We start from the raw sequence: 72089 nt of genomic DNA, 5'->3' as shown, positions 1-72089 counted from the left end.
TCCCCCCCATCTATGAATGTGCAGTGGAAGTTAAAAATAGTGGTGCTTCAATAGATACAACTCTAAAACTCTCTGATGAGAAAATTCTCTTGCATAATACTCCAATGCTTCCCGACGATGCCACACCATTGAATGAAGCTGGAGTTGCTGAGATCGATAAAGGTATGCAGTCTTGTGATAGCACAGTGGAAGGCAAACATTAAGGCATTCTATACATCACTAATTTATTAGATTTGATCCAAGTATTTATTTTCAGTTTGAAATTTTACATAATTTTTTTTAGTTTTTGTGTTTTTTGATGATTATTCAGAAAGACTCAATGTAGTCGAAAAAAAAATTAGTGAGCTTATTCGGCTATATGAAAAAGGAGAAATATATCTATTCACACTTGTTGGCTCACAGATAGGTGTGAAGTGTATTTGTTGTATTTTAAAATTTTAGTCAATATTAATTAATATTTTTTTTGCATGAAGATATAGGAATATCTGAGGGTAATGCAAGTGGATCCGTTGGTATGCACACACCATCTGTGTCGCAACACTTAGACCAGGTAGTTATTTGCTGCAATTCGATTACAAGGTTTGTTTTTTGCCTAATGTATGTCTGTATCAGTTGTATTTTATGTATATATTTTCCTTGTTTTTTTGAAGATCTCATATGATGCATCACAACTTTTTCCAAATACTAAGAGAAGGAAGGCGTTCAGTTCTCCTAATATTTTGGGTGACACCAGTGATATCCCCAACTTCAATTTATGTTCATTTTTTGATGGGTAGTACACAAGAGACTAGTTCAGAAGGTAATTATGCTGCTGTTGTTGTTGGTGAAGAGAGACAAGAACATCATGAATAGCAGGTAGTTGGTCAAGTATCTACCCATATGGCTGTGGATTTTCCCTTGCTGTTGAACCGCAACAGTTAGTTGGTACTGAGCAGCAGGAACATCAAGCAAAAAGAAAACCAGCTAAAGTAGGGAAAAGGATTCGTTTAACCATGACACTTGTCGTTTTGAGTAATTACTCTCTTTTCTACTATTTGAAGTCTTTAATAGCTTCATATGATATATTATGACGTATGTGAATCGTCAATTTTGATTTTCAGGTGTTTCGGGATTAGTTCAGAAGAATGAATTCGAGGGTTCGTCATTTTATTGAGGGACTCCACCCCAACATCAGATTTAGTATGGCCAGGGAGTTGCAGATGGATATCTCTTATCAGCATGTTATGAGTATTGCCAGGAGATTGGAGGGCATGCTTGCCCAGGACAGAGAGGAGAGAGAGGAACAGAGGTCTAGAGAGACTGGTTATTATTCTGGTGCTCGTGCCCTAGCAACTCGCCATGGTAAGGGTTATGTGAGTCGCCCTGTTCATTCAACCTTTCCAGCCGCCAACGGTGTTCCATCTCCTTCTAGGCCCCAGGGCCTTATTATGCACCGCCAGTATCTAGTGTGCCTCCTGCACGGGGTGTTCCTAGCGACCAGTCCATCAGACCTGGCACGAGCCAGTCACAGTAGCCATACCCTCCCAGAGCTTATTTTGAGTGTGGCCACACTCACCATATGGTGAGGGATTTCCCCAGATTTAGGAGGGGTGCACTGCCACAGACTTCTCAGCCACATCGTGCTCCACCGGGTCCCTAGGCTATGATTACAGCACCAGCTGCCACCCCACCTGCTCAGCCAGCCCGAGGTGAAGGTCAGGGAGGTAGAAGTTGTCCTAGAGGAGGAGGCCATGCAAGATATTATTCCTTTCATGCTCGTACAGAGGCAGTCGCTTCTGATTCTGTCATTACAGGTATTGTCCCGGTCTGTCATAGAGATGCGTCAGTGTTATTTGACCCATACTCTACATATTCTTATGTATCCTCTTATTTTGCCCCGTATTTGGGCGTATCTCGGGATTCTTTGAGTTTCCCTATTTATGTGTCTACTCATATGGGAGATTCTTTTGTTGTGGACCGCGTGTATCGGTCATGTTTGATTGCTCTTTGTGGTTTTGAGACCAGAGCTGGATTATTATTGCTCAGCATGGTGGACTTTGATATTATTTTGGGCATGGACTGGTTGTCGCCCCATTATATTATTCTTAATTGTCACGCTAAAACCATGACACTGGCTATGCCAGGTTTACCGCGATTAGAGTGGAGAGGTACCTTAGAGTATACTCCCAACAGAGTTATTTCATTTCTTAAAGCTCAACGAATGGTTAAGAAGGGTTGTGACGCGTATCTAGCTTATGTGAGAGATGTTAGTATTGATACTCCTGCAGTTGAGTCAGTTTCAGTAGCGAGGGACTTTCTATATGTGTTTCCAGCTGATCTTCCGGGCATGCCGCCCAACAGAGATATTGATTTTGGCATTGAATTATTGCCAGGCACTCAGCAGATCTCTATTCCTCCATATCTTATGGCTCCTCTTGAGTTAAAGGAGTTGAAGGAGCAGTTACAGGAATTACTTGATAAGGGCTTCATTCGGCCTAGTGTGTCACCTTAGGGTGCTCTTATCTTATTTGTGAAGAAGAAGGATGGTTCTATGCGGATGTTTATTGATTACCGCCAGTTGAAAAAAGTCACAGTGAAGAACAAGTATCCATTGCCTCGTATTGATGACTTATTTGATCAGTTACAGGGTGCCAAAATGTTTTCCAAGATTGACTTACGTTCAGGATATTATCAGTTGAAGATTCGGGTGCCAGATATCCCGAAGACTGCTTTCAGGACAAGATATGGTCACTATGAGTTTCTTGTTATGTCTTTTGGGATGACCAATGCCCCAACAAATTTTATGCACTTGATGCACAGTGTGTTCCGGCCTTATCTTGACTCATTCACCATTGTGTTTATTGACAACATTCTGGTGTACTCCCGGAGTCGAGAGGATCATGAGCAGCACCTGAGGACTGCACTTCAGACCTTGAGAGAAAAGAAGCTATATGCAAAATTTTCAAAGTGTGAGTTTTGGCTAGACTCAATGACATTCTTGGGTCATATAGTATCGAGTGATGGGATCCAGATGGATCCGAAGAAGATTAAAGCAGTGCAGAGTTGGCCTAGACCATCCTCAACTATAGATATCCGGAGTTTTCTTGATTTGGCGGGGTATTACCGTCGCTTTGTAGAGGGGTTCTCATCTATTGCAGCACCTATGACCAGGCTGACCCAGAAGGGTGCTCCGTTCAGGTGGACAGAGGAATGTGAGGAGAGCTTTCAGAATCTCAAGACAGCTTTGACTATAGCCTCAGTATTGGTATTGCCTACAGGTTCGGGGTCTTATACTGTATATTGTGATGCATCGCGGATTGGTCTCGGCACGGTGTTGATGCAGGACAGTAGGGTGATTGCCTACGCGTCCAGACAGCTGAAGGTACATGAAAAAAACTATCCTGTCTACAACCTTGAGTTAGCAGCTATTGTTCATGCCTTGAAGATTTGACGACATTATTTGTACGGTGTTCCTTGTGAGATTTACACCGATCACCAGAGTTTGCAGCATCTGTTCAAGCAGAAGGATCTTAATTTGCATTAGATGAGGTGGTTGGAGCTTCTTAAGGATTATGATATCACCATTTTGTACCACCCTGGGAAGGCCAATGTGGTGGCCGATGCTTTGAGTCACCGGGTAGAGAGTTTGGGGAGCTTAGCATATCTACTAACAGTAGAAAGGCCCATGGCGTTGGATGTTCAGGCCTTAGCCAACCAGTTTGTGAGATTGGATATTTCTTAGCCGAGTCGAGTATTGGATTTTATGGTGTCTCGGTCTTCTCTTTATGATCGTATCAGGGAGCGTCAGTATGTGCCCAATATAGATGGTTTGCGTGAGTTGATTCTCCAGGAGACTCACAGTTCGCGGTACTCTATTCATCCGGGTGCCGTAAAGATGTATCAGGACTTGAGATAGCATTACTGGTGGAGGAGGATGAAGAATGACATAGTAGAGTACGTGGCTCGATGTCTAAATTGCCAGCAGGTGAAGTATGAGCATCAGTGGCCGGGTGGGTTACTTCAGAAGTTATAGATTCCGGAGTGGAAATGGGAGCGGATCACTATGTATTTCGTTGTTGGACTCCCACGGACTCAGCGGAGGTTTGATGCAGTTTGGGTGATTGTGGATAGGCTGACCAAGTCAGCTCATTTCATTCATGTGATGACTACATATCCTTCCGAGCAGCTAGCTCAAATTTACATCAACGAGATCGTTAGACTTCATGGCGTACCGGTATCTACCATCTCTGACCGGGGTACGCAGTTTACATCATTGTTCTGGAGAGCTATACAACATGAGTTGGGTACTCTGGTTGAGTTGAGCACAACATTCCACCCTCAGACAGACAAACAGTCCGAGCGCACTATTCAGATACTGGAGGATATACTTCGCGCTTGTGTCATAGATTTTGGGGGTGCTCTGGATCAGTTCTTGCCACTTGCGGAGTTTGTCTACAACAACAGTTATTAGCCGAGCATTCACATGGCACTATATGAGGCTTTGTATGGTAGGCGGTGTCGGTCTCCAATGGGTTGGTTCGAGCCGGACGAGGCTAGATTATTGGGTACAGACTTGGTTCAGGATACCTTGGAGAAGGTTAAGGTGATTCAGGATAGACTTCACACAGTCCAGTCCAGACAGAAGAGTTACGTAGACCAAAAGGTTCGTGATGTTGCATTCATGGTTAGAGAGTGGGTCTTGCTCCGGGTTTTGCCTATGAAGGGCGTTATGAGGTTCGAGAAGAAGGGCAAGCTGAGCCCAAAGTTTATTGGTCCCTTTGAGGTGTTGCGGCGAGTTGGAGAAATTGCTTATGAGCTTGCCTTACCTCCCAGCCTAGCAGGAGTTCATCTGGTATTTCATATTACGATGCTCCGAAAGTATCACAGCGATCCGTTCCATGTGTTGGATTTCAGCTCAGTTCAATTGGACAAGGATCTATCTTTTGTTGAGGAGCCAGTGGCTATTTTGGACAGGCAGGATAGAAAGCTAAGGTCAAAGAACATTGCTTCTGTGAAGGTTCAGTGGAGGGGACAACCGGTTGAGGAGGCGACTTGGGAGACCGAGCAGGATATGCGCAACTGTTATCATCATATTTTTACCACTTCAGGTATGTCTCTATGCTCGTTCGAGGACGAACAAATGTTTTAAGAGGGGGAGGATGCAATGACCCGGCCGGTCGTTTTGAATGTATTAGCCCCGATCCCCTATTTACTATTTCCCCCATACCTTTTTCTGCTTAAGTGACTTGCCGGGAGGTTTCGTTTTATTTTTTAGAGTGTTTTGGGACATTTAGTTCCTAAAACGGGAGCTTAAGTCTTAGGATTTTGACTGTAGTTGGAACTGTGTGAAGACGATGTCGGAATGGATTTTCATCGGTTTCGTTAGCTCCATTGGGTGATTTTGGACTTAGGAGCGTGTCTGGATTGTGTTTTCGAGGTCCGTAGCTTATTTAGGCTAGAAATGGCGAAAGTCAAATTTTTAGAGATTTGGACCGGTAGTGGAAATTTTGATATCGGGGTAGGATTCCAATTTCGGAAGTTGGAGTAGGTCCGTAATGTTGAATATGACTTGTGTGCAAAATTTGGGATCAATCAGACGTGGTTTGGTTGGGTTCGGCATCAGTTGTCGAATTTGGAGGTTTCAAGTTCTTTAAGTTTGAATCGGAGGATGATTTGTGATTTTAGCGTTGCTTGATGTGGTTTGAGGGCTCGACTAAGTTCGTATGGTGTTTTAGGATTGGTTGGTATATTTGGTTGAGGTCCCGGGGGCTTCGGGTGAGTTTAGGGTGCTTAACGGGTGAATGCTTGGACTTAGAAGACTTTCTGACATGCTGGTTTCTGGTGTTTTCGCACATGCGGTGGGGAGTCCGCAGGTGAGGCCCCGCAGAAGCGAGGCTGGGATCGCAGGTGTGCCTTTAGGCCTGGGAGTCAGTGGTCGCAGATGCGACAAGTTAGCCGCAGGAGCGGAGCCGCATCTGCGATAGGGTAGTCACAGATGCGGAGATGAGAAGGACCCAAGGTTCCGCAGAAGCGGACGAGTAGACGCAGAAGCACATCCGCAGATGCAGACTTAGAAGCACAGGTGTGGACTCTGGAGTTTTAATGAAAACTCACAGATGCGGAGTCCTAGCCGCAGAAGCGACACCGCAGGTGTGATGATGAGGTCGCAGGAGCGGGTTCGCTGAGCAGAAAAGAGAGAATTTCGAGGGCTTGATTCATTTCTCCATTTTTTTGGACTTGGGAGCTCAGAAATTGGCGATTCTTTGAGGGATATTCAGAGAGAGCTTTGGGGGTAAAGATTCCTAACTCGTTTTTGGTTGTATTTCATTAATCTATAGTTGTTTTCTCCATTTAATATTTTGGACTGAAAAGTTTGGAAAATGGGGGAACAAATTCCCTAACCGAATTTTTGAGTTTTGATTGGGATTTAGACATCAGATTTGGTTAATTTTGGTACGAGTAAACTCGTGAGTTAATGGATATTCGTTATTTTATGACTTTTACCCGATTTCGAGACGTAGGCCCGGGTCAACTTTTTAGGGCGAATTTCATAATTTTTGTTAAAATATTGATTTGGGGGAAATCTTCATAGGATTTGGAACTATTGTGATATGTGAGCGTCGTGTACATAAGGTGACGAGTACGTACACGAGCTAATTGTTGTAAAAACCCCGATTTATTTTACTGAGTAGTAATCTGTTCTTCTTTTAAATTTAGTTATACCATTTTAATGAGTATTAACCTATTTTCATTCTTATTTGAGTTATTCCAATATGTGTAGCTATCCTGTTTAGTCTACTATCGCAAGTCTACGTGCTTTAACTGCTTACTTGAACTATGTGAAGCATGCCTAGTTGTTTTCTAGCTTTTTCCTTGTTCTTCATCAGTATAGCGGTAGAAATTTTACTGTTAACTGTTGAATTTGTCATTTGATCTGTGTATTTACTTTTGAGACTACGAGGCAGTTCCTCGGGAGTTCTCCTTGCATATTTACTTTGGGACTACGGAATGGTATTCTGGGAGATCCCCATGTACTGCATATTTACTTTGGGACTACAAAACGGTATTTCGGGAGATCCCCATGTACTGCATATTTACTTTGGGACTACGGAACGGTATTCCGGGAGATCCCCCTGCACATTTACATTTGGGACTACGAGACGGTATCTCGGGAGATCCCCTGTTGTTATCTCTGTGTACTGAGCTATTGTCTTCTATGTTTTCATTCTTTTTAAATTTCAGTCTTTATTTTATTGTGATATTTCATTCTTGCCTTGCTTTATTATCATATTCCACTAGGGACCTGACCTGACCTCGATACTACTCTACCGAGGTTAAGCTTGGCACTTACTGGGTACCGATTTTGGTGTACTCATGCTACTCTTCTGCACATATTTTTTGTGTGCAGATCCAGGTGCTCTTTAATAGCCGCACTATCAGTGAGTCGGGACAGCTTTGGAGACTTCAAGGTATATCTGCCGCGTCCACAGACTTCGGAGTCCCCTTCTACTCTTTCTCATGTCCATTATCTTCTGTATTTTTCCTTTGTTAGGCTTTGATGTATAGAGACACTAAATTTCCTTCTGTAGTTTGTGATTCAAGTTGTTCCGAGTTTTGGGAAATATTGTGTAGTATATTGAGGAGTTGATTGTTGTACATGCCAAGCGGCATGGTATTCAGTTATCATGTTAAATTTGGGTTTTCATTTCATTATTCCGAAAATGTTAGGCTTACCTAGTCGTAGAGACTAGGTGTCATCACAACATCATACCGAGGGGAAATTTGGATCGTGACATTTTCCTGGGCATGGATCTTACCCGAATCATTTATATTGAGGGATGGATCATCCCTGGACATGGATCTTCTTCGAATCATTGATATTTGGGGATGGACCTTCCCCTAGCCTTGTACAGTACTAAGTGACTCAATGTCAGTTATTGTGTGTGTGTGTGTGTGTGTGTGTGTATATATATATATATATATTGGAATGGATCCCTGGGTTGGATTAGCCATATACAGTACTGAGTGATTGAGTACTCTGAGAGTGTAAGTACTCTGAGAGTGTGAGTACATGAGTTCATCACTGTGCTACATTGCATTAGATATGTATACTCGATATGTAAGCATAGAGAAGTATTTTTCCTCATGCCATCTGATAATGAAATTTCTTATCGGTTGTTAAAGTTTTTGAGAAAAATCTCAGATTTCAGACTTACTCATATTTTTGGTGACTTTCGGGAAAAGATTTGAGTTTTACGGTTATACTTGAAAAGAAAATGTTTATTATCCATAATGGTATACGAGCTGAGCATGTTATTGTTGAGTTATTACTTTTGCTTCTTTAAATTAAATTGTTATGAATTGTTATTGGTTATTGGAGTTGGACTCTAACCTTGGTACATGCTCGTCACTACTTTCAACCTAAGGTTAGGTTTGTTACTTATTGAGTACATGGGGTCGGCTATACTCATACTACACTTCTGCACCTTGCGTGCAGATATTGGATGTTGATGTTGATATTGCTGTGATCGACGGGAGCTAGATTTGAAGATGTACCTATGTTTCGGTCATAGCTGCCTCTTGTTCATGGTAGCCTTAGATTTATAAGAATCTGTTTATGTACATTTCGAATAGATGATGTATATATTTCATACCAGTTTTATTAATTCTAATCTTAGAAGCTCATGATTTGTACTACCAGTCCTTAAGGAGTGTATTAGAGTCAGTTAAAAATTAATTGAATTGGATAGTTGTTAATTGGCTTACCTGATGGGTTGGTTTAGGTGCCATCACTACTAGCTGGATTTTGGGTCGTGACTGTTGTGATATGAGTTCAACCATACAAAAATTATCGAATTCCGACATCAGATTGACCTTCAAATGTTCATTTTATATTTTTGGAAGATTTTATAAAAATCTGATTTTTCTTACATAAATTCACGGATTCATGATGTAAATGAGTATGGAATCATGCAATATAATCAATATAGGATAAGGAACACTTACCTCAATATTTTCCAGTAAAAATCGCCCAAAGGTCGTCTTACCCGAGCTCAAAATCGTTAGAAGTGAAAAATGGGACGAAATCCCATTTCCAGAACTTAAGTTCTGTCGCCCAGTCATTTACCCTATGTGATCGCAGCCAAATTCCCGCGATCGCGAAGCACAAAAATATTCCAGCATTTTTTTACTCTATGCGATCTCGGCCATTCTCCCGTGATCGCAAAGAACAAATTTTTCCAACAGCCTTCTCCAACTCTTTCGGACAACCTCTAGTATAATAGTCATAACTTTCTGTACAAAAATCCAAATAAAAAATGGTTAATCTTTCTAAAAGCTAGACACCAAGATCTACAACTTTCATGTTTTGTTCATCTACTAATTCCTTATACATGTCGAGATATAAGTTGTCAAAATCAGCCCTGTGCAACACAAATTTATTCTTCGTGATTTCTAAACGTCTCCCCGGACAGCCTTTAGTGTACTAACCATAACCTTTTGTACACAACTCCAAATGCTACATTATTGCTTTTACGAAAACTAGGCACAAAGGGCTACAACTTTAATTTCTGGATCATCTCCAAATTCCTTATAGATTGCGATATATAAGCTTCCAAAGTCGGGTTAGTGTAGCAGAAGTTTCCTCTACGCGATCGCGAAAGGTCATCCGCGATCGTGAAGCACTGGTCAATTTCTCCCATTTTACTCATCGCGATCGCGGACAATTACCCGCTATTGCATAGCACACTGCTGTAGCCAAAAACCAACACCTAAAAATGGCCTAGAAATGGTCTGAAACCACCCCAAAACTCACCCGAGCCTCTCGGTACCCCGTCCGAATATTCTAACAAGTCCCGAAATATAATACGGACTTACTCGGGGTTTCAACTCATGTCAAACAATATCGAAATTATAATTCACACCTCGATTCGGACTTATGAGTTTCAAACTTTTCAATTTACAAAACTTGTGCCAAAACATGTTAAATGAATCCGGAATGACTTCAAATTTGGCACACAAGTCATAAATGATATAACATAGCTATTCCAATTTTCAGAATCTCAATCCGAGTCCAATATCAATAAAGTCCACTCCGCAGTCAAACTTTGGAAATATTTAGCCTTTATATTTCTATTTTTTTATTGGCGATAATTTGAGCTGCGGACCTACGAATTCAATTCCGGGTATACGCCCAAGTCCCAAGTTACGATACGGACCTACCGGAACTGTCAAATCATAGATCTGGGTCTGTTTGCTCAAAATATTGACCAAAGTTAACCCAATTGAGTTTTAAAGCTCTATTTCACATTTTAATCAAATTTTCACATAACAACTTTCCGAAAAATTATACGGATAGCGCACGCAAGTCGAGGAATAATGAATAGTGCTATTTGAGGTATCAGAACACATAAATAATTTATTAAATTTAAAAATGACCTATCTAGTCATCACATTAGGCTGAAGTTTTAGTAAATGAACTAAACAATTCAGCTTGTTTAGGCTGAAGTTTCATATAAACTCATAACAAATTTGTTGACTGTAGGACAAAAGTTTTGTATGTTTTAGTAAATGAACTAAATAATTTCAGCATTTAGTTTTAGCTTCAATGTGAAACAACTTCAAGCTACATTAGCATGAAGTTTTTAGCTTCAACATATTTAGTGTGAAGTGTTAGGAAATGAACAATAAAAACTTTAGCATGGATAAGTTTGAAGTAAAGCAAAAACTCAATAGAAAATTATGTATTGTAGGAGAAAACTTCAGCATGTTCAAGCTGAAGTTTTAACAAATGAACTAAATAACTTTAGTATTTTTAGTCTAAAGTTTTTAGGAAAACTCATTGCTAAACTGCAGATAGAAGGACAAAACTTCAGCATGTTTTGGTATTTTTTAACTTGAAACTTATCTTTTCTGTATTTACCAGCTACTTTTTATCTTTTACTACCTACTTTATCTTACATTTAAATTTCTCTGATCATATAGTAAATGACATAAAAAAGTTACTTTTACATTTACAAATAGTAAATGAAGTTTTTTCAATTTGATTGTGTGAAAACTTTACAGATTATGTACTGTAGGAGAAAACTTCAGCACGTTCAGGCTGAAGTTTGAACAAATGAACTATATAACTTCAGCATTTGTTGTCTGAAGTTTTTAGGAAAAACTCATTGCTAAACTGTAGATTGCAAGGCAAAACTTCAGCATGTTTTGGTATTTTTTAACTTGAAACTTAACTTTTCTGTATTTACCATCTACTTTTTGTCTTTTACCACCTACTTCATCTTACATTTAAATTTGTCTTACCATATACTAAATGACCTTGAAAAGTTACTTTTGCATATACAAATAGTAAATGAAGTCTTTTCAATTTGATTATGTGAAAACTTTGGCTTTTCAGGCTGAAGTTATTTTTTTACTATAGAAAAATTGTGGACTTATTAGGCCGAAGTTACATATCTTTTTGCATTTATCACCTACCTGTTGTCTTTTACCACTTACTTATATTGTTATATTCAATTTCTCTGAATGTAAAATAGTAAACAGATCTGAAAAGTTACCTTTGCATTTATAGATTTTAAATTGATTAGGTGCACTCTTTGGCTAAATTAACAATCTCTTCACTTGAAACTTTCATAGTCATCCATAGACTTCTATCATATTTCTTTAAATTTATATTCATCCTTAGCCTTTTGAATTTTTTAAAGAAATAATGTCTGATGCTAGTAGAAGTACAAAGCTTACAATGGATGAACTTATACAGAGGTGGGAGAGTTTAAAGTCTGATTGGAATAGTAACGAAATAATGGCTAGTCTTATGAAGACGTGGGATCAAATAAAGGCTAATTGGAAAAGAATCAGACCACAATTTTTTGCCGATGAATCATTCCAGAACGGGCTGAACTTCGAACACAATTGTGAAGGTTATTCAACCTCGTTCGACAAGGTTATCGAGCAGTTTGATTGTTTTAAGTTTCCCATCTGGGACGACTATGCCAAGCTGCAAAATAACTTGAAGAGTCATCCTTATCTTATAGATAGAGTAGTAATTGAACAAAATCAGTTACGTAATCAATTCAACAAATTAAAGGGCGATCTCATTAGACTTAGTGGTCTTTTTTCCGAGTATCCTATAATTATCTCTGATTCAGATGATGATGAGATATATCGAAAAATTGAGAAGTACTATTTTGATGATAGTGGTGCTGCTTAGTTTTTATAATCCCTTTTTTATGTTTTTCTTCTGTGTTTTTGTTAATGTTTTTTATGGCTCTTCTTTTGTTTTGTTAATGTTTTGATGATGGTGCTCTTTTGTTAATGTTTATGTTGTATTATGTTATATAAATAAAAATCTTGTTTCGTTTTTTTGTATAATATTTTTTTAATTTTGAAGGTTGCATTCTCATTTTAATGTAATAATATAGTACGTCTCAACGTAAAACTTCATTCCTTACAAGCTGAAGTTAGCATATATAAGTTAGAACCTTGAACCTTTTTGATCTGAAGTTATCATCTATAACTTTTGATAGTCACACTTTATAGGCTGAAGTATTTTTGCAAATATTTTTCGTTAATAGGCATATATGAGGCTGTAACTATATCTTTTAAGAGTCAGACATATGCATGCGGAATTTGTTTTGTTCATTTCTTAAAACTTCACACTAAACATGCTGATGTTTTTGTCCAGAAGTCTACAATTTTTGTAATGAGCTTTTCCAAAATTTCAGAGAAAATATGCTGAAGTTATTTAGTTCATTTGCTAAAACTTCAGACTAAACACGCTAATAATTTTTTCTGCAGTATGAATACATCATGTAGAAAAGTGTAGTTTTTTAATATATATATATATATATATATATATATATATATATATATATATATTAAAAAATGTGTGTGTGTGTGTGTGTGTGTGTGTGTGTGTGTGTTAAAGATATGTATTTCACTTATAGTTTTTTTCTCGCTGAAGTGATTGCGTACTTTTTTAGAATGCAACAAAACCTGTAAGCCGCCAACAAAAATGAGTGGTTTGTACTTCCAGCAATATATAAACGAGTATTTTTCAATCCAAGAGCTTATTTTTTTTATTTCTATGAAAACAATCACATTTCACATATATCATTCAATAATGAAAGTCTAAATTCAGCATATCTATCTTCCTTTAGAATGAACGTTTTTTCAAGGATTATTGAACGTTTGAGTATTTTGCAGCGTATTTTCTGGAATATGGGTGAGGTGTTGGAGAACACAAGCAAGTTGTTCTGTTATGCCCAATTTATTTGCAAAGACTGCATTTGGTAGACTTCAATGATACTGATTCAGTCACAGGGATATACTTCTTCTTTTGTCTTATTCCTTGTAAATCTCTACATCGGGAGGTTTGTGATTTCAGATTCTACATTTTGTGGTATATCCCATGAATTTTGATCTCCCACTGTCATGATCCAAAATCTGCATGTCGTGATGGCGCCTATCTCAATACTAGGTAAGCCGACAATCTCAATAAAATACAATTTCTCTTAAGTTTGAAAACATAATATATAAATTTAATAGAAAACCCCCACACATACTGATATAAATACACTCCCAAAACTCGGTGTCACAGAGTACACGGGCATCTAAATAATAACAAAGTTTGACTGATGAGAAAAATGTCTGAAAATATAAACCAGTACAATAACTGAAAGGAAAGAGAGTCAAGGGCTACGGACGCCAAGCAGCTACCTTGATAGTCTCCAATAGATAAATCCTCAAATCTGGCAATGACCGTATCCGGAAGTACCTGGATCTGCACACGAGGTGCAGGGTGTAGTATGAGTACAACCAACTCAAGAAGTAACAGGACTAACCTTTGGGCTGAAAGTAGTGACGTGCTTAACAGGCACAGTCTAGTACAAAAATAATAGTACCAAAATGTAGGCATGCTTTCCAGTTCAACAATTAAACTCAGTAAAACTTAGTACAGGTAAAATAGATAAATTCTGCATGATATGAGGAATATGACATCTCTATATCTACATGCCAAAATATATGTTGTATGTGATGTACCACAATGGAAACCTCGTGTACTCACACTCTCAGAATACTCAATTACTCAGTACTGTATATGGCCAATCCAGCCTAGGGAACTCCATCTCAGATATATATATATATATATATATATCAACTGACAATCAGTCACTCAGTACTGTACAAGGCCAATCAAGCCCAAGGGAACTCCATCCCAATATAAATAAATAAGGCAATTCCATGCCTAGGGAACTCCATCCCAAATATAAATAGATAAGGCAACTCCATGCCTAGAGAACTCCATCCCAAATATAAATAAATAAGGCAACTCCATGACTAGGGAACTCCATCCCTAATATAAAGAAATAAGGCAACTCCATGCTTAGGGAACTCCATCCCTAATATAGAGAAATTGTGCTCACTGTGTGTGTGTGGGGGAGGGAGGGGGGAGGTGCAGACTCCGGAGGGACTCCTTCAGCCGAAGCACTATAATAAGCCTGATTCAGGAATAAATAAATAAAATATGTTGCGACGTGCAGCCCGATTCCATAAATATCACTCAAAATCTCCAGTCTCTCGGGCTCTCAATGACATGAAAATCAACCTGACATGCTGATATGATGTGTTAATGAATGACAACAAAAACTGAGATATGATATGCAAATGATAGATGTAGCCGAGTAGAAAATTTTAATTTAAACAAACAATTCCACAGCAACACGACCCATGTGGGTCCCAAAATATCAGCACGTAGCCTGAACATGATTTTCAATATGAATCTCAGCTCGATTTCTCTAACACGTGGAGGATATGTGGATAATGACATTTATTTAATTATGAAACTCCACAGAATCAATTAAATCACAATTTCTACAGTGTACGCTCGTCACTTAGCGTGCGCGTCACCTCCAAACAATTGATATAACACAAAATTCAGGGATTTATACCCTCATAACCAAGTTTAGAAATGTTACTTACCTCAAACCGTGTAATTCTTTACTCCGCTATGCCTTTGCCTCATGAATTGGCCTCCAAAAGCCTCGTATCTAGTCACAATTAATTCGATTCAGTCAATACAAATTATTGAAATTAATTTCACGTGAAAATACTAATTTTTCAACAAAATCCAAAATTTAATTCAAAAATCGCACATGGGGCCCACATCTCGGAACCCGACAAAAGTTACAAAATATGAACGCTCATATAACCACGAGTCCAACCATACCAAATTTTACCAAATTCCGACATCAACTCGACCTCCAAATCTCAAATCTTATTTTCAAATCCTTAGGCCCAATTTCTCAAATTACACCTCAAAACACATAATCTAGTCGGAATACTCAATGATAATTCAATATTATTGAATAACAATGATCAAAAGGGACTTACCTCAAGGTTTCCCATGAATTCTCGCTAAAACTTCGCCTCAACCCGTGTTCTTTTGCCCAAAAATGTTGAAATGAGCTAAAAACAAAAATGCTCAATAAATACACTAATCTTGTCGCTAAAAGTCCATTTCCCGTGACTAAAGGTCCGCACCAGAACCTACTTGCACCGGCAATTTATTTATTCACTAAAAAGGCTCTAACTCCATCATACGAAATTGAAATTCGACGGTTCTTGTTCCTACGAGACACAAATAATAATACAAACCTAGTCGTTCAATCGAAACTCAATTCGGAGCTCATTTTCTCAATGCGATACCAATTTCACTCGTTAAATAATTAACTCATGCTTTGCGCTAAAAACCCAATCGTGACTTGATGAAATTAGACCAAACATTCTAGATCATTCCTATAATTCATTATCAAACTCCTGGAAGTCTTGAAATTGAATTTTGATCTCTAGAACTAAAAATGGACCTTTGGATCATTACATGTTTATGCTCAAAACACCAAACTCTTCAAAAAACTCTTCCTCGATAGCCTGTAATGTATCAGCCATAACTTTTGGTACCCAACTCCAACTGCCAAACGGTTTAAATTTATGAAAACTAAATACAGAGGACTACAACTTTCATTTTTGGATCATGGCAAATTTCCTTATAAATTACGAGATATAAGCTTCCAAAGCCAGTCATGTGCAGCAGAAATTCCTGCGATGCACATTACTGTAGCCAAAAACCAGTAGTTAAAAATGGCCTAGAAATGGTCCGAAACCACTCTTAAACTCACCTGAGCCCCTCGGGACCCCGTCCCAACATAACAACAAGTCTCAAAACATATTACGGACTTAGTCGAGGCCTCAAATCACATCAAACAATGCTAAAAACACGAATGATACCCCAATTCAATCCTAATGAAACTAACAAATTCCAACTTTTACATTCGATGCCGAAACCTATCAAATTAAGTCCGATTGACCTTAAATTTTGCACACAATTCATAAATGACATAACAGACCTATGAAAATTTTTAGAATTGGATTCTGACCGCGATATCAAATAGTCAACTCCACGGTCAAATTTCCCAACTTAAATTTCCTACTTTCGCCATTTCAAGCCTAATTTAACTACGGGCATCCAAATAATTTTCCGGACACGCTCCTAATTTCAAAATCACCATACAGAGCTATGTAAATCATCAAAATTCTATTCCGGGGTCGTTTACATATAAGTAAACATATGGTCAACCTTTTCAATATAAGTTTCATCTTGGAGACTAAGTGTCTCAATTCATTTCAAAACCTCACCGGATCCGAACCAATTACCCCGACAAGTCATATAACAACGATAAAGCATACATTGAGCGGTAAATGGGGGAACAGGGCTGTAATACTCAAAACGACTGGCCCGACAACATTCTCCCCCACTTAAGCATGTGTTCGTCCTCGAATGTGCCAAGAGTTATTCCTAAGCCTTTAAATCACTGCCCCACCTTACCATGCACATACCCGGGGGTGATCCCATGCCACCATATTCCAGATAGGACTGACAACACAACATAATTGAGGATCATTAATTGAACCTTAGCCCACAAACCTTAGAATTAAATTTTCAGCATTTAGAATTTCTTTTCAAGACCCGAATCCCACATTTACACATTGTATAAGTTTGAACAAACTGTATCAAGACATAACCATAACCCCAAATATAATTACATAACATACTACACAACTCGCATGCTCGCAACACCATTCCCGATCATAGTAACTACTCCAAACCAACCAAGTACTACTATTAAACCCCACATTCCACATAACCTCATTACAAAACCTTCAAACACTACCGATAATGAAAGAAACATATAGGAACTCACAACCACTCACCAGATCAGCAGGTCACGGAGCTTTCCCTCATTCAACAGGTACCATAGCCAATTGTTTAAGCCGAATTCTAAATTATTCTTCCAACACGCTGTAATCAAACCTGATAGTACCCATTCTAGGTCCAATGGCCTTATATTATAAAAGACAACTATTCTATAGACATTCCATACCCATATAAGTCAAGCCACAACTGCACAATCTGTGTACCAAAAATGGAAAATATCTCAAATAAGAGAACCGCTTTGCAAGTTCAACAAGCACCACCACAACCGCAATGCTATGAGCTTATCATATATAGTAGAACCAAGACACACGAATATAATAACGGTAACCAATTCTCCTAGAGCTCACATTAACATCACCTACACGGACAACTCATGTGCTATAGTATAATCCGTCCGGTATCATCCCAGGCCTCCAGTCCAAACATATCACATTGGAGCATTTAAACAGGTATATGATAAGAGAGATAAGATTCTCATGTTCCTGGACTGGTATAATGACATGCTAAAGTGTAGGCATGTACAAAGTGTGCTATCATAGCTCAAACCGAAAATCTTTCAGCACTGAGGCATTTATCAAGTTCGTTCAGGGATTGTAACCCCTATGTAGCCTCAAACACGGCTCAAATAGCTCACGCAATGTTATAGATATGAGAAACATCATAGCTTAAAGCTTAACAGACAATTCTAGGCATATTATAGCCTAAATGCATTCCGAGCATGGATAAATAGCCCTCTGAAAAGTCCTCAATGACTTAAACATAACACGTACTATTATCTAGTTAACTTGGCCACATCTTCATAGTCTGCGGCCCCGAAACAATTTGCTTATGAGAACTACTAGTCCCTCAAATTCATAGAACGCATGAACCACCGTAACTGATCACAACCCCAATACTCAAATGACTAACACATCTTTCATGCACAATCATCCCACGAGGAATAATTTCATAATTCTTTCATGCCACATAACAATAATTTGAATATCATCAGTCTATCAACCAAGTGAGTACCACAATACTAATGAACATCCGTAAGTTAAAACATAATGTGCCTTTTGAAATGTGCACCCTTCTCAGGGATTACCGAGCAGTTATAACATTCATCTAAATATCTGAAACTGACCATTCTGTTCAAAATTCATGATCTTCCTTTCAAGAATGAATTGTCACCTTGTACATCTAAATCTAAATCTCGCAGAACACACCACATCTATCATGTGAAAAACACGTGAATCTCATTATAAACTCTGAGTCATCAGCAAATTACATACCCTATTAATTAGAAACCTTTCTCTTGCTTGTTTCCAGATGAAAATCACAATACACAACATATTCCCCACACCGGTAGAAAATATCCGGCTCAAACCATGGTAGAAACCATCAAGAATACTTTGAAATCCATTTGCACATAACTAAGCTATCATAACTAAATCCCTCTAACTCGACCAAGCCACGTAGGTCACCAAACCCAAGAATATTGCCACCAAAATATCTGTAAAGTCTCACCACGTCATAATTACCCCATAAATACCACAGTCGTAACACTCACTCTGAAAATACCTTATGTGAATTTAAAAATGTTCCTCTTTCCTTTCTTATACTGAAATGTAGAATCCATAGTCATATAAAATTACCGCAAGTCCCGGTACCTTCAAATGGAAATCTCAGATTTTATCCATACACAAGTCCGGAAACATTCTCAATTGCTATATATAATTCTCGAACCCATTAGAACTTTCTCAAGAGTCACCTACTTTGCTCAAATCTAAATTGCACCGCCCAAAAGGGCCGAAAGGCACAAGCCCCATTAGCACAACAACCCCCAAAGAAGTAACCCTGCCTTAACACCACCAATCAAATTCATACTTCGTGCGTACTACATCCAACAATAACAACTCGATCATTCCATAATTTTCATATACTCATAAAGTGAAATATAACCCGTATCCAGGAATTTCTTTACTCGAGTCATCCCCGATTTCAATCTCTGGAAGTCATAAACGATTCACATGTATTCCTCAAACTGAAACCAGTATAACACATACTCATGAAATCAAATCGTCAATAGCAGGCTCCCCCACATGGCTCAAAGCCATAGAACAAAACATTCCATAACTTACAATATCCATACTCTATTACTGCCATAATACTGCAGTCAATTCAACAAAAATTCTTCACAAGCTCAGGTAACATAAACCATAAAATACCTCAATTCATTTGCTAAGCTCGCCTTCATTCTCGTGACAGTCAAGTCAACTTTCTCAACCAAATTCAAATTCAAATCTCAACACATACACTCTGTTGGTAGAAAAGAAACTCTCCACTCAACATTATAAGGATAACACATCCGTAAATTACCCCGCATATGATACCCCGCCTACTCGGCCTCAAATTGACATCTTTCTATACCCTTTTACAGCCACAACTACTATGTAATCGCTTAACCCTCTTGAGTACAAACTCATTGACAAGACATGAGAATTCAATTTCTCCCATAATTTAACAACGTGAAAGATCCTTCAATACACTCACAACTCGAGACTATACGTCAAATCAAGACAGAAATCAAGTACACAATAACAAGCTCTTGAGTCATAAGTAAACTTTATTCGTCACAGTCAACCCATTTGAACACATCCCGAAATCACATCATACTTATCATATAGCCATTCAACCGCTCATCGAGCTATAAATTCCACTCATAGGGACACTACCGTACATATGCATCCAAATGTTACCGAGATTAAGCTGCGGCCTAACCCTAGCCTCAAGTCCTCCAGAATGGCCTATCACCAAAATACAACATACATATCACGAACCTCGTTCATAGAATCACAAGTCGGTGATGCACAACTGATACCGAGCGCTCACATGAATACACAAATGTGTGGAAGGAATTCAAAGAGTTATGTTTCAAGCTAAATCAATTTCGCACGATAGAATACAAGAAAGTGAAATTTTCCTAAGGGTTTGACAGCCTCTCGAACATAAGTACAGACGTCTCCGTATCGATCTGCAAGACTCTATTAAACCTGCTCAGGACTCGTAAGGCCTATGTAACCTAGAGCTCTGATACCAATTTGTCGCGACCCAAAATCTGCATGCCGTGATAGCGCCTATCTCAATACTAGGCAAGCCGACAATCTCAATAAACTACAATTTCTCTTAAGTTTGAAAACATAATATATAAATTTAATAGAAAACCCTCACATATACTGATATAAATACACTCCCAAAACTCGATGTCACTGAGTACATGAGCATCTAAATAATAACAAAGTCTGACTGATGAGAACAATGTATGAAAATATATAATAGTACAATAACTGAAAGAAAAGAGAATCAAGGGCTGTGGATGCCAAGCAGCTACCTTGATAGTCTCCAACAGATAAATCCTCAAATCTGGCAACGACCATATCCGAAAGTACCTAGATCTGCACACGAGGTGCATGGTATAGTATGAGTACAACCAACTTAATAAGTAACAAGACTAACCTTTGGGGTGAAAGTAGTGACAAGCTCAACAGGTACAGTCTAGTACAAAAATAATAGTACAAAAATATAGGCATACTTTTCAGTTCAACAGTTAAATTCAGTAAAACTCAGTACAGGTAAAATAGATAAATTTTACATGATATGAGGAATATGACATCTCTATATCTACATGCCAAAATATATGTTGTATGTGATGTGCCACAATGGAAACCTCGTGTACTCACACTCTCAGAATACTCAATCACTCAGTACTGTATATGGCCAGTCCAGCCCAGGAAACTCCATCCCAGATATATATGTATCAACTTGCAATCAGTCACTCAATACTGTACAAGGCCAATCAAGCACAAGGGTACTCCATCCCAATATAAATAAATAGGGCAACTCCATGCCTATGGAACTCCATCCCTAATATAAATAAATAAGGCAACTCCATGCCTAGGGAACTCCATCCCTAATATAAAGAAATAAGGCAACTCCATGCCTAGGAAACTCCATCCCTAATATAAAGAAACTGCTCACTGTGGAGGTTGCAGACTCCGGAGGGGCTCCTTCAGCCCAAGCGCTATAATAAGCCAGCTCCAAGAATAAATAAATAAAATATGCTGCAACGTGCAACTTGATCCCATAAATATCACTCAAAATCTCCAGTCTCTCGGACTCTTAATGAAATGAAAATCAACCCGATATGATTATATGATGTATCAATGAATGACAACAGAGTCTAAGATATGATATACAAATGATGGATGTAACTGAGTACAAAATTACAATTAAAAAAAATAATTCCACAGCAACACGACCCATGTGTGTCCCAAAATATCGGCATGTAACCTGGACATGATTTTCAATATGAGTCTCAACTCAATTTCTCTAACCCGTGGAGGATATGTGGATAATGATATTTATTTAATTATGCAACTCCATGAAATCAATTAAATCACAATTTCTACGGTGCACGCCCACACGCCTTTCACTTAGCGTGCGTGTCACCTCCAAACAATTGATATAACATAAAATTTAGGGATTTATACCCTCAGAACCAAGTTTAGAAATGTTACTTTCCTCAAAATGTGTAATTCTTTACTCCGCTTTGCCTTTGCCTCACGAATTGGCCTCCGAAAGTCTCGTGTCTAGTCACAATTAATTTCATTTAGTCAATACAAATTAATGGAATTAATTCTATGTGAAAATAATAATTTTCCAACAAAATCCAAAAATTAACTCAAAAATCGCTCGTGGGGCTCACATCTCGCAACTCGACAAAAGTTACAAAATATGATCGCCCATTCAGCCACGAGTCCAACCATATCAAATTTACCAAATTCCTACATCAACTCGACCTCCAAATCTTAAATCTTATTTTCAAATCCCTAGGCCCAATTTCTCGAATTACACCTCAAAAACACGTAATCTAGTCGGAATACTCAATAATAATTCAATATTATTGACTAACAATGATCACAAAGGACTTACCTCAAGTTTTTCCGTGAATTCTCGCTCAAATTTTGCCTCAACCCGTGTTCTTATGCACAAAAATATTGCAATGAGCTAAAACAACAAAACTGCTCAATAAAAACACTAATCTAATCGCTAAAAGTCCATTTCCCGTCTCTAAAAGTCCATTTCCCATCACTAAAGGTCCGCACCAGAACCTGCTTCCACCAGTAATTTATTTATTCACTAAAAAGGCTCTAACTCCATCATACGAACTCGGAATTCGACGATTCTTGTTCCTATGAGTCACAAATAATAATACGAACCTAGTTATTTAATCGAAACTCAATTTCGAGCTCATTTTTTCAATGCGATACCAATTTCGCTCATTAAACAATTAACTCATATTTCGCTCTAAAAACCTAATCGCGACTTGATGAAATTAGACCAAACATTCCCGATCATTTCTATAATTCATTATCAAACTCCCGGAAGTCTCGAAATCGAATTTTGATCTATAGAACTAAAAATGAACCTTTGGATCATTACATGTTTATGCTCAAAACACCAAACTCTTCCCCAATAGCCTCTAGTGTATCAGCCATAAATTTTGGTACCCAACTCCAACTGCCAAACGGTTTAAATTTATGAAAACTAAATACAGAGGGCTACAACTTTTATTTTTGGATCATGAAAAATTTTCTTATAGATTACGAGATATAAGCTTCCAAAGCCAATCATGTGCAGCAGAAATTTCTGCGATGTACACTGCTGTAACCAAAATCCAACAGTTAAATATGGCCTAGAAATGGACAGAAACCACTCTGAAACTCACCCGAGCCCCTCGAGACTCCGTCTGAACATATCAACAAGTCTCAAACCATATTACGGATTTAATTGAGGCCTCAAATCACATCAAACAACGCTAAAAATATGAATCATACCCCAATTCAAGCCTAATGAAACTAACAAATTCCAACTTTTACATTTGATGCTGAAACTTATCAAATCAAGTCCGATTGACCTCAAATTTTGCACACAAGTCATAAATGATATAACGGACCTAAGAAAATTTCCATAACTAGATTCCAACCCCTATATCAAAAATTCAACTCCCCGGTCAAACTTCCAAACTTAAATTTCCTACTTTCGCCATTTCAAGCCTAATTTAACTACGGACTTTCAAATATTTTTTTGGACACGCTCCTAGTTCCAAAATACCATACGGAGCTATTAAAATTATTAAAATTCTATTTCGGGGTCATTTACACATAAGTAAATATCCGATCAACCTTTTCAACTTAAGTTTTATCTTGGAGACTAAGTGTCTCAATTCATTTCAAAACCTCACCGGACCCGAACCAATTACCTCGGCAAGTCATATAATAACTTTAAAGCATATATTGAGCAGTAAATGGGGGAACATGGCTGTAATACTCAAAACGACCGGCCGGGTCAGTACACCCACAATATTCACATGTCCTTCGTATGTTTTGAACCATGTTTCCCTTGGATACCATTTTGAGCAGTAATCAGATTTCTGCAAATATCTCTTATTGATAGTAGCAATTGCGTGTGGACAAGGCAATTTATCAAGTTGAAATTCCAAGCAGTCACAAGTTCTCTTCTTTAAGTCCACAATGAATTTCATTCCTTCATTATTTATTCTAAACAACATTGAATAAAGGTTGAACACTTAAGAAGGAATAAAAAGGTAAAAAGCTATATTAGTGTATTATTGCTTCAAAAAGAAAAAGTATGAAGTTTTGTATATGTAAGCAGTAAATCACTGCAACAAACATTAAAAGCTGAAGTGATTATGCATTGGTAAATTCTGAAGTTAATAAATATACTTACAAACATTTTGCAAGCCAATTCCATCTTCTTATTCATCTATTCTTCTGGCCATATTGATACTTTGTGAAAAGTTTCATGTGCTTTTTTTCTTCGATCGTAAAATCACTCTCCCAACTTTTCTTGGATGAAATCTAGAATTCTTAAAACATGCATCTCTCTCGCTTTTAGTAATACTGAATTTATTGATTCTACCATGTTTATTGTCAGCATATCATAACATCGACGTGGGAACCACGATCGATCCCATCTCTCTTGCGGCTCTTCCATTATGTAATTGTATATTTTCTTGTCAACACTTTTGATTTGGGACATTAACTGATTAAAATCTTCATGTCTGTATGACCTTGCAGCGCTTTGGAGAAGATTTATAACCGTATTTTTTGCATGTCTTTGCTTTAAATTCTTCTCAAAGTGATAGAGGCAGATACCATGGTGAGCTTCAGGATAAATTTGTCTAATCCCATTTGTGATTGATTGGTTTCTATCTGATAAGAAAACCAGTTCACGGCGGACTTCAATTGTTTTTCTCATTACCCCAAAGAACCAAATATATGCATAATTATTTTCTGAATCTGCTACACCAAAAGATAGAGGAAAGATTTGATTGTTTGCATCCTTTGATACAACAACAAATAGAACGCCATGATATTTTGACTTTAAAAATGTTGCATCAACTGCAATCACGGGCCTACACTAACACCAACCAGCTATTGATGTCACATGAGCAAAGAATATGTAAGCAAACCTGTACATGTGAAGCACAAAAAAACAAATCATAAGGTGTGAAGTTTTAAAATAGGAACATTGCAAACTTCAAACTGATGGTTACTATTCTTTTGCTTACCGATTCTGTTCATCTCTCTTTATACTAGTGTACGTCTCTTGGTTTCTATGCACCATCATGTGTAGGTACAAAGGAAGAATCTAGTAGTTCTCTTCCGGTGTTCCTCTTATGCAAGCAATAGCTTTTTGAATTGCGCTCCATGCCTTGTGATATCCAATGTCAATTCCAAATTTCTTTTTCATTTCACTTTGTACAAAGGATGGTGTAACGTCAATCTTTTTATCCCGAACATGTTCTAAAATTTGCTCACTTATAAAATTTGATGTAGCATGCTTCTGGTTTTATTTTCTTGCATCAACTGAGCATTCATGGTTGTTATGAAATTTTATCACCCTGAAAAGTGTTGAATTTTTTATTCTGGTAGCATGTACATTTCAACCACATTTCTCCACGATGCGTTTCAGCTCATATCTCTTTGAACATGATCTAACAACGGTGAATTCAACTTTTTGGTTTATCTCCAAGCTGCAGAAAAATTTAGTCACACTCTTCTTGTTCTCAAAAACTGATCCTACTTTTACTTCCTCAGGCAATGCATTGTGCCTAAGTATTTTACATGGTGGAGATTCTTTCAGCTTTCTCCTCACTCTTTTTCTTGATTTCTTAGAAGCAGTAGAAGTTTCAACAATTTCTTCAATTGTATCTGATGTTATCGGTATAATTTCTATATTTTCTTCATCTTCGTTGTTGCTTATCATTGCAAGAGATAACAAAAAACTTTGTTGGATTGTGTGTTGGTTATCTATTTGTATTATTAGTTGTCCTTCTTCTTCTTGGGCCTCACCAAAGTGGTATTAATCTATTATAGCGGCAGGTAATTCTTGCAGCATTCCATATTTTGAAGCAGCTGTAATGTTAGAAGGTTGTCGCACATTGTCTACATCCATTATTAGCTAGTTTCTAGTTCATGTTGATAATTAGCAAGTTGTTCTGAATCTATTGTATATGCAAGAGATGGTTTGAATGTTGCAGATTTTGATGTAGCTATACAGTCATAAAGTAGTTGTATTCTTTTGACGACAAAATGATAATTCTTGAAGGCTGAATCAGTTGTTAGCAAATGTATACATGTTCTGAGTTCTTTATCTGAAGTTACAAGCATCCCTTTACTTGTATTTATTTTGATATCAAACCATATGTTTAGTAAATATTTGGTTGAATCAAAATTTGTAACTTTACAATTTTTCTTCAGGAAAGAATTGAATGATACTTGTTTATTAAGCAAAACAAGTTTTGTATCATGATCCAAGTATTTGTAATCAAAAGTTCACCTCCCATTGAAAGTAATAACAAGGCAAATTGAATTCATCCTGCAGAATGAAAACTTCAGCATGTTTAGTGTCAAGTGTTGGGAAAATGAACAAAACTTTTATTAGAAAATTACATACTGCAAGACAAAAACTTAAGCATATTTAGTCTAAAATTCTAGCAAATGAACTAAAAAACTTCATTATACTACAAAACTTCAGCATGTTTGGTATGAAGTTTTAGCCTTCAGAAATTAACATACTGCAGGAGAAAAAATTCAACATGTTTGTCCTGAAGTTTTAGCAAATGAACTAAAACACTTCAGCTTGTTTAGACTAAAGTTTAGGAAAAAGATAATGACAAAACTGTTGAATGCGGGACAAAACTTCAGTATGTTTTGGTATAAAGTTTTAGCAAATGAACTAAATATCTTTAGCATGAATTAGCAAAATATTCATTAGAAATTAACATACTGCAGGACAAAAACTTTAGCATGTTTGTCCTCAAGTTTTAGAAAATGAACTAAAAAGTTTCAGCTTGTTTGGACTGAAGTTTAGGAAAAAGCTCATGACAAAACTATTGAATGCATGACAAAATCTTTTAGAAAATTACATACTGCAAGACAAAAACTTAAGCATGTGTAGTCTGAACTTTTAGCAAATAAACTAAAAAGTTTCAGCTCGTTTATACTGAAGTTTAGCAAAAAGCTCATTACAAAATTGTTGAATGCATGATAAAACTTCAGTATCTTTTGGTATGACGTTTTAGCAAATGAACTAAATAATTTCAGCATGCATTAGCAAAAATTCATTAGAAATTAACATACTGCATGACAAAAACTTCAACATGTGTGTCCTGAAGTTTTAGAAAATGAACTAAACTGTCACGACACAATTTCTCCTATAGGCCGTGATGGCGCCAAACATGGTCTCTAGGCAAGCCAACTTTAAACTAACTCCGTGATCTTTCTTTTAACGGTTTAAAATAGTTGATTTTTAATTTATGCACAAATAAGAAAGGGAGGTTTATATAAAAAAAAATGAGAGATCAAAATTTTTAAATCAAGTGATATAAGATAAACAATCCAATAACCATCAAGTGCCTACTAACATAAATTTCCAAGACCTGGTGTCACAAGTGTATGAGCCACTAGTAGAATATACAAAAGCGTACTACACTGTTGTCTGAAACAAAATAGATAGAAAAATAAAGCAAAAGGAAGACTTCGGCTGCTGCAGAACGGGCTCGGAAGACAGCTCACTGCAAAGTCTCGCAGTAGTAATCAAGTGTGTGTGCCAGACTGATATCCAAAAGCACCTACCTCAGATCTTGCACATTAAGTGCAGAAGTATAGTGTGAGTACATAAACAACATGTACCCAATAAGTATTTAGTCTAACCTCGAAGAAGAAGTGACGAGGGGTCGACTTTGATACTTACTATAGGGCAACAATAAGAATATATTAAAAAAAATGCTAATTAATCATGGGATATATAAATGACAATAGAACTCAGAAGCAAGAATTTAAATTGACAATCCTTTCACCGATAGTAATTACCAATTCAATTTCTCTCCTTTAAATCTTTAACCTTTCAAACCAATGAAGCAATATCAAACATATTGGAATTTCCAGTATCCTTTTGCATGAATTATGCCGAGGATGTACGGCCCGATCCAAAATACATATAAATATACTATGTGCAATGCTGAGGGTCAAATGACGCGAACCATAGATGCATCTATTAACCTGCTGAGATGAACGGCCCGCTCCCATGAGAGTAGTGGAAATTTACCCAGCTCGCAGAATATACTTGCGATGTGGTTGAACATAGATTTCTCAAGTTATCCCTAAATTCTTCCCAAAACAAGAAAATCCAACTAGAAACTTTAAAAGTCATTGAAATCCTCAATCTCAGCTCTATCTGAGGCAGTTAGTAAGCATAATCAAACAGCGATGTCAACAAAGCATGGTGTAAACGTAAAACTACTCGAACATAAGCACAATTAGTAGCTACGTATGGACTCTCGTCACCTCATGCGTACGTAGCCCCCAAAAATAAAAGCACATATTAATTAACTTCACCTATGGGGTTAATTCCCTCTTACAAGGTTAGAAAAGAGACTTACCTTGTCTCAAAGCTTACTTTGCGGTCATAGATTGTGCTCAAATCCTCAATTCGGTGCCCAAAGACTCGAAACTAGTCAAATATTATATAAACGATCAATACATGTTCAGAAGTTCATATTCCAACTATTAAAGGGATTAAACAATCCCAAATGTAGGATTCCTAAAATTTACCCCAGGCCCACGTGCTCGGATTCCGGAAAATTTCAAAGAAAATTGTTAACCATAACCTCACGAACTCAAATATATAATTTTCAATAAATTCCATAATGAATTTTGTGGTAAAATCTCATTTTTATCAAAAATCTAGGTTTTCACCTAAACACATGATTTCCACTAATTTACATGTTATAATCTACCCATAAGCTATGTATTTAACTCACATTTGATAGAAATTACTTACCTCAATTAGATGATGAAAATCCCTCTCTAACCAGCTCCAAAATCGCCCCTAAGAAGTGTAAGAAGTGAGCAAAATGCCAAAGTCCCGTGTTTAAAACAACCTCATTGCCCAACGAATTTTTGCACCTGCGAGGCCACTGCCGCAACTGCAGTGCCACTTCTGTGGAAAAGATCTCGCAGGTGCGGTCCTCCCCCATCTGGCCAACGTTCGCATCTGCGGAGCTGGGGCCGCTCCTGCGCGACCGCTCTTGCGACCTTCGACATGCACCTGCGGACATAGCCGCTTCTGCAGTTTCCCCCAATCGCACATGCCCGTTCACAGGTGCGCAATATCGCATGCATCTTCGGTCCTTGGCCAAATTCTCCCAACCGCTTCTGTGGCACGAACCACGCATCTGCGGGCTCGCACCTGCAGTCAGAAGCTCGTAGGTGCGGGCACACTACGACTGGTGCACCAACAACCCCTTTTTAGTCTTGACTCAATCCGCGCATCGTCCGAATAGTACCCGGGGCCTCCGAGGCCCCGTCAAAACGTACCAACAAGTCTATAAACATAATACGGACTTTCTCGAACTCTCAAAATGTGTAAAACAACAACAAAACCAAGAATCACACCCCAAAATCAAATCGATTCAAAAAATGAACTTTAAGTTTTTCTAACTTACTCCCAACGCGCTGAAACATACTTAAACTACTCGGAATGACACCAAATTTTATGTGCAAGTCTTAAATCACCATACAGAATGATTTCCGATCTCGGAATCCCATTTGGAATTCGATATCACCAAAACCTACTCCAAACCAAATTTAAAGAACTTTAAAACCTTCAAAGAACTAACTTTCACTATTAGGCACTGAAATGCTCCCGGGTCATCCAAAACATGGTCTGAACATATGCCCAAGTCCGAAATCATCATACGAACCTATTGGAACCGTCAAATCCCTATTCTGAGGTCGTTTACTTAAAATTTTGACCGAAGTTACACTTAGCTCTTTTTTCCAACCTTAAGGAACCAAGTGTTTCGATTTCTGCCCGAACCCTTCCAAATTACGAACTAACCATCCCCGCAAGTCATAAAACAGTAAAAGCACGTACGGGGAGTCTTATGCAATGGAACGGGGTTCTAAAAAGCAAAACGACCTGCCGGGTCATTACATTCTCCACCTCTTAAACAAACGTTCGTCCTCGAACGGGTCTAGAATCATACCTGGAGTGCTGAATAAGTGTGGATATCTGCTCCGCATGTCTCCCTCGGCCTCCCAAGTCGCTTCCCCAACTGTTTGGCCCCTCCACTAGACTATTACCATAGAAATATTCTTGGACCTCAACTGGCGAACGTATCTATCAACAATCGCAACTGGTTCCTCTTTATAACCCAAGTTCTTATCTAGCTGAACCGTGCTGAAGTCTAACACATGTGACAAGTCGGCATGATACCTCCGGAGCATAGACACGTGGAAAACCGGATGAACTCCCGATATACTGGGAGGCTGATGATAGGTTATAATCTTAAGTTTTCGTCGATTATTACATTCTAATTTACTACACTTTAGTTGAGTTTGAGCTTTAATCGCTAGTGTTTTGCACTAATTGTGTGTTTTATGCCTTGTAGGAGTGATTCCGATCTATGTAGATGTTATGAAATGATATTCAAGTGATTTGGAGCTTTGAAATCTGAGTAAAACCTCAAGAAATTAAGCCGGGATCGTATTCGGGGATCAACAGATGGTAGTGGAACGAAACGAAGAATCGAGCAGGCATATTGCGCAGTGTCTAGTAATCTGCACATAACATTTTGCTCGGAACTTCGTTTGGGCTCCACAATATATTGTTGGAAACATAATTCAAAGGGTTACAACTTTCATGTTTTGTGTGGTTTCACATTCCGAAAGGAACAAGGTGAACAGGGCACTACAAATGCGCATCCGTGCACTGACCGGGCATATGGGGTAGAATAGTGTGAAAAGTGCGCGGCCAAGTGCGCGGGCACACTTCCAGGTGCGCGGCCGCACACGTCCAACTTCGGAAAAATGTCTTTTTTCGAGTAGGAGAAGGTGTATTTGTTTGGGCCAGACCCTACTTGGTATATATACATAGGAAAACGGAATTTTGAGGACTTTTGGACATAATTTAGACCTAAGGAAGCTAAGGAGAAGAGGGAGAAGCAAGAGCACAAGGATTTCACCATTCATCCTCATTCAAGACAAGGGTTTGGATGTTTTATGTTTTCCTTTGACTTAAACTTAATTGTGATGAATTTCTCCTTATCCATGGAGTAATTCTTCATTAGGGATTGATGGATTTGGTGTTTTGAGAATTGTTTGTGGATATTAACTCTAGTTTTATATATTGAATCGTTTTGGGTGTTTTTATTGTTGCATATATATTCATTTGTTTATGTAATCGAAAGAGGCATAATTTGTGATGTTCTACATTATTTTATTGGTTGAATTCATTGATTCTTGTTAGTAATCGAAAGAGGTTAGTTGAATTAATGTTTAGACCTAGTTAGGAGGATAATCGAAAGAAGTTCTCCTAAGGATCAATCCACTACGAATTCTTGCATATATTCACGAGGCTTAACTTATTTCATATTGTAAGGTTGAGAATTAATCGAGAGAGGAGTTTCTACTTAATGTTTGAATATAATAGAGTGAATTCGAGAGACTCACTTGAACCATTGAAGTGAAGTAACTAGAGTTAATTCCCAAACAAGTATCTTACACCTATCCAATCAACCCCTATTTTCTCCCTTTGATATCTTCTTTCTTACTCTTGTTGCGATTGCCATTAGCCAATAGTTTAGACTTTTAGTAAATTTAGTTTTAAATCACACAACTCTAAATTGTTGATCATCTTGGATAGAAATTAAAACTAGAAGCTACGAAAACACTGTTTAAATTCAATCCCTATGGATAAGATATTTTCTATACTATATTCGACTAGCGAGAATAATTTTGTGTTGTGTGTTTAGCTCGTCAAATTTTGGCGCCGTTGTCGGGGATTGGCAATCAAGAGTGTTTGAAATAGTTTGTAGTACTAATTCAGAAATCTTTGTTATTATTTGTATTTTATTTTTCTCTTTTACGTTTGGTTGTTCTTTGACTGTGCGCAGGCTACATATTAGATTGGTGCATAACCCGATCTTCTGGGAAGGAATTGTAACCATACGAACTAGAAATTGAGAAATATTTGCGACAGTTGAGAAAGGAAAGAAATTTCTCCTAGAATATAGAAACGGTTGGGCAATCCTCAATCAAAGAAAATATGGCGGGAGATGATGATAATGTTGATTTGGCTACGAGAGAGGCAACCCAACTTAGAGAGAAAGCTGCAAGAGATGATGAAGAAGCAGCACTCAGAGATGCACAAATTGCTTATGAGGAGGAGAGAGGTTGAAGAATAGCTCAGAATCAGCCCGTGGGTGCAGACCAGTTCGCAAATGTAGCTGCCAGCCAAGGGAGACCACTTGTTGATTATGCTAGACCGGTCTACAACCAAGGTTTATCAAGTGTGAGACCACCTCCAGTTGCAGCCAATAATTTTGAGCTGAATCAAGGGTTGCTCCAAACCCTCCAAAACAACTGTGTCTTCAGAGGAAAGATGAATGAAGATCCAAACAATCATCTAATAGACTTCGAGGAGATCATGAACACCTTTCAATACAATGGTGTGTCACAAGATGCAGTGTACTTAAGGGCATTCCCCTTCACTCTAAAAGATGCTGCAAAGCACTGGCTTCGAAGCTTTCCCTAGGGATCAATTAGAACATGGGAGGAGATGACCTCAAAGTTTCTTGCCAAATATTTCTCCTCAGCTAAAACGGGCAAGTTTAGAAGATAAATCCATAACTTCTTCCAGAATGAGACTGAGACTGTTTTTGAAGCATGGGAGAGATTTAAAGAGATTGTGCGAAAGTGTCAACATAGCAGAATTGAAATCTAGATGCAACTCCAGGACTTTTGGGATGGTTTGACAGCAACCTCACACAAAACATTGAGCAATACAGCTGGAGGTCCGTTAATGAAGAAGACTCCAAAGGAGATAGTCACTATTCTAGATGAGTTATCTGAAGATGCAAATCAGTGGCCCTCAGAGATTGCTGAAAGAAGAAGATCAACTGGTGTTCACCAAGTTGATACTAATACATCAGTGGAGGTACAACTTGATGCCATGGCAAAGTAAATAAGGAAGCTAACCTTAGCTTCAATACATAATGAGCCTCATGAAGTATGTGACATATGTGGAAGAGTACACCCTACCCATGAGTGTCAAGCTTCAATGGAGGATGTTAATGCCGTGGGTAACTAAAATTTCAATGCAATGAGTGAGAAGCACCCCGGTGTTTCATGGAGTTCACCCATGGGTACAACAAATGCATGGCAACAAAACAACTCTAGATTTCAAGGAGCTTTTGGTTTTATAAATCAGCATAGGCCATAGTTTCAGCCTCAACAACCAATTCAGTCTGGGTTAGAAGATCTAATGAAATTCTTCATTGTCAAGACTAATGAAAGATTATATGCTCATGGGGAAACTATCAAAGAACTTGGGGACAGGTTTGCGTAACTTGGAGAGACAAGTGGGACAAATTGAAACTGTATTATCTAAGAGGATCCAAGGGACAAATTGAACTTGGGACAACTGTATGCTCATGGGGCAGCTATGTTATTATTTTTGTGTATATTCTGGTAATATTTGTTTTCCTAAAAACCAGTGTCGCTTGACTTCTCTTAAATTGATTCTGAATCAATTTCGCATGTTTAATTTTGATTGTTTTCCTTGTCTGTGTGTTTAATTTTTACCACTATATAAACCCATCCCCTTTCTCCCTTTAGGAGAAGAACTGGAATCATTATTCTCTCACTAAAAACTGAAGTTTTCTACTCTATACTTGTTTACTATTTGATTCTGTTTGGTTCTTGGCTGGCTGAAAGCCAAGGCCACTATACTTCTACTTTTTCTGACCTCCCTTGGGTGTGAGTACTTCCTGGGTTCTTGAAACCCTTGGAATTTGACACATTCAGGACTCTGGGTCCTTACTGCAATCTTTTTCTTGTTTATCGAATAGTCACTGGTTAGTTTCTAACTTTCACAATGTTTATCATGTTCTAATTAGCATGTTCTCTGAACTGCATGATCTAATGCATTTCTTTGTCTCTTTTCTACCTAATTCTGCTTGTGATTGCTAGCTTAGTAATGCTTTGCACCTAGCCTAATTAATTTAGACAAAATGAAGCATGCTTAGTTTAGTTTGTGATAACTTGAAATTGTTTTTTGACTATATGGTTCAATCTATGTTCTCTGCCTAATTCCGAACTTCTAATGACCAATTTGATGTTATTAGTATTCCCTAACTTGTTTAAGACCTTTACTCTAAATGTTATATGCTCTTATGACTATGGTTATCACCCTATGTATTCTTGCCATGTCCAATCTGTACCTCTGACAACTTGTGACCCTTTAAAACTAGTCTGCCTTAACTGACACTCTCTATGTTACCTGATCTTGTTGTATTATAATGCTTAACTCCTATGTTTGGTATAATATGATCCCTTAAGTCCTAAATTAGTTTCATTACTTGGTTTTAATAGTCTAATACCATTGCATGTTAACTTGTAATCCCAGGCTCCTTGTTCCTTATCATATGTCACCTTACCCAGTGTGTTAATTTGCTTTTGGAGTTCATTATGTGATTATCTTACAAGTTTGCAAATGTTTTCCAAACCTATTACCCTACTACTATTTTCACTGGCTGTTTCTTGCTTAATTCTGGGACTGGCTGAAAGCCAAAGCCCTTCCCCTAAGTCTCCACTATCAACCTCCCTAGTTTGAGCACTACCCTGGGTTCTTGAAGCCCTTGGGAACTCTAACACACTAGGGTACAAGGTTCTTTGCCACCTTTTTCCTAATTGCTCAACTTTGCCCCCTTTTCTCACCTACTGGATAAACCAGTTGGTTTATGTAAATGGCTATACCTCTGGGACTTTTGATGGCTACTGGATGTGGGCTATTTTGTGTGAATGGAGATTGTTTCTAGGCTGTTGTGAAACTATATTGAAGGCCTAGCTAGGCTAGTTATACATTGGGCCTTCCTTAGGCCCACTATAGCTATTCTGTAATTTATTTCACTAATTGAGCCCGTAATAATATTGTAATAACAATTGGGGTGTTAGTAAAATTGGGAAAATAGGTTTATTCTCACTTTGCATGAACGGGTAGAAATCCTGCCTAGAGGGGTTAATTTGCTCAAACATGTTCTGCTCCTATGTGCTGTTAGATAACCTACCTATAGGACCTAAGTGTTTCATTCCCTTAATGTATTCTGCTTCTATATGTCTTGCTAGATATCATGCCTATTGGGAATAAAGTGATCAATGTTTCAGTCTATGACCATAGGGTCATGTTAGCTTTATGCTCTACAAATCTGCACTTTTAGAAATCATGCCTATAGGGTTTTAATTGATTAATGTGTTGTTGTTATAATTTCTCACTTAGAAAATATGCCTATAGGAGCTAAAACCAGTTTCAATCGCTAATCGTAGAAATCATGCCTATAGGGTAATCCCACTCACTTTTAAGTGTGAAACTGAACTTTCTAACACTGTTTCATTGCTTAACTCTACCGCTATTAGAAAGCATGCCTATAGGATCAACCTGGGTAATTCTGAGTATTTTCAATAGTTATCACTGCCAACTACTGTGCAAATCACCTAAAAATCATGTTCATAGGTTTAACCACTTGTAATCTGTAATTTCAACAATCAGCTCGCAATACCAGATTCCCTAAAATGTATAGTTGTTCAGAAATCACGTCTATAAAGGTAGCATCTTGCATCTGAAATTGCCTGCATGTTTGAATCCCAAGGTCACATAGAAACCATGTCTATAGGGCCTAATGGCTTTAATTTGCCTCAATCCTGAAATTGTCTAACGCCTAATTTCTTGGGTGCATTTATTGCCTAAGTGTGGAGGCTAACTTGAGCCCTTATTTGCTTTTACATGAAGTCCAATTTGTTTTATATGTCGCCTAGTTTTTCTCATTGTTTGAGAAACCTAAGCTAAGTCTATAAACCATTCAAAATAGAGGTCCAAACGCCTCTTGGGCCGTAGGCATGAGACGGGTAGTGCACGCATAGGGCACAATTTAGAATCAACTAGTGCACTTTAGGTAATAACTTAAAGATAGTAATCAGGTAGCAGGAGATGATAGTCTATGCCCGCTGAATAATAAGAGTAACACCCCACCTCGAGGGAGTTGCGAAGTATTATTTATGTTGTACGGGGTGATCCTTTAGGCTAAAAAACTTAGGACCCCCATCTTGTCTTTAAACCAATTATTTGTGTTTACTCAAGGACTTTCTAATAATAATTTTTTTTAAACTTCTTGTTTTTCTCTCTAACTATTTGAATAATTCATATAATTCAAGTTCGGTCGGGACCCATAGTTGTGGACCTCGAAGAGTGCCTAACACCTTCTTTTCGATGTAATTTGAGCCTTTACCCGATCTTTGGTGACACAAACTAGTTAAACCAGATTTATTTGCAAATAGGTGCCCTAACGCACCTCAAACCCATTAGGTGCTGACTCTCTCTTTTAACACCTTCCTTTTAAAGAGTTGTCACGTGTCGAAACCCGATTTCGTGAGAAAGAGGGGCGCGACAGCATGGCGATTCTGCTGGGGATATTGTTTTTAGGGTCTTACCATAGCGAACTTGGTCTATATGAATTAGTCTTCTCAGATAAGCGTGTCTTTGTTATTTTGCTATTACATGAATATCTCGCTCCCGTTTCCCTTTTATTGCTACATGCACATCCTTTTCCCTATTTTCCCTTTATGTGAATTCATATTAATATGCAAATCTTTGCCTAATTTGGTTACAATATGCGTTTTCCCTTTATTTTCCAGTTATGTTCACTTGCTCCGAATCATTTTTAAAAAAATTTGCTATATCATGTCTTTCCCCATCCCTACCCTTTTGTTTGCTTATTGCAATTCTTTCACATTGCGCGAATTAACTTCTTCCTTGTTTTCCTTTCTTTTTATGTCTTTACGCTCCATTTAATACTGCGTTTATTGTCTTCATCATGCAAAATACTTGACAACGTGTTATTTTATCTTTACATAAAGCATTCTCCATATCATATTCCACTCGTGTGTAATTAATACCATAGCAGCACTTGATGAGTGTCCGCGCTCTTCCTAAATCACCCTTTTAAATTTGGAAAGGCTTATTTGCGATAAAACTAGTCGATCAGCGGTGCAATCGATGGTTACGTGCCTTCCCCTCTCAAGTTGTCCACTTGAGGGTACCGATCTAGACTCTTCTAGAAACCCCCACTCTAATATTAACTGTGCATGCATCATGTCTAAACCTAGTATGGGTTAGAACGCTATCCGCGTAATAACTCTCTAAGGTAAGCCTTGTCCAAAGCTCGCCCGGATTTCCTTAAATCCCAATCGGTACAATCATGATATGTGCATTATTTGGAGAAAACGTGCTGATATGCTAATCATTAATGTGTAAATAGTCGAATCCGGAGGGGAAAAGGGCTAACTTTATTTGTTTTGCATAAATGAGGCACGAAGTCCCCACGTTCGGCATGGTTCGAAGTATCCCACCTTTGTTGCTAGATTGGTGGGAAAATCTCTCGCCAAGTGACAAAAACTATGTTAAAAGAGTTCTCGGGAATTTACATTCTTTGTTAGATATTCAGCCGAACAATGTGTTAATTGAGGCTGCAACTATGTTCTGGGATGAGAAGAGGGCCGTCTTCCATTTTGGTGATATAGAAATGGATCCTCTTCTAGAGGAAATAAGAGGCTTCATTGGGCTCCCATGGGATAGCCCTGGCATGTTGGTACCGAAAAACCATACTTCTCGAGGTTTCCTAAAAATGATGGGTTTCAGAAAAAATGATGAGTTAGTCTATCTGAAGAGATCTTACATACCATTCGACTACCTTTATGAGCGTTATAGTCACATCAAGTCATATCGTCTTTACCATGATGAATTTGTCATCACTTCTTTGGGTTGGACTCACCGCTGGGTTTTTGTATTCATTGTCTGTTTTCTGGGGATGCTCATATTCCCGATACAAAGAGAAAGGATCCACACTCGCCTAGATATGGTCACTAAGACCTTAATGGAAGGAATTGAGGGGCAAACTTACACTATTGTCCCAGTGATCGTGGCTGAGATGTATCGAGCCTTAGACCGCTGCAAAAAAGGATATAGGCATTTCGAGGGTTGCAATATGTTGCTGCAAATATGGTTGTTGGAACACCTTTATAAAGGACAATACCGTCAAGAATTTCCGCGACGACCATGGAATGACCACATAGCTTATCACCATCCAAAAAGAATGACTTTTATCCCAGACAGGTTTGCACAACCAGGAAACGCTGTGAGCTGGGAATATTTCTTTAGCAATTTGACTGATGACAAGGTACATTGGATGTTCGAGTGGTTCCCTAACAGTGAATTCATCATCAGGTCGAGAGACGTTCCTCATCTAGTGCTAATCGGATTAAGGGGAATCTATCCTTATGCTCCTATCAGGGTCATGAGGCAAGCTGGGAGAAAACAGGTTATACCACGAGTTTCATAAATGGTTCATTACAAAGCAGACTTCCACAGGAATGCCATTCCATTCAAGTTCAAGGCACAACACATGTGGCATCAAAAGATTATTGTGGAGAAAGATACCATCGAGCTAGACAGGTATCATGCCGACCATGTGTAGTTCTACCCATCATCGTTGGTCGATGACATAGCAAGAGAGGTGAAGCCAGGGGTTGATTTGAGAAATAGGGTCATAGACGACGCTGCTGAAATCCATGTCAAATACAAGAGGTTGCGCAAAAGGGTTTTTGAATCTAAGGCCAGGCATTTGGAACAACACAAAGTGGACATGGAAGCAGTCAACGAATGGAGAGAAATCGCTACTAAATTAACAGAAAGGTTGGAGTATTTGGAGTAGGGTTTGATGGAACTTGAGGGAAAGATGAGGAAAAGGGTCTCGGATTGTCAGAACGCAGAGGGCAATGAAGGAGGACATCTAGCAAGGGCGTATCTGATGTTGGACATGAGCGACTTGGGGAATCTCATTGACGGGGCTAAGAAGGCCAAGCTTGGAGAAGGTCCCTCTGGGACCGATAAGATTAGGAATGATGTTTTCTTGATTCGTTTTAGAATTTGATTGTAATAATAAGGCAAATGCCACTAGTGACTCTTTATAATTATTGTCGTTTTAGTAGAGATTTGGTCTATTTATCATATTAATGAAATGACGCAGTTATCGGCATTGAGTTTCTCCAAAGCTATATGTCGCTAGGCCTACCTCGGGCACGATGAGGTCCCCAAATTAGGATGCAAATTTATAATTCCACAATACGTGTTTAAATATCGTAAATATCCTTTTAATACTCCTTACTGACTTGTTTACCTTTTGTTTTTCTTCTTTTCTTTGTTTATTCCCATCCTCTAAGGTTGATTTGTGCATACTGGCATCATCAGCATATCATACCAGATCTAGAGGTCCTCCACCTCCTCCTTCTCCAGGTGATCCCAAGAACAAAGGAAAAACTAATATGGACGATATTAGTGGTATTATGAAAGACAACGCTGTGCACGCCGAGAATGTCGAAACTTCAGATGGTTGAAGTACTCTGGCACAGAACGACTTGGTTTTGTGATTAGAGCAAACGATACTGGAGTTACAAGGGGAACTTGAGCAGGTCTGTAATTTGGCAAACCTTTCCCTCACCCTGAATGTCCCCGAAATCAACCAACAAAACGCCCAAAACCCAACACCTTCTCAAAACACACAAAACCAGCACCACCAAAATCCTCCCGTACCTCATCAATACACCACGCCTCCCCAAAATCCTAATCCTCCACCAGTACTAACTCCTCCACAGCATCATCATCATCTGACCCAGTACCCACAAACTACCACCTACCACACTTCTCAAAATGCACCACAACCTACTCCTCATCTCCAAAACCCAACCAATGATCACCACTACACCCAAATCCCTAGAGTCCACCAAAGTAATCCCATATATGTGGAAACCTTACCCCACACTTCACAACAAATCCCGTATACACCGGAATTCGCCGAGAAGGACCTGCTCATCAAGAACATGGCGGAAGAACTTAAGAAGCTTACAAGTCGAGTCCAAGGTATTGAAGGTGGTAAAGGCATCAAAGGTTTGAACTAAGAGGATTTATGTATTCAACCGGACGTAGAACTGCCAGAGGGTTACAAACCTCCTAAGTTCGAAATGTTCGACGGGACAGGTGATCCAAAGGTACATCTAAGGACGTATTGCGACAAGCCTGTAGGGATTGGTAAAGATGAAAGAATCCGCATGAAGTTGTTCATGAAGAGCCTCACTAGAGACGCCCTATCCTGGTACATCAGTCAAAATCCAAAGAAGTGGATTAATTGGGTAAGCATGGCGTCAGATTTCATTGATCGGTTCAGATTCAATATGGAGAATGCACCAGATGTCTTCTATATCCAGAATCTTAAGAAGAAGCCAAGCGATACTTTCCGCGAGTATGCTACTCGGTGGAGATCGGAAGCTGCGAAAGTAAGGCCGGCATTGGAAGAAGAGCAAATGAACAAATTCTTTGAAAATTATGAGAGGTTAAGGATTATTGAAAATCATAAGTTCTCCGACATCATCAAATTGGGAGAGAGAATAGAAGAGGGAATTAAAAGCGAGATGGTAACCAATTTCAAGGCATTACAAACTACGAATAAAGCCTTGCAGTCATGAGGCATATCCAAAAAGAAGGAAGTAGGGGCCGTGATGGTAGCCCAAGGTCCGAAATCTCCTCTCACACACCAAACACCTCCACCCACATATCAACCTTCACCTCCTAGATATCAACAACCCGATACCGCCTACCACACTTACAACACTCAGCCAGCATATTACCACTCACCACCAGCCCACCAAACTTCCAAAAACCCAGGCCAGATTTCGACCGTAGGCTGCCCAGACAATATACTCCTATTGCCGAACCTATTGACCAGTTGTATGAGAGATTGAAAGCTATCGGCTATGTCACTCCCATTCCCGTTGTTGCCATGGAAAATTACTCTCCATGGGTCAATCCGAATAAGACACGTGCCTACCATTCGGGCATGAAAGGTCACACTATTGATGAATGCCGCACTCTGAAGGATAAGATCCAGACACTGATTGATACCAAAGTTATACAGGCAAAGGAGACTTCACCTAATGTCCGCAATAATCCCCTCCCGGAGCAAAGGGGCGAGGGGGTAAATGTTATAGAAACTGATAAAGAATGGGACCCGGAGGGGTCAATTGGGCTCATTCGAGAAGAGGATGATCCCAAAATACCTCCAGTCACTCTCACGCCTATTGTGGTACAGATACAATCACCGATTGAAGTTGAGGTAGCTGCACCGACTCCGTTCGAGGTTGAAGTAACAATGCCTTCAGCCACACCAACTTTGTTCGAAGTAGAAGTGACCACACCATTCACTGTAATGGTAGTACGCACACCATCCTTTAATTCCAATGTTGTACCCTGGGACTATACTGCAGAAGCGAGAAGGAAAGGAAAGGGGGAAATGGAAGAAACTGGTGTAGCACAAGGTATGACCAGAACTGGTAGGGTTTACACGCCAGAGCATTTGGGGGGAACAAGTAAAGAAGCCGCTTCCAGGCAGCCTATCATGGAAACCAGCCCAAATGATCTTTGGTGAAAGGTTCAAGTAAGGGAGTATTCTGTGGTTGATCCAAGTAAGGGAGTATTCTGTGGTTGATCCTTTGAACAAAACCCCTGCTCAGATATCCATTCTATCACTACTGCAGAATTCTGAGGCACACAGGAATGCATTGATGAAAGTGCTGAATGAGGCTTATGTACCCAACAACATTACTAGTGGAGAGATGGCCAACATGGTAGGACAAGTATTGGAAAGCCATATGATCACTTTCCACAAAGAAGAATTGCCACCAGAAGGGTTGAGCCACAACAGGGCGTTGCATATCACAGTACAGTGCGAAGACAAATTTATTGTCAGGGTCTTGATAGATGGGGGTTCAAGTCTCAACATCTGCCCGTTGACTACTTTGAAGAGGTTAGGTAAAGGTTTGCATGAGATATGAGCAGGAACTATGAACGTAAAAGTGTTCGATGGGTCTCAAAGGGCCACAATCGGAGAAACCAACCTATGCTTACAAATAGGTCCAACTTGGTTTGATGTTGAATTCCAAGTGCTCGACATATCTGCCTCATACAATCTTCTATTGGGACGACCTTGGATACACGCCGCTGAGGCTGTAGCGTCTACTCTGCATCAAGCTATGAAGTTTAAATGGAATCATAGAGGTTGTAGCTTCTACGCCGCTGTGGAAAGCGGACCGCGATAGAAAAGGGGGGCCACAAAATTATCATCGCCAAGGCGGCCATTATTCTGCGGACCGCGAAATAGAGATTCAGAAGGGCTATTTTGAGCACTAAAATTGAGCGCTGAGAGCGGCATAAAAATACGACCGCGAAGTGACTGGCGCGGCCGTGGTTGGAATTTAGCAGACAATGTTTGTCGAGGTTCAGAGACTTTGCAAGATGGGCATAAATGAAGAAGGCGGTCCGCGTCCAAATTACGCGGCCGCGAAGGAATCTCACGCGGACGCGGTGAACATTATGCGAACGAAGATCTACCAAGGCCCAGATATGAAGAAACGCGGACCGCACTCACTATTACGTGGTCGCGAAAGCCCAAGCGCGGACATGGTCAAAATTACGCATCCGCGAAACCTTTACAGGGGCATTTTTATCTGAAATTTTCAGCCTAGTATAAATAGATCCTTTTATCAATTTTATGTAAAGTTTTGTTTAGTAGAGCAAGTGAACGGTTGGTTTACCCTTTTTGGGCAATTTTATAGTAGATTTACCTTCAAACTTTAGATTTTCATCTTGTACTTTAATATTATGGCTTATATTTCATCTTTATCTTTGATTTTTGTTGTTATTTTGAGTAGCTAGACCCCATAGCTAGGGTTGTGACCCAACCCTAGTTTGGGTATTTAATGGGTCTTGAATTTTAGGGCTTAATTATTTATGGGTTAGTGATATTTAGCCTAATTCATGTTAAAATTATAGAATTAGTGGTTGCAAACACTGACTCATGCCTTTATGACTTAGGCACTTCTTGAGAAAGAGGGACTAAGTCTAGGAAAATTAGGCTAACAAGGAATTGGGGTGAGCTCAAGAAATTTATAGCCCCAATTAAAGGGTTAAACCTAGAGATAGTAATACCCGACTTGAGCCAATTTCACTTGTATTGTATGAATATCCATTTGGGCTTGAGAAAGCCAAATCGGGAAAAGTCACTCAAACTACTAAGAGGTATAGAGTGAGCGCTTATGTGTGATGGTTATATCACGACCCCAATCATAACAAGCTTGCCCTAGATTCTTGATACCCATTAGATACTCACCTAGGCGAAAGTCACTTCCCTAGTGCCTTTTAACACTTGAAAACTTTCACTAAGAATATTGTACTTAGCTTACACTTAGCATACAATAGTATAAAATTAGAATTGAATCAATCGCAATAATGTTTGGAAGTGCAATTAGGAACTACACGCATATCTAGATTAGTTAGATACCCAACTCCAAGCCTAATCAACTCTATCCCGACTTCGTTGGGTAAAACTGCATCGACCATCCTCGCTACTCTATAGTCGTGTAGGTTTGGCCTCGATCACCTTTTGGGGCCGTTGCCGGGGAGTTAGACGGTGTTGGCTATCTATCTAGCAATTTGTGTGTCTTGTTTTTCTTTCCTTCTGTTTTTCTAACTTTTGTGTATCAATCGCTTTATGTACCAAATGGCTCATAATGGTGCTCTCGGACATGTTCTTCCAGGGGAGGAGGTTGATGACAATGGTGAGGATGAGGTTAATCTAGAACCTCAAGTCCAAAGAAGAGGCCTCCAGGCTAATGACAACATTCCAAACCCTCCCCACCTCCTCCACGGGCAGCACACCGGGTGCTACCCAATGAAGGTTACGCAAGTGCAATTGTTCCGCCCCGGATTCGGGCGGGGAATTTTCAAATTACAAATGTCATGCTGACCCTATTGGAGTAAAGGGGCTTTTTCACTGGAGCTCCTCATCAGAACGCATACAAGCATCTAAAGGGTTTTGTAGACACGTGCTGGTGGAGCAAGCAGACGAACGTGTCGGAGGGCACTCTGAGATTGAGACTTTTCCTATTTTCACTTAGAGGGAAAGCTTTGGACTGGCTCGAGAGGCTACCCAACCACTCCATACACACATGGGATGAGATGGCAGAAAAGTTTATAGCAAAGTTTTACTCACAGGGTCATATGGCAGCATTGAGGGATGAGATCTTAGCCTTTAAACAAGACCCTAATGAACCCCTACATGAAATCTGTGAGCGATACCGGACAATGGTCAAGGAATGCCCAAACAATGATATGACTGAAGCAATGATTCAATAGACATTCTATAGGGGCATTAACACGACCAACCAGTGTGTGGTGAATCAGCTAGCTGGGGGAAATTTTATGAAAATGCCTTATGCCAATACTTGTGACATACTTGATGAGATGGCTGACACATCCTCAGCTTGGCAGAGTCGGGCAAATGTTCCTCAAGGTGTCCCTAATGTCATCCATCTTCACAAGGAACTTCATGATCACGGACAAGCCATAGCCGAGTTGACAACTACTATGAATCAGTTAGCAAAGGCCCGACTTCAGCAAGTTCAAGGGACAAAGCAAGTAAATGCCATGGAAGGGGTAAATGTCATGGTCAACAAGAGGAGACAACGTGGTCAACAAGTGCAAAACAATCAAGATCAATATGAGCAAAGTGGTAGTGGTTACAATCAAGACGATTCTAATGATGATCAAAGTGCGAAAGTGTTATATGCCAATAACTACCAAGGTCAACGGAGCAATGCTCCAAATCAACAATGGAGATTGCAAGGGAACAATCAAAATTGGGGCAACCAAGGCCAAGGAAATTGGAACAATGGCAATAACAACAACTCGAACAATTGAGGGAACAACAATCAGAATTGGGAGAAAAACAATAACACTTGGAGCGGCAATGGAAACCAAGGAGGTTGGAATAATAATAATCAAGGCAACCGGGGGCCGGGCTTTCAAAGGCCCCCGATGTATCAACAACCCAACAATCCGCCTCCATATTCGTCTCAAGGGCAAATTTCTTCAAATAATGAGATGGGGTGGATAGAGAGTATGTTCAAACAAATGATGAAAAGGAATGTTGACTCCGATGCCCAAATACCCTCCCATACTACCTCTATTCGCAACTTGGAAATACAAATGGGTCAAATGGGTCAAATTTCTCAAGCATTGAATACTCTCCCTAAGGGGGCACTACCAAGTGATACGATAGTAAAACCGAAGGGTGGGAACAATACATGCCATGCTATGGCGGTGACCACAAGAAGCGGTAGAGGTGGAGATGCAAGTACCTCTAATCTAAAGAAGATTGTGAGTGATGATGTTGTGTTGCAAGAAGATGATGAGATTCAAGCCAATGATGAGAATGTGAATGATGAAGTGAGGGTCGATATTTATGACAACATGGAGGAGACTCAAAATGATGTGAACCCGTCTAGGGAACACGTGATAGACATACCAGAAACGGTAGTGCCTAAAGCCAAGGCCCCTTTGCCAAGGCCTCCACCACCATATCCTCAAAGGCTTGCAAAGCAAAATAATGAAAACCAATTCAAGAAGTTTATTGAGATGATGAAAAGTTTGTCAATCAATGTGCCCTTGATGGAAGCTCTCGAACAAATGCCGGGATATGCCAAGTTCATGAAGGACTTGGTAACTAAGAAGAGATCTATGAATTGTGAGACCATCAAAATGACTCATCAAGTGAGTGCCATTGTGCACTTAATGGCTCCAAATCTTGAAGATCCCAGTGTCTTTACAATTCCATGCACCATTGGTAGCGTCGAGTTTTCAAAAATCTTGTGTGATTTGGGAGCAAGTATTAATTTGATGCCATATATCGTGTACAAGACACAAAGTATTGGGCAACCAAGAGCTACTTCCATGAGATTACAAATGGCGGATCGGACAATGAAAAGGCCGCTCGGTATTATTGATGATGTTCTAGACCAGGTCGACAAGTTTATTTTGCCTGCTGATTTTGTGATTCTCGAATGCGAAGTCAACTATGAGGTGCCTATAATATTGGGGAGACCTTTCCTAGCAACAGGGAAGGCATTGGTTGATGTGGAAGCAGGGGAGCTCACTTTCTGAGTGGGCGATGAAAACGTTGTATTCCACGTGTGCAAATCAATGAGGCAACCAAATAGCAATGAAGTTTGCTCTTTTGTGGATCTTGTGACGGAGGTGATAGTTGATGACACGAGTGCCATGATCAATGTGGAAGACCCTTTGAAAACTATTTTGTTAAAACATGAGGATGATGAAAAGGAAGGCTTGGTTGAATGTGCAAATGCATTGCAAGGAATGAGATCCTACTCATACTGGCCCCGTAAACTTTTCTTGGACTTGGAAAACCGGAAGACTCCACCAACAAAGCCCTCAATCGAGGAGCCACCAACATTGGAGTTGAAGCCTTTGCCTTCACACATCAGGTATGAATTCTTAGGACCTTTTTCCACATTACCCATTATTCTTTCTGCTTGCCTAACTAATGTGCAGGTAGACTCCACCCTTGCAGTGCTTCAAAGAAGGAAAAAGGCAATTGGATGGACTTTGGCTGACATTCGGGGTATAAGCCTTGCCTTTTGCATGCACAAAATTATACTAGAGAATGATGCCAAACCCTCCGTAGAACATCAAAGGAGGTTGAACGAGGGTATGCAAGAGGTCGTCAAGAAGAAAATTATCAAGTGGCTTGATGCAGGGGTTGTGTACCCTATTTCGGATAGTTCATGGACTTCACCGGTACAATGTGTGCCGAAGAAGGGGGGTATGACTGTGGTCACAAATGAGAAAAATGAGTAGATCCCCACTCGTACTGTCACCGGATGGAGGGTATGTATGGACTACAAAAAGCTAAACAAAGTGACCGACAAAGACCACTTTCCATTGCCCTTTCTTGATCAAATGTTGGACAGACTTGCCGGGCGTGCCTACTATTGCTTTTTGGATGGGTACTCAGGGTACAACCAGATTCTCATTACACCGGAAGACCAAGAGAAAACCACCTTCACATGTTCGTATGGCACATTTGCATTCTCACTGATGCCGTTTGGTTTGTATAATGCACCGGCTACCTTTCAGCGGTGTATGATGGCAATATTTACGGATATGATGGAGGACTTCCTCGAAGTGTTCATGGATGATTTTAGTTTTGTGGGGGACTCATTTGAAGAATGCTTGGATAATCTTGACAAAGTGTTGGCCCGATGTGAAGAGACCAACCTAGTGCTTAATTGGGAAAAATGTCACTTTATGGTCAAGGAGGGCATTGTCCTCGGCCATAAGATCTCAAAGAACGGTATTGAAGTGGACAAAGCGAAGATTAAAGTTATTTCAAAACCCCCTCCTCCTACTTCCGTCAAGGGAGTTAGGAGCTTTCTTGGGCACGCGGGGTTCAACCGAAGGTTCATCAAGGATTTCTCAAAAGTGGTGAACCCCTTGTGCAAGCTGCTAGAAAAGGATGCAAAGTTTGTATTCAGTTTAGATTGCATGAAAGCTTTTGAGATTCTCAAGTATAAATTGACAACCACTCCCATCATTACCGCACCCAATTGGAGCTTACCATTTGAGCTCATGTGTGATGCTAGTGACGTTGCGGTAGGAGCGGTTTTGGGGCAAAGGGTCAACAAGATATTTCATCCGGTCTATTATGCAAGAAAAACCAAGTCTATTATACGGTGACCGAGAAAGAGTTATTAGCCATTGTCTTCGCCATGGAAAAGTTCAGGCCATATCTCATAGGTGCCAAAGTGATTGTGCACACCGATCATGCGGCACTCTGTTACTTAATGACCAAAAAGGACTCAAAGGCTAGGTTGATGAGATGGGTTCTTCTGCTTCAAGAGTTTGACCTTGAAATCATTGATAGAAAAGGAAGTGATAATCAAGTGGCGGACCATTTGTCCTGCTTAGAAGAGGAGGGGAGGCCCCACGATGGCCTCGAAATTAATGATTTGTTCGCGGATGAACAACTCCTCTCTGTGTCTTTGAATGGTATGCCTTGGTTCGCCGATGTGGCTAACTTTCTTGTGACCGGCATTGTCCCAAGTGAGCTCTCTTCTAACCAAAGGAAGAAACTCAAACGGGACATATTGGATTATTATTAGGATGAGCCTTATCTTTTCAAGATTTGCAATGATGGTGTGATCCGGAGATGTGTCCCGAAAGAGGAGCAAATGAATATTCTTGATGCTTGCCATTCCTCGCTCTACGGTGGTCATCATGGTGGGCCGAGAAATGCTTCAAAGGTTCTTAGCTGTGGATTTTATTGGCCTACCCTGTATAAAGATACAAGTGAGCTTGTTAAGAGGTGTGATGAATGCCAAAGAGCTAGTGGAATTTCCAAGAAGGATGAAATGCTTTTCACCACTATTCTTGAGATCGATATTTTTGACATGTGGGGCATAGACTTTATGGGGCCATTTGTGAGTTCTTGTGGTAACACTTACATTTTGGTTGTTGTTGATTATGTTTCCAAGTGGGTTGAAGCTGTAGCTTTGCCCAACAATGAGGCACGGAGTGTGGTGGCATTCTTAAAGAAAAATATCTTCACAAGGTTTGTCACTCCTAAGGCGATCATCAGTGATGGGGGTTCTCATTTCTGCAACAAGGCCTTCGACACTTTACTTTCCAAGTATGGTGTCAATCATAAGGTGTCAACCCCTTATCATCCCCAGGCTAGTGGACAAGTTGAGGTCTCTAACAGGGAGATAAAGAGCATATTATCAAAAACTGTCAATGCAAATCGGACGGATTGGTCAAGAAATCTTGATGATACTTTGTAGGCTTATAGAACTGCGTACAAGACTCCAATTGGTATGTCTCTATACCGGTTGATATTTGGGAAATCATGCCATCATCTGGTTGAGTTAAAGCACAAGGCCATGTGGGCGCTCAAGAAGTTAAACCTTGAATGGGATGTAGCAGCCAATCTCCGGGTAGAGCAACTCAATGAACTTGATGAATTCCGGTTTCATGCCTATTCCAGCTCGTCCTTGTATAAGGACAAGATGAAGTACTTATATGAAAAATATGCCCGGAATAAAGAATTCAAGGAGGGTGACTTGGTTCTTCTATTCAACTCTCGATTACGACTGTTTCCAGGAAAGCTCAAGTCAAAATGGAGTGGCCCTTTTGAAGTGGTGCATGTAACTCCGTTTGGTGCTATTGATTTGAAAAACAAAAATGGTGAAATCTTCAAAGTTAATGGGCACCGAGTGAAGCACTACCTCGGCATGTTTGATGACAGCCATGTGGTGGCCTTGATGAATTTCACATGATGATGGTAACATGCGTAGTTCCACGACATTAAATCAGGCGCTTCTTGGGAGGCAACCCATGTGACGTTTTCTTTTTCTTTTCTTTCTTTTTGATTTTCTTCTTAGATTAGACATTGTTTTGGACTAACTAGTTATGAAGTTTGTGTAGCAATTGGTTGTGCAGTGCAGGACTTTGACTGGGAAAAATCTGACTAAGTGTGGGAATTTCACGGACCGCGCTCAAAATTCTGCGGTCCGCATTAGCATTTTGTTGTGGCACATTTTATCCACCGACGCGTACTTGAAGAGCCTAAAATATCAACTCTCTGAAGTTGAGTTCGTGTCCACATTCATAATTTGGCGGACCGCGGTGACATTCGCGGCCGCGCCCAGTTTTCCACGGACCGCACCCATGATTTTGCAGTAGCTCTTCGAAAGGTAAAAAGCGCGGACCGTGGTAGAATTCCGCGGACCGTGCTAAGGTAAGTCGGTGGGTCCCCATCGGTTTGGTATAAATAGAAAGTCCTTAGGACTTTTACACTTTTCGAACCTCAAACTTTCACCACATTAGAGCACTGTTCATCTTCCTCTTCTTTGACTGTCAATCTCATTTCATATCAATCAAGAATCCATTTTCCTCTACAATTTCACAACTGGTATGCTCAAACATTTGCATTGATTTTATCTCTTTCTTTTCTTTTCTTCTAGTTTTAATTTTTCTTTTTAGTTAGGGTTTAATACATGCCACAATTTCAAAATCATGCTTAATTGATGCTTAATTTCATGTGGGTAATTGTTTTACATGCCTAATATGGGATAGGGTTATTAACTAGGCATGTTAATTGCATTAATTTTTGTACTTAGTGAAAACCCTAGGTTTCAAATGTGCCAGTGCCCGTTTTGTTTCAACTCCGCGGACCGCTGTCCATTTTACGCGGTCCGCGTACTTTAGTTTGTGAGAGCTGAGTATGGTTGCATGTTCGTGGATGCGGTGATTTTTCTGCGGTCCGCGTTTGAACTTATGCGGCCGCATCCAAAATTCGCGGTCCGCGCTCATGCGTTTCAGAGAGTTTGGCAATTTCTTCCGCGGCCGCGGTCCAAATTTTGTGGTCCGTGGAAGATCATGATCAGGGAGTTGGTAGTCTGAGTCCAACCTCCTCGCGGCCGCGCCCTTTTTTACGCGGTCCGCGATGGCCCTTCGATGGCCGCGACCATTTTTCCGCGGTGCACTGTTTTGGGGATCTCGTGGTGGTCCCGACAAATCAAAAGGGAGGGGAGAATCCTCCTGAGGCCAAGGCAAAGGGAAGCAGATTGCACCCTTAGCACCTCAGAAGATTATTAGCAAAAAAGACCATACATGTGAGATCTCAGGCTGACTCCTCAGACACTAGTGAATACCTCCCTTTCCGGGAGATTTCCAAGGGAGAATCTGCATAACAACCCGAGGCTCAGTCTCAACCTTTCCGTCTCGTCAATCAACCCACCTCCTCATCTGAGTCATCTGATTGCTCAGAAGGAGGTAGTGAGACTTCAACACCATCTCCCCCACCTGCTGCAACTCTAGCCTCAACAGCTGCTCCTATTGATAATAATGATGAAGAAGAGGTTCTGGATGACGGGAGAGGAGGTGATACCCATGGGGGGGGGGGGTTGATTAGATCAAGGAAGCCGGCAATGTGGCAAGATAGGTTCGTGAGTGAGAAGTCCTACCACAAATTCCGGGAATGGTGGCCACAAAGGTCGCTCACCCTTGAGGGACATTTCATATAAAGAGACCTTCTCCCTCACAACCTGAATGTGAAGAGACAATTTGATGAAAGAGTGGGGTGGAAATTCTTCACTAGCAAGTGCCGGAAGCAAATAAGTACCTAGTCAAGGAATTCTACACCAATGTTGCCCACATCAAAAAGGGTACCTATATGACTAAGGTACGAAATAAGAAGATCTGGTTCGATGGCAAAACTTTGAATACATATGTCGGGTTTGATGATGTAGACGCTGCTTTATACATACAGAAGTTGGCATTAGATGAAGCAGCCCGTCCATGGGTAGCAGAGGTTATAGCTATACCAGGGACAACACCAGCCTGGCTTACAACGGGAGTCTCAATTGCTAGAAACACCCTTAGCTTTGAAGCCAAAGGGTGGTGCAACTTCGTCTGTAGCCGCCTTGATCCGTGCCAGCATGTCAGTAAAGGAAGAAAGGTCCTACCCTTACCCCAATTTCATCACTATGTACCTAGAGGACTAGGGGGTTGAGGGGAGAACTTTGACACGAAGGTGAAGCCGAAAAGGCCCTTCTCTTGGTATAGCCTTCAGGGAGCAGACAACCCAAAGTCCCAAGGAAAAGCCACTACCTCCACTGGCCAGTCTGGAGAGCCAAGGGTAGTGGCCACTATTTTCGAGCCTTCCACAACGGAGGGTTCTTCGGCTGCAATGCCACCTCCCTCATCCGGGCCATCTGTCACAACCCCATTATCTGTGCCCTCATCTTCCGCATATCCTCAGACTTCACTGTGGGTCTCTCAGACGCTATCCAATGTCAACAACTGGTTGTAGGAAGCTACATCAAAGCTGTCTATCTTATCCAGTACAGTCGCAACACAGGTAGCCCCAGCACAGCTTCAGGTACCTCAATTAGTGGAGGATTCATTGAAGAAGCTTCTGGATAACCAAAGGAAGCTCCTGGACAACCAAAAGAAAATCCTGGAGACATTAGATACTCTTGGGAAGGTGATCAAGGAGCTGGGTAAGCAGGTCAAAAATATGAAGAAGACTCAAGCTTCAAAAGAGTCAGTGGAGCTGCTGAAGAAGGAGGTAGAGAAGTTCACTTCTACCGGAGATATTCCACTGGACCTGCTTATGGAGGAGACTGCCCCTGCAACACATACAGCATAGGCATCAGAGCAGGAGGCTGACAGAGAGCCGGTGAGAGGATTTATGGTGCCTAGTCAAAGGACCTGGAGATACAGTTGGAGGACCCGGAGGGAGTTGATAATCTTATGTAGTCTGAGGTCCCCACTAGTTAGCCTAACCCCATGCAGACAGAGACCACATAGGGAGTTTTCTTTACTCTCTATCCCTTCCCTAATCTTATTTTTGCTTTTAGCATTGAGGACAGTGCTATCTTTTATTTAGGGGGTGGTCTTATTTTGATTTAATGACTGGTATGTAATAATTATGATACTATTTTCCTTTATTTTTACTTATCGTTATTTTCACTTTCGTTATTTTTCACTTTTGGTATGTATATAACTTTACCATTCCATGTATATATTCATCTCCATTTTGTATATATTCGGTTCGCTCCATTATTGTACATATTCATTTTACTTTCCGTAGTTTACTTTATAACTTCTTTTGTATTTTTCCTTAATAGCTTAGCTTCTTATTTCCTTTAGTAGCTTCTTTTTGAGTTTTTAGCTTCTTTTCACATTTTTTGCGTGATCAATAAGCCTTTGATTTTCTTAATGCCGCGGTTCTTTCCAAAGATGGATATTGTGTGAACCGGGTGGCTCTTCCCAACGATGGATGGCATGACAACCTTCTAAAGGGATTGAGTCTGTTTTTCTTTTTGCTATGATATGTAGTAGTAATGAATAAAAGTGTCTCAAGCAGGCTTCACTTGGTACTAACACATTTACCTTCGACCTCATGGTTAGAAACAAGTTGATTGACAAAGAATAGCTCTAGTTGTGACCTTTAGACTCTTGAGTTGACTAAAACTATCATCAAGTGGTTTCTTTGAGCCATCTGTGATCTTCAATCTTAGCTAGGGTTGTTGTGGGCCCTCGACTCTGTTCTCTTTAACAATCCATTAGCTTGAGAGAGAGGTGAGGTATTGAATTGCAAGTCCAAGTCCCATGCCAATAAGTCTATAACTTGCCCTAAATGTTTGTCTAGGCGAAATTCTAAGTGTAGCCCGACTTGAGAAGTGATTGTAGGCTCTTCTTGGTCCCATTTGAACTGTGAAAGCTTCTGTAGCCTACCAATATGATATCCATAGTCGACCCCTTTGAGCCTAAGCCTTTTTCATTCAATAGCCACATTACAAGCCTTCATCCATTTTATAATGACCCTCTCTTAGCACCCAATCTTTCCTTAGCATTCATGATGAGCAATTAGCAAAAACATAAGTTTGGGGGAGAGACGAGGAATTTCAAAGTAATGAAAGGTACAAAGAACAAAAAGAATTGATGAAAAGAAAAGGCAAAGAAAAGGATGAAGAGTTAAAAAGAAATATGTCAAAAAGAAAAAAAATGTTTAAGGGATTCAAAGAAAACAATGTTGAAAGGCATGGAATGATGAGAAAAGGAGAAAAATGATTGTCATGAATAAGAAAGAGTGACAATGTGTCTCTCTAGTTCTCCTGAGGAAGAAGAAAATGGCTCAAAGAATCAAGAAAGTATGAACCGAAATGAGAAAATTGAGTGCTTAATGAAAGATGAAACCATCATAGTCATTATGTCCTACCTTGATCCAAAAAGCCTTCATTACATCCCGCTAAAGCCCTATATGATTTCAAGTTGAGTGAACTTATATTAGTGGTGATTTACATAAGGGGCAAGCTTATGGTACTTAGAGCCGGACTTGTGGCATTCTTTTGAGAGTGATGAGCGCACTTCTTTACAATCCTTGTTTTGAGTGTCACATTCTATAAAGTGAGATTTGCTCATGGAGAGTAGAGGAGGAGGAGTTTGGGATCCACAATGACCTACGTGAGAGAGCGAGCTTCCTTGATGAATTGAGTCAACTCTTGATGCTTTTGTGTCACATTAGAACTATGGAACTCAAAAAGTCATAGCATGATGTTGTTGATAATGCATTTGTATTGAGGGTAATTGTTAGTCTCAATTGATGCTTGATGAAGTCACCTTAGGACAGCTAAAATTTTCATATATCTTTTTTGTGGAGGTGGGAATTACCTTATTTGCTTGAGGACAAGCAAAAGCTTAAGTTTGGGGGAGTTGATAAGTAGGGATTTTAGCCTATTATTCGCTCTCTTTTACTTAGGTTTTGGGCCAAACATGCGTGAAGGTATTCCCGGAAACTAACTTAATGTGCTTGCTTGCAAGATTTTGTTCGAAATGAGCCAAAGAAGCCATAATCAACTCATAAAAGAGTCAAACTTGAACATAAACCAAGTCTGGACCAATACTGTGGAACGTGGACAGCGATAGAAAAGGGTGGCAACGAAATTATCATCGCTAAGGCGACCATTATTCCGCGGACTGCAAAATAGAGATTCAGAATGGCTGTTTTAAGCACTAAAATTGAGCGTTGAGAGCGGTAGAAAGACGCGACCACGAAGTGACTAGAGCTGCCACGGTTGGAATTTAGCGGACAACGTTTGTCGAGGTTCAGAGACTTTGCAAGATGGGCATAAATGAAGAAGGCGGTCCGCGTCCAAATTATGCAACCGCGAAGGAATCTCACGCGGACGCGGTGAACATTACGCGGTCTGCGAAACGAATATCTACCCAGGCACAGATATGAAGAAACGCGGACCGCGCTCACTATTACGCGGCCGTGAAAGCCCAAGCGCGGACACGGTCAGAATTACGCGTCCGCAAAACCTCCGCAGGGGCAGTTTTGTCCAGAATTTTCAGCTTAGTATAAATAGACCCTTTTATCAATTTTAGTTAAAGTTTTGTTTAGCAGAGCACGTGAAAGGCTAGTTTTTCCCTTTTTGGGAAATTTTAGAGTAGATTAACCTTCAAACTTTAGATTTCCATCTTGTACTTTAATATTATGGCTTATATTTCATCTTTATCTTTGATTTCTGTTGTTATTATGAGTAGCTAGACCCCATAGCTAGGGTTGTGACCCAACCCTAGTTTGGGTATTTAATGGGTCTTGAATTTTAGGGCTTAATTATTTATGGGTTAGTGATATTTAGCCTAATTCATGTTAAAATTGTAGAATTAGTGGTTGCAAACACTGACTCATGCCTTTATGACTTAGGCACTTCTTGAGAAAGAGGGACTAAGTCTAGGAAAATTAGGCTAACAAGGAATTGGCGTGAGCTCAAGAAATTTATAGCCCCAATTAAAGGGTTAAACCTAGAGATAGTAATACCCGACTTGAGCTAATTTCACTTGTATTGTATGAATATCCATTTGGGCTTGAGAAAGCCAAATCGGGAAAAGTCACTCAAACTACTAAGAGGTATAGAGTGAGCGCTTATGTGTGATGGTTATATCACGACCCCAATCATAACAAGCTTGCCCTAGATTCTTGATACCCATTAGATACTCACCTAGGCGAAAGTCACTTCCCTAGTGCCTTTTAACACTTGAAAACTTTCACTAAGAATATTGTACTTAGCTTACACTTAGCATACAATAGTATAAAATTAGAATAAAATCAATCGCAACAATGTTTGAAAGTGCAATTAGGAACAACACGCACATCTAGATTAGTTAGATACCCAACTCCAAGCCAAATTTACTCCCTGTGAAAATCGATCCCGGCCTCATTGGGTAAAACTGCATCGACCATCCTCGCTACTCTATAGTAATGTAGGTTTGGCCTCGATCAACTATCTTCATAACGACAAAGCTGCCAAGCGCAAACATATTTCCAACTAAGAAATACTCTGCTACTATTTATTATCTGTTCATTGCATGAGACTAAGCATTATCTCCATCTTGCATGAGGCTAAGCCCCGCCTCCTTAATTGCATAAGGATAAGTACTGCCTTCCCCTGCATGAGACTAAGCATTGTATCCTTCTTGCATGAGGCTAGTCCATGCCTCCTCAATTGCATAAGGCTAAGCATTACCTTCCCCTGCACGAGACTAAGCATTGTCTCCAACTTGCATGAGGCTAAGCCCTGCCTCCTCTCGCATGAGACTAATCATTGTCTCCTATCTTGCATAAGGCTAAGCACTGCCTTCCCCTGCATGAGACTAAGCATTGTCTCTACCTTTGCATGAGGCTAAGCCCTGCCTCCTCAATTGCATAAGGCTAAGCATTGCCTTCCCCTGCATGAGACTAAGCATTGTCTCCCGCTTGCATGAGGCTAAGCCCTGCCTCCTCAATTGCATAAGGCTAAGCATTGCCTTCCCCTGCACGAGACTAAGCATTGTCTCCCACTTGCATGAGGCTAAGCCCTGCCTCCTCTTGGATGAGACTAAGAATTGTCTCACATCTTGCATAAGGCTAAGCCATGCTTCCTCCTTGCATGAGACTAAGCATTGTCTCCCATTTCACATGAGGCTAAGCATTGCCTCCCTAATTGCATAAGGCTAAGCTCTGCCTTTCCTTGCATAACACCAAATGTTATACTACTCGAAATCTAGCATTATTTTTTATTTTTCTCGGGGCTAAGCTCTGCCCCCCATCTTACACAAGACTAAGCTCTGTCTTGTTTCGCTTCGCATATGACCAAACATCATGTCTTTGCATCTCATGGGCTGAAACATCGCCATTCTGTCAAAAGGCGTCATAGTCCGAAGGCATCATCCTCATAGCCGGAAGACACCATGCCATGGCCTAAGGATCTCTCAATATTGCACATCATTATTCAAAGGCGTCATAGTTTAGAGGCACCATTTTCATGGCCCGAGAATATCATTTCATGGCCTGCGAATCCCTTATCAAGCAATTCATGGACCAAGACATCATGGTCTAAGGACATCATCCCCATCGTCCAAAGACAACTTTCATGGTCCAAAGGGAATTTGCATCATGTTTAAATTATCGCAATATACACCTGCATGCATTGTATTTAAGTTTTGTAGGTAATCTAGGAGGTAACTGCTCTCCCAACGGGAGCAATCTTCGCCCCAGTTTCTGTTCAATATTCACACCTCGTAACTACCTCAAATACAGCCAACCACCATCTGTTACCCATTTCCACTTGATGACCGTTCAAATACCCATAACCGTTTCAAGGTACATTCATTCACAACTCCGATGTCGTCCTATCTAGAAGAACCTGTCCATTCCTACAACAACTCCATCGACTCAGTTCACCGCTGGATCCAGAACTATACACGGCCTGATTTCCGTAAAACCAGGGATATATAAGCAACTCAGAAACCGGATTTTGGCCTATATTATTCCAAATCACCCCATTCGGTCAAAATCGGTCATTATTTCTTTACCCGACAACTCTTTTATCATTCCCGGGTAAAGAGGGGTAGCTGTTGATACCTAATTTTTCCCTCATATTTTAAATATGTATATATACTTTCAAAATAGTACATATGTATCACATTTAGTTTATAAGTATATACAAGTATGTTTCATAAATTTTAAAGACTTTAAATTGATTTATTTCCGCATTTTTATACGTAGTAATTATCCTTCAAATTATTTTATGATTATTTAATCATCTAAACTTATCGTTTACACCAACATGATGTTTTAAATATTTTCAGTGCATCTTTTTAATTACATTTGCATTTCTAAGGCTAATTGCACATTTTTACAATAATAGCCCATATTCATGTATAATTACATTATTTATGCGAAAATAACTCTTTATATCTTTTATAATGTTCAGTAATTATTTTTAATAATTTTATTGCACAAATAATATTTTTTTATTTACTAATTACTTTTATAAATTATTTTTTATTCAATACTGGGTATTTAAAAACTAGCCTAAAATCCAACCTATTTTCGGACCAATTACTGGCCCAAAATCTAATACCCTAACATAAATAGCCCCCATCCCAAATCAATTAACCCAACCCCACAACCCGGTCGCGACCCGTTTTAACCACCCGAGCCAGTTCCCCTCTAATCGTGGCCGTTGATCTCTAAGATCAACTGCCCACATTAAACCTTCCCTTTTAATTACCACCCTCATTCCTAACCCTAATCATTTCCCACCGTCCGCCGCCCTCATATCCCACCTCCCTTCTCCCTCCTAAGAACCCTAGCCGTCGACCCCTAAAATCTCTCCTGATCCCACATGATATGGGATTCTATGGCTACCCTTTGCCATATACGGCCTCTCTTTGGAACTGGTTCTTCTTCTATACTGCTTGCCTAAACATGGCAAGCAGATCTCATAAGGATCAAACCAAAATCGATTCAAATCCTTGACTTTTTCGATATTCTGTCTACATTCATCATCTTGCTCTTTGTAAGTACGAATATTTGTGTATCTCTTATGGATTCTTACTTACCCTAAAATTAGGTGGTTTTCAGATCTCTTTTAATCGAACCAAAATAGGTTCGATTCTCTGATTTTAAGTATTATTATGTCCATATTCATCTTATATTCTACTATGGCCTATTTTTATTATATATTTGTCAATATTTGTCTTACCCTAAAATTAGGGTTTTCATATTTTCTTAAATCAGACCAAAATTAGTTTGACCATCTGAATTTTAGTGCTATTTGGGTCTATATTCATCCTATGTTATTAGTTTTGTATATATTCTGGTAATATTTATTTTTCTAAAAACTAGGGTTGCTTGACTTCTCCTAAATTGACTCTGAATCAATTTTGCATGTTATTCTTTCCTTTTCTTTTGAGGTTGATTGATTGTTTTTCTTGTCTGTGTGTTTAATTTTTACCACTATATAAACCCATCCCCTTTCCCCTTTTAGGAGAAGAACTGGAATCACTATTCTCTCACTAAAAACTGAAGTTTTCTACTCTATACTTGTTCATTATTCGATTCTGTTTGGTTCTTGGCCGGCTGAAAGCCAAGGCCACCAGACTTCTACTTTTTCTGACCTCTCTTGGGTGTGAGCACTGCCTGGGTTCTTGAAACCCTTGGAACTTGACACATTCAGGACTCTGCGTCCTTTCTGCAATCTTTTTCTTGTTTATCGAACAGTTACTACTTAGTTTCTAACTTTCACAATGTTTATTATGTTCTAATTAGCATGTTCTCTGAATTGCATGATCTCATGCATTTCTTTGACTTTTTTATGCCTAATTCTGCTTGTGATTTCTAGCTTAATAATGCTTTTCACCTAGCCTAATTAATTTAGACAAAATGAAGCATGCTTAGTTTAGTTTGTGATAACCTGAAAAATCTGTTTTGACTATATGGTTCAATCTATGTTCTCTGCATAATTTTGAACTTCTAATGACCAATTTGATGTTATTAGTATTCCCTAACTTGTTTAAGACCTCTACTCTTAATGTTATATGTTCTTATGACTATGGTTATCACCCTATGTATTCTTGCCATGTCCAATCTGTACCTATGACAACTTGTGACCCTTTAAAACAGGTCTGCCCTAACTGACACTCTATATGTTACCTGATCCTGTTTGTATTATAATGCTTAACTCTTGTGTTTGGTATAATATGATCCCTTAAGTCCTAAATTAGTTGCATTACTTGACTTTAATAGTCTAATACCATTGCTTGTTAACTTGCAATCCCAGGCTCCTTGTTCCTTATCATATGTCACCCTCCCCAGTGTGTTAATTTGCTTTTGGAGTTCATTATGTGATTATATTACAAGATTGCAATTGTTTTCCAAACCTATTACCCTACTACTGTTTTCACTGGTTGTTTCTTGTTTAATTCTAGGGCTGGTTGAAAGCCAAATCCCTTCCCCTAAGTCTCCTCTATCAACCTCCCTAGTGTGAGCACTGCCCTGGGTTCTTGAAGCCCTTGGAAACTCTAACACACTAGGGTCCAAGTTTCTTTGCCACCGTTTTCCTAATTGCTCAACTTTGCCCCCTCTTCTCACCTATTGGATAAACCAGTTGGTTTGTTTAAATGGCTATACCTCTGGGACTTTTGATGGCTACTGGATGTAGGCTATTTTCATGAATGGAGATTGTTTCTGGGCTGTTGTGAAACTCTGTTGAAGGCCTAGCTAGGCTAGGTATACATTGGGCCTGCCTTAGGCCCACTATAGCTATTCTGTAATTTTGTATTTTATTTCACTCATTGGGCTCGTAATAATATTGTAATAATAATTGGGGTGTTAGTAAAATTGGGAAAATGGGTTTATTCTCACTTTGCATGAACGAGTAGAAATCCTGCCTATAGGGGTTAATTTGCTCAAACATGTCCTGCTCCTATGTGCTGTTAGATAACCTGCCTATAGGACCTAAATATTTCATTCGTTTAATGTATTCTGCTTCTATATGTCTTGCTAGATATCATGCCTATAGGGAATAAAGTGATCAATGTTTCAGTCTATGACCATAGGGTCATGTTATCTTTATGCTCTACAAATCTGCACTTTTAGAAACCATGCCTATAGGGTTTTAATTGATTAATGTGTTGTTATTATAATTTCTCACTTAGGAAACATGCCTATAGGAGCTAAAACCAGTTTCAATCGCTAATCGTAGAAATCATGCCTATAGGGTAATCTCACTCGCTTTTAATTGTTAAACTGAACTTTCAAACACTGTTTCATTGCTTAACTCTGCCGCTATTAGAAAGAATGCCTATAGGATCAAACTGGGTAATTATGAGTATTTTCAATAGTTATCACTGCCAACTACTACGCAAATCACCTAGAAATCATGTCTATAGGTTTAACCACTTGTAATCTGTAATTTCAACAATCAGCTCGCAATACCAGATTCCCTAAAATGTATAGTTGTTCAGAAATCATGTCTATAAAGGTAGCATCTTGCATCTGAAACTGCCTGCATGTTTGAATCCCAAGGTCACATAAAAACATGTCTATAAGGCCTAATGGCTTTAATTTGCCTCAATCCTGAAATTGTATAACGCCTAATTTGTTGTGTGCATTTGTTGCCTAAATGTGGAGGCTAATTTGAGCCCGATTTGCTTTTACATGAAGTCCAATGTGTTTTGTATGTCACCTAGTTTTTCTCATTTTTGAGAAACCTAAGCTAAGTCTAGAAACCATCCAAAATAGAGGTCCAAACACCTCCTAGGCTATAGGCATGGGACGGGTAATGCACGCATAGGGCACGGTTTAGAATCAACTAGTGCGCTTTAGGTAAAAACTTAAAGAAAGTAATCGGGTAGCAGGAGATGATAGTTTGTGCCCGCTGAATAATACGAGTAACACCCCATCTCGAGGGAGTTACGAAGTATTATTTATGTTGTACGAGGTGATCCTTTAGGCTAAAAAACTTAGGACCCCCCACTCCCCCCCATCTTGTCTTTAAACCAATTATCTATGTATACTCAAGGAATTTCTAATAATGATTTTTTTTAAACTTCTTGTTTTTCTCTCTGACTATTTGATTAATTCATATAATTCAAGTTCGGCCGAGACCCACAGTTGTGGACCTCGAAGAGTGCCTAACACCTTCTCTTCAACGTAATTTGAGCCCTTGCCCGATCTTTGGTGACGCAAACTGGTTAAACCAGAGTTATTTGCAAATAGGTACCCTAACGCACCTCAAACCCGTTAGGTGGCGACTCTCTCTTTTAATATATTCTTTAAAAGAGTTGTCACGTGTCGAAACCCGATTTCGCAAGAAAGAGGGGCGCGACAACCTCAACTTGTCTCAACACCTCAAATGGGCCTATAAACCTTGGTCTCAACTTGCCCTTCTTCTCGAATCTCATGATTTGCTTCATCGACAAAATCTTCAAGAGAACATTTTCATCCACCATAAATGATAAATCACGCGCTTTTCGATCCGCATAACTCATCTTTCTGGACTGTGCTGTACGAAGTTGCTCCTTAATCAACTTCACATTTTCTAAGGCATCCATCACCAAATCAGTACCATATAACTTAGCCTCACCGGGCTCAAACCATCCTATGTGCGAACGACCTCGCCGACCATACAAAGCCTCAAATGGAGTCATCTCAATAATGGATTGGTAACTATTATTATAAGTTAACTCGGTCAAAGGCAAGAAATTATGCCACTGACCTCCGAAGTCAATCACACATGTCCTGAGCATATCCTCCAAAATTTGAACTGTCCGCTCCGACTAGTCGTCGGTCTGTGGATGAAAGGCTATGCTGAGCTCTACACGGGTCCCCAATTCACTCTATACTGCTCTCCATAAATGTGAAGTAAACTGAGGGCCTCTATATGATATGATGGAAATTAGCACACCGTGTAACCGAACTATCTCTTGAATATAAATCTGGGACAAACTCTCTGAAGTATATGTAGTCACCACCGGAATGAAGTGTGTCGACATGGTCAACCTATCGACAATGATCCATACTGCATCAAACTTTAGCAAGGTCCGCGGCAACACGACTACGAAGTCCATAGTAATGTGCTCTCACTTCCACTCCGGTATAGTCATCTGCTGAAGTAGGCCACCTGGCCTCTGGTGATCATACTTAACCTACTGGCAATTTAGGCACCTAGCTGCAAACTCAACTATGTCTTTATTCATCCGCCGCCACCAATAATGCTGGCTCAGATCGCGATACATCTTCGTAGCACCTAGATGAATGGAATATCAAGAACTGTGTGCCTCTTCTAGAATCCTTTCCCTCAATCCATCAACATTAGGAACACATAGATGACCGTGGAGTCGCAGAACACCATCCTCGCCGATAGTAACCTCCTTGGCACCACCCTGTAGTACCGTCTCTCTAAGAACCAACTAGTGCGGATCATCAAACTGTCGAGCCTTGATCTTCTCCAATAGTGAAGACTGGGCAATGACGCATGCAAGAACTCAGCTGGGCTCTGAAATGTCCAACCTCACAAGTATGTTATCCAAGGACAGAATGTCCAAAGCTAGTGGCCTCTCCTCTGCTAAAATGAATGCCAAGCTACCCATACTCTCTGCTTTTCTACTCAAGGCATCCGCGACTACATTCGCCTTGCCAGGATGGTAAAGGATGGTGATGTCATAATCCTTCAGTAACTCAAGCCATCTGCGCTACCTCAAATTGAGATCCCTTTGCTTGAACAAATGCTGTAAGCTATGATGATTAGTGTAAACCTCACAGGACACCCCATAAAGATAATGCCTCCATATCTTGAGAGCATGAACAATAGCGGCCAACTCCAAATCGTGCACAGGATAATTCTTCTTATGGGACTTCAGCTGACATGAAGCATATGCAATCACTCGCCCCTCCTGCATTAATACACAACCCAAACCAACGCGTGAAGCGTCGTAATACACAATATACATCCCCGAGTCCGAAGGTAACACTAGAACGGGTGATGTAGTCAAATTTGTCTTGAGCTTCTGGAAACTCACCTCACAATCATCGGACTAATGGAACGGAGCACCCTTCTAGGTCAATCTAGTCAAAGGTGTTGCAATAGATGAGAATCCCTCCACAAATCGGAAATAATAGCCTGTTAACCCCAAGAAGCTCCTGATCTTAGTCACCGTAGTAAGATGAGGCCGGCTCTGAACTGCCTCAATCTTCTTGGGATCCACCATTATACCCTCGCCTGATACAACATGCCTCAAGAATGCTACAGAATCTAGCCAAAACTCACACTTGGAGAACTTAGCATATAGCTTCTGTTCTTGCAAGGTCTGAAGCACCACTCTCAAATGCTGCTCGTGCTCCTCCATGCTACGCGAGTAGACCAAAATAGACAAACAAATCAATGTAAATCCTGAACACCCTATTCATCAAATCCATAAACGTCGATGGGGCATTAGTCAAGCCGAAGGACATCACCAAAAACTCATAATGGCCATATCTAGTACGAAAAGCAGTCTTCGGAACATACGAGTCCTAAATCTTCAACTGATGGTACCCCGATCTCAAGTAGATCTTAGAGAACTCCCTAGGACCCTGTAACTAGTCAAACAAATTATCAATAAGCGGCAACACGTACTTGTTCTTAATGGTGACTTTATTCAACTGGTGGTAATCAATGCACATCCATATAGTCCCATCTTTCTTCCTTACAAATAACATTGGTGCACCCCAAGGTGATACACTAGGCCTGACGAACCTCTTTGCTAGCAACTCCTCAAGTTGTTCCTTTAACTCTTTCGGAGCCATACGATACGGTGGGATAGATATAGGCTGGGTACTTGGAGCCCAATCAAATGCAAAAATCGATATCACACTCTGGTGGTATGCCTGGAAGATCAAAAGGAAACACATCAGAGAACTCCCGAACTACTAGTACTGAATCAATCGCCGGAGTCTTTGCGGTAGTATCCCAAACATAGGCTAGATAAGCCAAATAACCCTTCTCGACCATGTGTCGAGTCTTTATAAAAGAGATGATCCGACTAGGTGTGTTGACGGACGAACCCTTCCACTTCAATCTAGGCAACTCTGGCATCGCCAAAAGAGTCTTGGCATGGCAATCAAGGATGGCGTGATATGGAGATAACTAGTCCATGCCCAAGATAACCTCAAAGTTGGTCATATCGAGTAACATGAGATCCGCTCTAGTCTCATAACCACAGAATGTGACCACACAAGACCGATAGATCTGATCCACAACAACAGAATCGTCCACAGGAGTGGACACATAAACAAGAGCGCACAAAGGCATACGAGGAATATCCAGAAAATGAGCAAACATGGATGACACATATGAATAGGTGGACCCTGGATCAAATAATACCGAAGCCTCCCTACCACAAATAGAAATAATACTTGTGATCACGGCATCTGAGGCCTCTACATCTGGTCTGGACGGGAAAGCATAGAATCTGGCTGGAGCACCACCTGCCTGGCCTCCACATCTAGGACAGCCCCTACTAACCTGCCCTTCACCTCTGGGAGGACGGATGGATGGTGCGGCTGGTGGTGCTACAATCATAGGCTGCTGACCCTTTTGTACTGCCTTGCCCCAAATTCTGGGGAAAAATCTCTTCATGTGGCCAGGATCTCCGCACTCGTAACAACCCCTCGGAGCGATGGACTGCTGCCCTGAGGTCTGACCTTGATGGACGGAATACGCATTGGAAGGACCCTGAATAGCTAGTGGGCGGTAGGAACTCTCTGGCATGGCGCTAAATAGGGTCGAACTAGAGCACCCCGAGGAGGCGGCAGTGCTTGATTTGTATGCCTGCTCGGTTGGCCTCTCTCAAACTGACCTCTGCCCCCAGATGGAGCACCACTGAATCCTCCTGAATGACGGAACCGCTTGTCCCGCGGCATCTGCTCCCGATCCCGCTGACGATAACCCTCAATCCTCCGAGCTATCTCCACAACTAGCTGGTAAGAGGTCCCCATCTCAACCTCTCGGGCCATAGTGGATCGAATTCCGGAGTGTAACCCCATAACGAACCTCCGTACTCTCTCTGTCTCAGTAGGTAGTATCATCAATACATGACGAGACAACGCATAGATTCTCTCCTCATAATCAGTCACCGATATATGGTCCCAAAGGAGCTGCCCAAACTGAGATCACAACTCTTCCCTCTGTGAGGGTGGAATATACCTATCCAAGAAAAGGCATATAAACTGATCCCAAGTCATGGGAGGAGAACCTACTGGTCTGCCGAGAAGATGAGACTGCCATCACCTACGGGACCTGCCCTCCAACTGGAAAGTAGTGAAATCTATCCCATGGGACTCTAATATACTCATGTTATGCAGTCTGTCCATGCACCTATCAATGAAGTCCTAGGGGTCCTCATGTCTCTCACCTTCGAAGACAGGAGGGTGACGCCTAGTCCATTTATCCAATAGCTTCTGCAGCTCGCCGACCAGCTGGTCTAGGCTTAGGTACAGCTGCTGCAACTGGCTGGGCTTCACCCACATGTAGTGCACCCGGGGTCTGATATACGGCCATTGCATGTCCAGGAGCCTGGGCATTAGGGGTCTGTGCTCCCCCTCCCGCCTGAGATGTGGTTGGGTCCGCAGGAAATAAACGAGTTTGGGTCATAGTATCCATGAACTGCAGCATACGGCCCATAACCTCCTGAAAGCCTGGTGCTGACATGAAATATACCGGGGCTAACTCCGCTGCAGGAACTTCGCCCTGCTCCTCGATAGGGGGATCCTCCACTGGATCCACTGGAGGTATAGCTGGGGCAACTTTAGGACGTCCTCGTCCCCTACCTCGGGCTGATGCTCTCCCCCGGCCTCTAGCAACAGGGAGAGCAGCCTCTCTCGAGTCTGGAACATCCGTCATGCGCGTTCTCACCATCTGTGAGAGAATAAGAGAAAGACACTTAGTATAACATCACCTGCACGATAGGAGATGAAGAAAGAGTAGTTTCCTAACACCCTATAGCCCCTCGAATATAAGTAGAGACATCTTTGCACCGATCCGCAAGACTCTATTAGGCATGCCCATAACTTGTGAGACCTACGTGAACCTAGTGCTTTGATACCATGTTGTCACGACCCAATTTCTTCTATAGGCCGTGATGGCGCCCAACGTGGCCGCTAGACAAGCCAACTTTATACTAACTCCGTGATCTTTCTTTTAACGGTTTAAAATAGTTGATTTTTAATTTATGCACAAATAAGAAAGGGAGGTTTTATATAAAAAAAAATGAGAGATCAAAATTTTTAAAACAAGTGAGATAAGATAAATAACCCAATAACCATCAAGTGCCTACTAACATAAATTTTCAAGATCTGGTGTCACAAGTGTATGAGCCACTAGTAGAATATATAAAATAGTACTACACTGCTGTCTGAAACAAAATAGATAGAAAAATAAAGCAAAAGGAAGACTTCAGCTGCTGCAGAATGGGCTCGGAAGACAGCTCACCACAAAGTCTCGCAGTAGTAATCTAGGGCAGAAGTGTAGCGTGGGTATATAAACAACATGTACCCAGTAAGTATCTAGTCTAACCTCGAAGAAGTAGTGACAAGGGGTCAACTTTGATACTTACTATGGGCCAACAATAAGAATATATAAAAATATTGCTAATTAATCATGGGATATATAAATGAAAATAGAACTAAGAAGCAAGAATTTAATAGATAATACTTTCACCGATAGTAATTACCAATTCAATTTCTCTCTTTTAAATATTTTAACCTTTCAAACCAATGAAGCAATATCAAACATATTGGAATTTCCAGTATCCTTTCGCACGAGTTATGCCGAGGACGTACGACCCGATCCAAAATACATATAAATATATTGTGTGCACTGCCGAGGGCCGAACGTCACAAACCATAGATGCATCTATTAACCTGCCGAGGCAAACAGCCTGCTCCCATGAGAGTAGTGAAAATTGACCCCGCTCGCGGAATATACTTGCGATGTGGTTGAACAAAGATTTCTCAAGTTATCCCTAAATTCTTTCTAAAACAAGAAAATCCAACTAGAAACTTTAAAAGTCATTGAAACCCTCAATCTCAGCTCTATCCGAGGCAGTTAGTAAGCATAATCAAATAGCAATGTCAACAAAACAAGGTGTAAACCTAAAACTACCCGCACATAAAGTAAAATTAGTAGCTACATACGGACTCTCATCATCTTGTGCGTACGTATCCCCCACAAATAAAAGCACATATGAATTAACTTCACCTATGGGGTTAATTCCCTGTTAAAAGGTTAGAAAAGAGACTTACCTTGTCTCAAAGCCTACTTTCCGGTCTAAGATTGTGCTCAAATCCTCAATTCGGTGCCCAACGACTCAAAACTAGTTAAATATTATATAAACGATCAATACATATTCAAAAGTTCATATTCCAATTATTAAAGGGATTACCCAACCCCAAATGTAGGATTCCTAAAATTCACCCCGGGCCCACGTGCCCGGATTTCGAAAATTTTCAAATAAAATTGTTACCCATAACCTCACGTATGCAAATATATAATTTTCACAAAATTCCATAATACATTTCGTGGTAAAATCTTATTTTTATCAAAAACCTAGGTTTTTCACCTAAACTCATTATTTCCACTAATTTACATGTTATAATCTGCCCATAAGCTATGTATTTAACTCACATTTCATAGAAATTACTTACCTCAATTAGATGATGAAAATCCCTCTCTAACCAGCTTCAAAATCACCCCCAAGAAGTGTAAGAAGTGAGCAAAATGCCTAAGTCTCGTATTTAAAATAACCTCACTGCCCAGCGAATTTTCGCACCTGCGAGGCCACTGCCGCACCTGCGGTGCCGCTTCTGCGGAAAACATCTCGCAGGTGCGGTCCTCCCCCAGCTGGCCAACATTCGCATCTGCGGAGCTGGGGCCGCTCCTGCGCGACCGCTCCTACGACCTTCGAAGCGCGCCTGCGGACACAACTGCTTCTGCGGTTTCCCCCAATCACACATGCGCGTTCGTAGGTGCGCAATCTTGCATATATCTGCGGTCCTTGGACAAATGCTCCCAACCGCTCTGTGGCACAAACCACGCATCTGCGGGCTCGTACCTGCAGCCAAACGATCGCAGGTGCGGGCACACCAGGACTGGTGCAGCAACAGCCCCTTTTGAGTCTTGACTCAATCCGCGCATCGTCTGAATTGCACCCGGGGCCTCCGAGGCCCCGTCCAAACATATCAAAAAGTCTATATACATAATACGGACTTGCTCAAACTCTCAAAACATGTACAAACAACAACAAAACCAAGAATCACACCCCAAAACCAAATCGATTCAAAGTATGAACTTTAAGTTCTTCTAACTTACTCCCAACGCGCTGAAACATACTTAAACTACTCGGAATGATACCAAATTTTGCATGCAAATCGTAAATCACCATACGAAACTATTCCTGGTCTCAAAATACCGTTTGGACCTCGATATCATCAAAACCTGCTCCAAACCAAATTTAAAGAACTTTAAAACCTTCAAAGAACCAACTTTCACTATTAGGCACCGAAATGCTCCCGGGTCATCCAAAATCCAATCCGAACATATGCCCAAGTCTGAAATCATCATAACCTATTGGAACCATAAAATCCCGATTACGAAGTCGTTTACTCAAAATGTTGACCGAAGTCAAACTTAGCCCTTTTGGCCAACCATAAGGAACCAAGTGTTCCGATTTCAGCCCGAACCCTTTCAAATCCCAAACTAACCATCCCCGCAAGTCATAAAATAGTAAAAGCACGTACGAGGAGTCTTATTCCGGGGAACAGGGTTCTAAAAAGCAAAACGATATGTCGGGTCGTTACATAAACAACCTCAGCTTGATTAGAACTAAAAAACTTCAGCATAATACAAAACTTAAGCATATTTGTCCTGAAGTTTTAGCAAATGAAATAAAAAGTTTCGGCTTGTTTATACTGAAGTTTAGGAAAAAGCTCATGACAAAACTATTGAATGCAAGAAAAAACTTCATCATGTTTTGGTATGAAGTTTTAGCAAATGAACTAAATAACTTCAGCATGCATTAGCTAAAATTCTTTAGAAAATTACATACCGCAGGACAAAAGTTTAAGCATGTTTAGTCTGAAGTTTTAGCAAATGAACTAAAAAACTTCAGCATACTACAATACTTGAGCATGTTTTGGTATAAAGTTTAGCAAATGAAATAAATAACTTCAGCATGCATTAGCATGAATTTTTAGCTTGAACGTGAAGCAACTTCACGCTATATTAGCATGAAGTTTTTTGCTTGTATTTGATTAAAACTTCATAATTCAACGTGAAACAACTTTATTCTATATCCCCTATGCAAAGGTTTTTGAAGATCTATAAGTGAAAACTTCATGTTTCATCCGTCAAACAACTTCATGCAAGTGTGATTAAATGATCATTAGTGAAAGTATCTATATACGTTAATTGAATTTCGATTTTATTTTTTAAGTTTAAAACTTAAACAACATGATGAATTACGAAAATAATTACAGATCAATCAGTTTCAAAAAACTAATTCGGCTTCTGAAAATGAATTGCAATACTTACAATATAATTTTGAATTCGGAATTTGAATCTAGTTCAACACTTTCTGGTTTTTTGATAAAGCTGTTGAGAGGAGAGGAGATCTGAGGAGGGACGGAGTGATGGAGGAGAACGGTAGCGCGATTAATGCATGATGCATCTTTTATATCTTTTGTCAGGGGTATAATTGTCTTTTTATTACATATTTTTTGTAAGTTGGCTACCAAATCAATAATTTTTAAAAATAGGATACAGGTTAAAAGGTGGCACAAATATAGGGTACTACTGCAAATGCCTTAACTTTTAAATTTCACCGGTTGATTTGGGTTTACCGACTCAGCCAAAGTCGACCCATTTATACACGGGTTAGTTTGGGCAACACCCATAGTGACTCATCATCAGATATATCACTCGCCCAACCTGTAAAATATTGGGCGGATTGGACGGGTTAGTTAGGTTTGGGCCAAATTTGACAGCCCTAGCCCACGTGAATGATATTCTTTGGCTTCTTGATCATTTCATAGAGCATCACTTCATTGGAATGGAAGATTTAATTAAAAGAGTCAGGATTCCCCTAGAAATCTCCTGAATCACTTCATTGGGATGTAAAAAATGCCCTTAAATTTAAAGCGTATTAATTATTATTGCCTACTGAAGTGTTTGGGGAAACTCCAGTAACCAACTGGCGTTAGTTATAATTTTATTATCTTGATATATATTCCTGGAGTTTAACAAAATTTATATGGGTCATGGAATTTTGAAAGAGTAATAGTCTATATATGCTACTCAGGTCACTGTATTTCTCTAGAATATTTCTGTTATTTTCCCTAATGGTGTATCTGTGCTGATTTCTTTTTCTTTTTAACCAGCTTTTTAAGCTAGGTCTTATAAGCATGAAGAAAAATAAAAATTGTTACGTTCACCAAAAAAATTTATAAAACGAATGTCATATTTTTCGTGACAGTATATATTAACGTTTTCCCAATTTACTCTCTCTGGGACATCCATAGAATGGCTCATCATCCGCCTTATCTTAGTTCTCTAGATCTTGAAAAGTTGTAAATTCAAATTCCATGTTTGATTAATTTTTAATGCGAGCTTTAGAAAATACTTTTAAAATGATAGGCTGCTAAGTAGGCAAAGCAATAATTAGAAGAATGTTCATAAGGAGGGATGACAATAAGAAAGTGAATACGAAGTGAGAGAGACTGAAAAGCTTGAAATAAGGTAAACTCACATGAATGAGTGGTGGTGAGAGATGAAAATGGTGATTTCGTTATGGCTTTTTTATTTCCAATCCAGTGCAGAAGTAATAGGTTTGGAAGAAATTCTGTAATGCTCCTCATGTGTTTTAGCTAACCTAACGCTCACTTAAGGCTAATGGAGCGATTAAATATTGTTAGCAAACGTTTGAAGTTATACAAGACTTAGTATAGATGATACTAATTCTTGAGGGGAATAGAAATTTACTTATTTCTACAATATATTTTTAAGAGGTTGTTGAGAGCAAGAATGTCCTAGGTCTTCCCCAATCCACCCAAGGTAAGATTGATAAATATTACTAATTATTAATGCCTACTGAAGTGTTTGGGGAACTCCGGGAGCCACCTGACATCAATCATAATTTTATGTTCTTGATATATATTCCGAGAGTTTAACAAAATTTATTGAGAAGCTAAGAAAGTGAAGTGTATTTGAAGAGAGCTTAGTCTATGCGACTCAGGTCACTGTATTTCTCTAATGGTGTATCTAAGCTAATTTTTCTTTTTAACCAACATTTTTATCTAGGTCTTCTAAGCACGAAGCTACCAAGATTGAAATTATCAAGTCCATTAATTGGGTTAATTATATTGAAGGCTTTGTGAATAAATAGCCTGAAAAGAAAAGAAATCTATTGCCATTAACTATATTTATATAAACTCGCATCCCATCTGTGTCTATACCCTGTATTCTCCTATTTCTAGGTCGCTACATCAGAGCGGAAATTTTTAAAAAAGAAAATGTTCTGCTTCAAAATATATATATATATATATATATATATATATATATATATATATGAATAGTATTCATGTACAATCATTTTCCTCATGAAATCTCATAGAGGATTGATAGTTATAGGATTTACGGTAACCCCAACAATATGTCCAAAATCACTTTTTCTGCATAGCTACCTACCATTATATCGCGAGCGCGAAATATTCCATTTGAGAATATGGTAAAGCAGCTTAGATGCCTCACTAAAATAGTAAAATCTGCTTCCAAGTTAATTTGCCCTTGGTGGGAAATCTGGACGATGTTAGAAATTT

At 39.8% G+C, this 72089-nt stretch overlaps 2 protein-coding genes and 1 non-coding gene across 3 annotated transcripts; 2 read left to right on the top strand and 1 right to left on the bottom strand.

Annotated features, from left to right (window-relative positions):
- Positions 1 to 32491: 32491 nt before the first annotated feature.
- Positions 32492 to 32598, bottom strand: LOC117274605 (small nucleolar RNA R71). The gene has a single exon (XR_004504739.1). It is a non-coding gene; the product is annotated as a small nucleolar RNA R71 (small nucleolar RNA).
- Positions 32599 to 39954: 7356 nt separating this feature from the next.
- On the top strand, positions 39955 to 41820 carry LOC138900095 (uncharacterized). The gene is made up of 3 exons (XM_070186802.1): positions 39955 to 40404; positions 40716 to 41304; positions 41453 to 41820. Exons 1-3 carry the CDS (start codon positions 39955 to 39957, stop codon positions 41818 to 41820), a joined length of 1407 nt encoding a protein of 468 aa, XP_070042903.1.
- Positions 41821 to 45583: 3763 nt separating this feature from the next.
- On the top strand, positions 45584 to 45985 carry LOC138900094 (uncharacterized). The gene has a single exon (XM_070186801.1). The coding sequence runs from the start codon at positions 45584 to 45586 to the stop codon at positions 45983 to 45985; it is 402 nt and encodes a 133-aa protein (XP_070042902.1).
- Positions 45986 to 72089: the final 26104 nt, after the last annotated feature.

The sequence above is a fragment of the Nicotiana tomentosiformis genome, chromosome 10, assembly GCF_000390325.3.
Source record: "Nicotiana tomentosiformis chromosome 10, ASM39032v3, whole genome shotgun sequence".
NCBI classification, from domain to species: domain Eukaryota; kingdom Viridiplantae; phylum Streptophyta; class Magnoliopsida; order Solanales; family Solanaceae; genus Nicotiana; species Nicotiana tomentosiformis.
Note: the sequence above shows the minus strand (reverse complement) of the source record. Positions and strands in the feature narration are given on the sequence as shown.

Bases quoted from the DNA above. Each gene is read 5' to 3' on its own strand.
- LOC138900095 (XM_070186802.1), top strand. From the start codon at position 39,955: ATGTTCGACGGGACAGGTGATCCAAAGGTACATCTAAGGACGTATTGC. The intron at 40,405-40,715 runs GTAACCAATTTC...CCTATTGACCAG, and splicing joins AGGGAATTAAAAGCGAGATG to TTGTATGAGAGATTGAAAGC. The intron at 41,305-41,452 runs GTATGACCAGAA...GGTTGATCCAAG, and splicing joins AGAAACTGGTGTAGCACAAG to TAAGGGAGTATTCTGTGGTT.
- LOC138900094 (XM_070186801.1), top strand. From the start codon at position 45,584: ATGACTCATCAAGTGAGTGCCATTGTGCACTTAATGGCTCCAAATCTT.